This window comes from Talpa europaea (genome assembly GCF_964194135.1).
Source record: "Talpa europaea genome assembly, chromosome: 2".
Classification (NCBI taxonomy): Eukaryota; Metazoa; Chordata; class Mammalia; order Eulipotyphla; family Talpidae; genus Talpa; species Talpa europaea.
In genome coordinates this window covers 94,777,496-94,849,584 of record NC_140068.1, presented here as the reverse complement: position 1 = coordinate 94,849,584, position 72,089 = coordinate 94,777,496, and the positions used below count along the sequence as shown (strand labels likewise).

General features: G+C 40.1%; 2 protein-coding genes across 2 annotated transcripts; one reads left to right on the top strand and one right to left on the bottom strand.

Annotated features, from left to right (window-relative positions):
- Positions 1 to 816: 816 nt before the first annotated feature.
- LHFPL5 (LHFPL tetraspan subfamily member 5) lies at positions 817 to 7,885 on the top strand (the record flags this gene model as incomplete). The annotated part of the gene is made up of 2 exons (XM_084259249.1): positions 817 to 1,228; positions 7,629 to 7,885. The coding sequence occupies 2 exons, from the start codon at positions 817 to 819 to the stop codon at positions 7,883 to 7,885; spliced, it is 669 nt and encodes a 222-aa protein (XP_084115375.1).
- A 26,250-nt stretch (positions 7,886 to 34,135) lies between these two features.
- On the bottom strand, positions 34,136 to 53,744 carry SRPK1 (SRSF protein kinase 1; the record flags this gene model as incomplete). Its single annotated transcript, XM_084259238.1, has 10 exons — positions 34,136 to 34,320; positions 36,498 to 36,590; positions 38,803 to 38,872; positions 41,694 to 41,801; positions 49,045 to 49,145; positions 49,731 to 50,150; positions 50,549 to 50,762; positions 51,185 to 51,210; positions 52,786 to 52,951; positions 53,646 to 53,744. The coding sequence occupies 10 exons, from the start codon at positions 53,742 to 53,744 to the stop codon at positions 34,136 to 34,138; spliced, it is 1,482 nt and encodes a 493-aa protein (XP_084115364.1).
- Positions 53,745 to 72,089: the final 18,345 nt, after the last annotated feature.

Here is a 72,089-nt window from a genome sequence, read left to right as displayed (position 1 = left end):
AGCCTCCAACCTAGGGCTGAGCTAGTAGCCTCTTAGAAATCGTTGATGTTACTCCTGAGAAGGGAAACCAGCGGCGGGAAAGACTGCTGTTCTCCAAGGGAAGGCGGTTCCAGGAAGGTGTGCAGGGAGGCAGGCAGGGCAGGGGCGAAGGGCGACCGCGCTCAGCAAGGGGTTTTGCGACGGGAGTGAAGCCAGAGGAAGGAACGTGACCGGCGCAGCCCCCCACCCTCCCATCTCTTGTCCTTTTCACTCAGGAGGGTGAAAATGGGTCTTCTTTGTTCCCCTCGGTGGGGTGCGGGGTGGGCGGTTCGGGAGGCTCGCCGCGCCTCCCCCAGCCGGGGTCGGTGTCTCCTCGCGCTCCGCGGCTGCGGGGCCCCGCCCTCCTCCCGAGCCTCGGGGCGCTGGCCGCGGTGCTGAAGCAGCGGGCGCCTGGCTGGACAACGGAGGGACCCGGCCGCCGCGAAGGGTCCCCAGCTCTCTGGAGCGCTGCGCCCGAAAGGGGGAAGGGCAGGGCGGGCAGGGAAGGGGAAGGGGCCGGCAGGCCTGGGACCCTGGCGGGACTGAGAGGAGGCAGGAGACAGCCCGGTTAGAGCAAACACAGCCACCACCCGGACAAGCTTTCCCTGAAGAAGCCAAGGTCGCCCTCCTTGGCCTGTTAATCCTCTTTCCTTCACCTTGGAGGGACCTTCACCTTGTGTCTTGCCTTCAGCCTCCTTCCCAAATACCCCTGACGAGTGACCCTCTTCTGGACTTCAATCTGCAAAGCCACCGACTTCCAGCTGCCAGGCTCCCAGCCCTCAGCCTGGCACTCTCACCATGGTGAAGTTACTCCCTGCCCAGGAGGCAGCCAAGATCTACCATACCAACTATGTGCGGAACTCGAGGGCTGTGGGCGTGATGTGGGGCACGCTCACCATCTGCTTTTCCGTGTTGGTCATGGCCCTCTTCATTCAGCCCTATTGGATTGGTGACAGCGTCAACACGCCCCAGGCAGGCTACTTTGGCCTTTTCTCCTACTGCGTGGGCAATGTGCTGTCCTCCGAGCTCATCTGCAAGGGTGGTCCGCTGGACTTCTCCTCCATTCCTTCCAGAGCCTTCAAGACTGCCATGTTCTTTGTGGCCTTGGCCATGTTCCTCATCATTGGCTCTATCATCTGCTTCAGCCTGTTCTTTATCTGCAACACTGCCACCGTCTACAAGATCTGTGCATGGATGCAGCTGGCTGCTGGTGAGCTGGGTTATTGGGAGGGCAGGCAGGGACCACAGGTGCAGCTGCACCATCCCACCCTCTATGGAGGCTTTGGGTCCCCTACTCAGTTGTCTTCCTTTGGCCCAGCCTTACCCAGTGCTATGTGGAAGTCTCTGAGGAACAGAGAATCTTAGAATGTCTAGAACAAAAGGAGCTTAGAGGTCAAATTGTTCAACCTTTTCATTTTGCAGAAGAGGAGCTGAGATCTAGAAAGGGAAAGTGACTTGCCCAGGAGCACACAGCTAGTTGTTAGAAGAAAGCAGGTGTCCTGACTCCCACACCACCACACCAACAATTGTTGCTAATCAGAAGAAAGAAAAAAGGAAGTTTCCATTGTCAGCCATGTGGGAATAGGACCCAGTCCCGGGGTAAAATAATGATGCCAGTGGAGCACATCTAGATGTTCCCATCTCCCATTTCCAGGTATTTGTTCTTTCTCTCCTTTAAGGTTTGCCACATCCCTGCCCTCGTTCTTTCTCTTCCACACCAAACTGCTCTCAGGGAGATCTAAGGTCAGTCATTTGTTTGAAGTTTTATGCTGAGCATATCCTCTCCCATAGAAATTTGCACGTAAGCCCCATCTTCCATTGTGGAGTGAAAATTTTTGTTCTTAAATTATAGAATTCCACACTGGAGGCAACAAATGAGAATGATATTTTGAGATGGGGCAGATCGGGGTCTTTTAAAACTATGTGGGGTTGGTAGCTACTCGTGGTGCCCAGAAGTAAGGCCTTCCTTGCCCCCTTCCCCTGTTTCTGGGCTTTGACTCAGCTGGCCCTGCTCTCGAGAGCTCAAGAAGATGTGGGATAGCATCTTGTCCTGCAGCCCTTGGTCTCTTTCCACCCCAAAGACCACACCTAGATTGTCTGTATTGGGAGATGTACCGGAGCAGTGCTGGGGACTGCAGACTAGAGGAAACCATCTTGACATGGTGGGTTAGAATGAGAAACAGTGTTGTCCTTAACAGGGAAATGGAATAGAATCCCTGTAATCAAATACATAAGCTCAAGTGTCAGCTCTGTAGCCTCCTCCCCAACTACAGATGAAGAATCTGGGGCTGACTTGTCCATGGCTATAGCGGATCAACTGGTAAATGAAGGACAGAGGAGAATTAAAGCAAGTGGGCCCCCAAGAAACTAGATGTATTTCAGACATTTTCATGGAGTCACACATTTACATAACTACAATAATTTATAAAATACCTTTTTTATATCATCTGGAGGAGCCTCATCAGGATCCAGTGTAGATGGACCTTCCCATCTTACAAACAAGGCCCCTCGTGGGAAACTAATATTTGAGCACACAGATAGGGAATGTTTTGATCCCAAAGCTGTACTCAGAATGCTTACATGGCACCAGAGCTCTCACCCCAGTTTCCTCCCTAAGGTCCCTTATCTCCCCTTTTATTTGTAGTCTCTCTATTTGGTGAGGGAGAGGCTGAGGCAAATATTTGTGGGCAGTGGGGAGTAAGGAGGGGGAATGAAGATTTAGCAGTTTTGTGACAGTTGTAGAATGGGACCCAGAATGTTCGCCAGTTGGTCCTCCATATCAGGGTTATGGGGTACTGGAAATAGAGCTGTCCATTCTCATTCACTGTACCACTCTCCTCCCCCGATCTCCTACAACAGGTGCCATTTGCTAAACAGGCAGTGCTGGGAGTGGCAGGGGGGGTCGGGTGGGGGGAAGGCTCACCAAGCCATCTGCTGGGTCATTGAGCTGGAGAAACTGATAGCAGGGGTGCCAGGTTCCATCCCATGAAACATTTAAGTTAGGGGAGAGCAAAGGCGGTGTCATTTTCCATGGAAAATGAGTCAAATGGAGGAGGCCTTTAGGGAGTGTGCTCTGTAGCCAACAGCTGGGAGATATATCCATTTGAAGTGTGTGTGTGTGTGTGTGTGTGTCTGAGTGTGTGTGCTGTAATTTAACAGTTTTTTTTAGATTTATTTATTTATGCATATAAGAACTGGGGTGTAAGCCAGAGGTGCAGGGGGTGGGGTTGAGAGGATTCACAGAGAGAGTGGGGAGCAGAACAGGAGGATCTACTGAAACACACTGCTGAGGGGAGAAACGGGCAAGGCAGGAGAGGTCTGCTGTGCCATGTGGGTTGCTCCCTGACCGGGGATTGAATTCATACCGCAGTGGCTGGCAATAGCTTGATAGCGCTGTCTTTAACCCCTGTGCCACCAGGGAGGCCCTGTAATTTAACAATGTTAATTGGTCTTCTGGATGCTAGGTGCGGGCTGAGCTTCTAGAAACACAGGAGGTTGGACAAGTTGCTTGTCTCTCTCTGAGTCTTGGTAACCTCTTTTGTAGGTGTAGTAACAGTACCCCCGATTACAAGTTAGTTTATTGCAAAGATGGAATGATCTAATGCATGTAAAACAACCTGCACAGTGCGTGTGTGAAAAACACAACTTTCAGACAGTGTGGGTGAGGTGATGTCACAATAATAAACAACACTCAAATTTTAGTGGTTCAAAACAAAGGTTTCTTTCTTGAGGATCTGTTGGCATCAGCTCTCACTGTTTTCTGGAAGCCAGAGTATCAGTTGTCATAGGACTATTGTCATTGCAGAGGAAAAGGGAGTGAGAGCTTGCTACAAGGTTTCCCACTACAATTAAATGTTGTGGCTTAGAAGTGTATACATTTCTGCTTATGTTTTACTTGCCAAAGGAAGTCATATGGCCTTGCCTAACTTCAAGGGACAAGGGGCAGGAAGTAAAATCCTACTATGGACCTGGACTATTTATGAATAACTCTGATGACATCCACATCCACCATCATTATTTTCATCAGACTTCAATGTCAGTAATAATAACAGGCCTCTTCTAGACATGATCACACTTAGACCTCAGCCCTGCTATGAATCAAATATTATTGATAGGAAGTCAGAAAGTGTAAGTAAACTTGGGCCTCCCCTGGTGGCGCAGCGGTTGAGCACTGGGCTGCGAAGCTGCCCGCAGCCTCTGCAGTGCCAGTTCGATCCCCAGCCACCGGCGAGGGTCCCATGTGGTGCGCAGACCTCTCCTGCCGCGCCCGCTGCTCCCCTCAGCTGTGTACCTTGGTTCTTCTGCCTGTTCTGTTCCCCGCTCTGGCTCTGGTGAATTCTCTCACCCTCCCGCGCTTCTGACTGTACCCAGTGCTTGTATAAATAAATAAATAAATCTTAAAAAAAAAATCCTTTAGAAAGTGTAAGTAAACTTGCTGAGAATACCAGGCTCATCTCTATTTAAGCCCTGAGATATCACAAATGGGGTGAATCTCCACTGTTTCCAGGACCATAGGCAGGTGGGGCAGCTCACAGAGGACTGTAGTTACCATAGTAACAACCTGTTGCCAGCTCAGAGCCCCTATGTGGAGATACTAGGGAAGGGGTAGGTGGCCAAGGGGAGGAGTGATGGAGAGAACAGAAAGTCTAGAAGGGCAGCTCCTTTCCATATTCACCCATGCACACCTCCCCCTACCCCCCATTAAACTTAAGGCTATGCCAGGTGCCAAAGAGCTGGTCTCGCACCTAGTAGGGAAGGTCACAGGTTTTATCAAAAACACATGGGCGGGGGCCCCCCTTCTCCACCTCTAAGTCTCTTCCTGAAACATTTCTCAGTTATCAGTAAGTTTGAAATACTCTTCAGTTCTGGGTATAGAGAGAAGTGGCTTTGAAATCCAGAAAGTCAGTTGTGAATTCAGAGCTTGGCTCTGTCATGCCTGGGTCCCTTGGTTTCTTTGTGACTGTAAAATGCGGCTTTAATATGTGACTTACAGAACTTTTGTCAGAATCAAGGGAAAAGTGTATAGGAACTTATTTTGTGATCTATAAAGGACTATGTAAGTGAGCTCTGCTTATAAGATATCAAAGGAGAGTTGATACGATAAGGTGACCAGCTGGGACTCTGATCTTTACCCTTTACTGTGCCTTGTTTGATCTGCTGACTTCTTTGCAAAACAAGCTGAGTCCAGAGTAGGTAACTTTGGGTCTGGTGAGTCACTTCTCTGAGGGACTCCTGGGCAGGGTGCAGTTTGGGGACTAAGGAGCCCCCAGGCCTGTGTGAGGAAGTGGCACACAGGAGGGACGGCACCACATGCCTGCATGGTGGTTGTGTTTGGGGTCCCCTTGGTCACGTCCCAGGACTCTCACCTGTCTATGCAGCAGTGGTGGGTGGTGGCATGGTGGGAAGGCATGGGAGAGGTTGGGGGAGTGGGGACAATGGAATTTTTGTCTATAAATATTGTTGGTGGAGGCATAGGTGGAATAAGAGTAGTCAACTGTCGGGCCTCCCTGGTAGTGCAAGGGGTTAAGCACAGCACTATGAAGCAATCCGAAGCCTCTGCAGCATGAGTTCAATCCCGGCTGGCCAGGGAGCTACCCACATGTTGCAGCAGACCTCTCCTGATTTGTCCGCTGCTCCCCTCAGCAGTGTACTTCAGTCAATCTGCCTGTTCTGTTCCCCACTCTGGCTCTGGTGAATCCTCTCACCCCCCACATCTCTGGCCTGTGCCCCAGTTCTTGTATGCATAAATAAATAAATCTTTAAAAAAAAAAAGAGCAGTTAAAAAGAGTAATTTTCCAATATTATTTGAAATGCACCACAACCCCAAATAGGTGAGTGCTATTATTATCCCTGTTTTACAGGTGAGGAAACTAAGCCCCCCCCCCCCAAAAAAAATAACTTAAGTAGCTTGCTTGAGTTACACAGAAGTTAGGGAACAGCTGGACTTGAAATCCAGGCAGTCTGCTCTAATGTTTTCCTTTTTTCCTATTGAAAGAATCACCTGAAAGAGTGCTTTCAAAAACAGGGACTTCTGAACACAGCTCTGCCCTGGGAGTCAACTTTTTAAACAAATATTTCAGAGGATTTTAAATTCAGGGAGTGTGGGTAACTGCACTATGCTGTAGTGGGTAAGGGTGCAGAGACCTGTTTGCTTGAATGAAAGGCTCAGGAAGAAAGCAGCCAGCGATGAGGCTGGGGAAATTCTTGCATTCCTTGAATCTAAGACAGAATACCATTGTTTGCTTCAAAGAGGAAACATATTTCTTTTTTTTTTTTAAAAAAGATTTATTTATGCATACAAGAACTGGGGTACAGGCCAGAGGTGTGGGGGGTGAGAGGACTCACCAGACACAAAGTGGGGAACAGAACAGGAATACCGACTGAAATACACTGCTGAGGGGAGCAGTGGGCGAGACAAGAGAGGTCTGCTGCACCATGTGGGTAGCTCCCTGGCCGGGGATAGAACTCGCGCTGCAGTGGCTTCATAAACTGCTTCATAAGCTGTGTCTTAACTTCTTGTGCCACCAGAGAGGCCCAGGAAACATATTTCTAATAAGGCTATGGCCTGAAGCTTTCTTGTTGCAGTTTTTCAGAGTTGTTGAACTAGAAATAATTGCCTGACTTAGGACTAATGTGTTCTGTGGGCTGGGATAAGATTTTGGAGGGTTCTTGAAGCCAGGGTGGGCAGTACCTCCCTGAATCCAGTGAGATGCTGGCTGAGGGCCTGGTAGGGCAACATTGAGGACTAACTTTTCAGCATATAAGTTCCATAGGGCAAGGTCTTCTTGTCATAGGGCAAGGTCTGTCTCACACCCTGTGGACCTCCGGAGGTGGCAGAACCCACTCTGAGCTGAGGTATCTGCTCCTGCCCCTGACCCCTGGCTCCCAGTGGGTAGCTCTTGGCACCTCCATTTCCCACCTTATGTTCTACAAGAAAGATGCTAGGATCCATATGATCCAGCAATTCCACTTCTAGGTATTTACCCAAAGGACACAGAAACATCAATTCCAAAGAGCACCTGTACCCCTATGTTTATAGCAGCACTGTTTATGATAGCTAAGCTGTGGAAACAACCCAAATGCCCAAAAATAGATGACTGGATCAAGAAGATGTGGTACATATACACCATGGAATATTACTCAGCAATCAAAAAAGATAAACACATGCAATTTGCAGCAACATGGATGGCGCTGGAAGGGATCATGCTCAGCGAAATAAGCCAGGAAGAAAAAGAAAAATACTGGATGGTCTCACTCATAGCAGGAATCTAGAAAACTTAAACAAGGGACCAGGAAAAAGAATAACTATAAGAAAGTGAAAATCAAAATCAACAAAAAACTATGAACCAGAGACACTCTACGGGGGATGGGGGTGGGGAGGGGAGGGATTGGGATCAGAATAAGGGGAGTGCAATTGTATGGGGAATATAAAAATAAAAAAAATGTAAAAAAAAAAAAAAAAGAAAGACGCTAGGAGCTGGCCCTGTGCTTTTCAAGCCATGGACACAAGAAGGTAAGTGACCAGATGACTGTGAGTGCCAGGCAGGGCGTAAGGTGCAAGGGGAGCATTGAGTACGCCCAGCCTGACCCACTGTCCCCTTCCACCTCAGCCACAGGTCTGATGATTGGCTGCCTGGTCTATCCGGACGGTTGGGACTCCAGTGAGGTGCGGCGCATGTGCGGGGAGCAGACCGGCAAGTACACGCTGGGTCACTGCACCATCCGCTGGGCTTTCATGCTGGCCATCCTCAGCATCGGGGACGCCCTCATCCTCTCTTTCCTGGCCTTCGTGCTGGGCTACCGACAGGACAAGCTCCTCCCTGATGACTACAAGGCAGATGGCAATGGTAACTCGCAGGCCTCCTGAGCAAGGCTCCTGAGGCGTGGCTCTTGGAGAAGGGGTGGGAACAAGCCCAGTAAGACACAGTGCTTGCCCTAGAAGCCAGAGGCCAGGGAGGGTTGTAAGCTAGCTGGCACGAGATGGCACACAGCCCTGTGACAGAAGGCTGGCCCCTGGCTCTGGTGCACCCTCAGGCTCCAGCCCTGATCCAGCCTGGGGTGGGGGCTGGGCATCGCCTCCCCTAGAAGAAGGCAGCAAGGCTGGGTCTTGAAGCAATCCTGGCAGTTTGGGAGGTGGAGAGAGGGACAAGAGAGTGGAGGGGTTGAGTTGTTGGGGCAGAAAGAGAAACTAGGTTAGGGTGCAGGTATGGCGGCTTCAGGATTGTAGATGATAGCGGCGTGTGCGTCCTCTGGTTGGTCTGGGGCTTCCCTGTATGTCCACTCCTGTTTCAATTCCCTCTAGTCCAAATGCTGCCCCCAGTTATAAAAGTCAGTGGTAGCTGGTGCTTGAGAACCAGGGGTTTCTTCAGGAAGCTTCCTTTGATTACCTCTCATTGAACTCCCCCCCCCCCCCCGGGTTAGAATTAGGATTATCCCCTATCTGTCTTGAGGGGCTAAATTTTCAGCATGTAAAGATCTACTTCTAGTCATAGGGCAAGATCTGTCTCACACTCTTATGAATCCAAAAATGACAACTCATGTGGGCCGGGTACAGCCACTGGTCGCACGGGAACCACGATGCTGCAGATAGAGTCCGATATAAGGAAAGCAGCTTGAATCAGGTGCCAGCAACCTGGGGGTGGCAGGCCAGATGTCCCAAGCAGCCACCTTGCCTTCTCAGACTCAGGAGGTGATTGCGTGGGGAGGCGTGGGGCTCACGTAGGCTGCCATGCCGGCATCTGTGGTTGTTCTCTTAGCAGTGTGGCTTGTCAAGGCCTTTAGACAACACCAGGTTTTTGCAGAGTTTGCTGTTCCTACCAGTGCCGGAACCAGCTAGTTCCTCCCAGAGGCACTTTGTCATTAAGATACAAGAGCTGGAAAAAAAAAAAAGATACAAGAGCTGAAATACCCAGGTGCTGCAGAACACAAAGGGGAGGGCCAAGATAAAGGGGAAATGGAAAACAATCAGCAATAGAAAGGCACTCTGACCCTCATGCCAGGTGGCCTCTGTGAGGGGCCTGTCACACCCTGGAGACTCCTCCAGGCTCCTTTCCCCAGAGCAGTCTTCATTTCCCCCTTTTACCTGAACTAGAAGCAAACTCCCTTTTCCCCAATGACCAAGATCCTTCCCAGATGAGGAACTTGAAGCCTTAAAAGAAGTCTCACCTTTCTAGCCACCTGGAAAGATGGTGGCTAATAGGAACCTGGAATTTGGGTCTTTTCTGGCTCAGCCAAAGTTCACTTTTCCCTGGGGAAGTAATTGGAAACATCTCATCCTTCTTTGGAGATGGAAGAAGAGAGACTCACAGAAGTTTCGTGGCTAAAGATGGAAACCAAATTACAAAATGAGCTGGGTCAAGGAGATAATAGATTTCTTTCCACTGCAGTAGAGTCCTGTAACTCCTGAGTTTTGGGAATGCTTACAGCCTGGGTCCCTTGAGGGCCAGGTAAAGGGGAGGAACATGGGATTGTTACAGGGCAGGGAGAGGGGCACCCCAGAAGCCCCAAACTCCCCAAACCTTCCAGCTCTAAATAGGTTCTGCCGTCTGCTGCATCAAGACAAAACATATAGACATTAAATGGAAAGGAACTTTAATACAATTAGTGTGCAATACAGAAAAGGCAAAGAATATGGTTTCAGAATCAAGCACCTGAAGTTACCCATCCCCTCATGGCTGAAAATCCACCCAAATGGGATTGGCCCAGAGCAAGTCCCAAAAGTCTGCCATGAGTCTAAAGCACCTTCCCGCAGAAACCCATAGAAAAGGGTCAAAAACAGCCAGACAAATCTGGGAGGAAAAGAGCAAAATAAAAATAAGATAAAAGCTGCCACTGTTAACCTCCCAATAGGTTTCTCCCCTCATCTTTGTCAACCAGTCCAGGACCAAGAGGCAAGCGCAGCTTCTTCACGTGTCTCTCTGCAACATGCGCCTCCTCCAGGTCTCCTTCTGGCTTCATCCTGCTTCCTTCCTTCCTCAGTCTCCTCTGCAGCTTCTTCTCTCCCTGCTCAGCTCCACCCTTCCTTGGGTGGCGCTGGGAACCTGGAACCTCCCCTTTTCCTGGGCACCACCCTGTCACAGAATTCGTGTTTACCAAGACTCCTTCATGGATGGGAGTGGTGTAAAGTTTGTTCATAAGGACCATTTTTATCACATCCTCATTGCAACTCTGTGTGAAAAGGCTGCAGTTAGGAATTCCAGCAGCAATTTGCACAACTAGCACTTTCAGCAGTGATGGAAGCTTTTTCAGGAATGACTCAGCAGAGCTTTGGGAGGCATTTTTGCCTGGCTTTTAGCTTCAAGCAGGGCCATCCTTAATCTGCCTGGATATACTTGTGCAGCAATTTTATATTACTCATTTGCATTTTTCTTTTTCAGAAGGGATTTTTTTGTCCAGAAAGAAATTTATTCATATAAATTCTCTTTAAAGTGCTCTTATTTAAATTCTCTTTTAAAGTGTTTTCTAGACACTTTTTTATACTAATTAAAATGTCGATTTACTTTATTCTCCTTCCTTGTTCCTTTCCTTTCATATCCCTCATCCTTGTCTTTTTAGGCATTCATTTTCATATTTTAGTTCCCTCACTATCATACAGGATTGATTATTTTTGTTAATTGCCTTTTTGGACATATCACATAACCTTGCTGAATACATTTAGATGCTTAATGAAGGCCTCTATTGCTTTTTTTTTTAAGATTTACTTTTATTTATGCATGCATGCAAGAACTGGGGTGTAGGCCAGAGGTGGGGGTGGTGGTGAGAGGATTCAGCAGACAGAGTGGGGAGCAGAACAGGCAGATATACCGTGATACACTGCTGAGGGGAGCAGCAGGTGAGACAGGAGATGTCTGCTGCGCCATGTGGGTTAGCTCCCTGCCAGGGATCGAACTCGTGCCTCAGTGGCTGGTCATAGCTTGATAGCGCTGAGACAACCTTTATGCTACCAATAGTCAGAAGGCCCTGACTATTGCTTTTGTTGAAGCACACAGTTAGATCAGGGAAGCAGAGTTTGAGTCTCAGTTCTTCCAAGTCACTTTACCGCCATTTTCTTTTTTTTTTTTTTTTAAAGATGTATTTATTTATTTATACAAGCACTGGGTACAGTCAGAAGCGCAGGAGGGTAAGAGAATTCACCAGAGTCAGAGCGGAGAGCAGAGCAGGCAGACTGACGAAGTACACTACTGAGGGGAGCAGCGGGCAGCAGGAGAGGTCTGCGCACCATGTGGGACCCTCACCTGATGGCCGGGGATCGAACCAGTGCTGCAGAGGCTGCGGGCAGCTTCGCACCCCAGCGTTCAACCGCTGTGCCATCGGGGAGGCCCTTTACCTCCATTTTCTTTCCAGTAAAAATGTGGACCCTGCTCTGCCACTTCCATTATTTTTTAAAAAGATTTATTTATTTTGGGCCTCCCCGGTGGCGCAGTGGTTGAGCGCTGGGTTGCGAAGCTACCTGCGGCCTCTGTGGCGCCGGTTTGATCCCCGGCTGCTCCCGGCCACTGGAGGAGGGTCCCACATGGCGCGCAGACCTCTCCTGCCGCCCGCTGCTCCCCTCAGCAGTGTACTTCGGTCCTTCTGCCTGCTCTGCTCCCCGCTCTGGCTCTGGTGAATTCTCTCACCCTCCCGCGCTTCTGACTGTAGCCAGTGCATGTATAAGCAAACAAACAAATAAATAAATAAATAAAACATGCCTCTATTAAAAAAAAAAAGGTTTTAAAAAAAAAGATTTATTTATTTTTATACAAGAACTGGGGTACAGGACAGAGGCACGGGAGTGTGAAAGGATTCACCAGAGACAGAGTGGGGAGCAGAACAGACAGGCAGACTGAAAACACTGCTGGGGGGAGCAGTGGGCAGGACAGGAGAGGTCTGCTGAGCCATGTGGTTTTCTCCCTGCCGGCTGGGAATCGAACCTGTGCTGCAGAGGCTGAGGACAGCTTCACTGGGCTGTGCTCAACCCACTGTGCCACTGGGGAGGCCCACGGCCACTTCCATTATTGTGTGACATGGTTGAAACATTGAAAGCGAAACAAAGACTTGTATAAGTATATTGTTGCTGATCCCTGGCCGGCAGAGGATCGAACTCATGCATCAGAGGCTGTGGATAGCTTCACAGTGCTATGCTTAACCCCTTGCACATGGCCAGGGACAACCCACATGGTGCAACATGCTGCAGTGGCTCATGATAGCTTGATAGTGCTGTCTTTGTCCCTGCGCCATCAAGGAGGCCCAGGAATGAAGTATTGACAGATGCTACTATGTGGATGAACCTTGAAAACTTGTGTTGTGTGAAAGAAGCCAGACAAAAAAGACCACATATTGTGTGATCCTGTTACAGGGCAGGGAAGCGGGGCACTCCAGACCCGGCAAACCTGACTGCTTTAAATTGGTTCTGCCATCCGCCGCATCAACACAAAACATGAGACTTTAATGAAAAGTAAGTTTAATATAATTAGTAAACAATACAGGAAAGGCAAAGAATATAGTTTCTAAATCAAGCACCCAAAGTTTCCCGTCCCCTCATGGGTAAAAGTCCACCCAAGCAGGACTGGCCCAGAACAAGGCCCCAAAGCCTGCCACAGGTCTAAAGTACCTTCTGGAAAGGACCTGCAGAAAAGGATCAGAAACAACCAGACAAGTCTGGGAGGAAAAGAGCAACATCAAAACCAGGATAAAAGCTGCCATTGTCACCTCCCCATGGGTCTCTCACTCACATCTGTGTCAACCAGTCCACGACCAAAAGGCAAGTGCAGTTTCTTCATGTGTCTTTCTGCTCCATGCGCCTCCTCCAGGTCTCCTTCTGGCTCCATCCTGCTTCCTTCCTTTCCAGTCTCCTCCGCAGCTGCTTCTCTCCCTGCTCAGCTCCACCCTCCTTTTGGGTGGGGCAGGAAACCTGGAACCTCCCGCTTTCATGAGGACCACCCTGTTACAATCCCACTTACATAAAATATTCAGAATAGCAAATCCATAGAGACAGAAATCAGACTTTAGTAGATGTCTGGAGCTGTGAAGAGGGGGAAACAGAGTGATTGCTAAGGTCACAGGGTTTCTTTTTGGGGAGATGCAAATGTTCTAGAATTAAATAACAGTGGTGGTTGGACAACATAGTAAATATACCAAAAAACACCAAATTGTACACTTTCAATGAGTAAGTTTTGTTAGTAATTCCATCTTAACAAAAAAATATGATGCTGAGAATGAGTACAATCACATTATAGGTGATTAACAGGTAGTAGTTCTCTCCTCCTGTCTTTCCAGTAGTCCCACTTTTCACTTCATCCACCTGTCCAGCCAACAGCATTTCCCGTGCTCCAGCTACCCTCTGGCACCTCTGGGCAGTGGGGGTACAGGGATGAGTGAAGGAGTCTAAACTGGACCTTATAGTCTGGCAAGGGAGCCAGCCAGGCAATATGAAATTACAAGCCAACAAATGTTATGAAAAAAACATGCAGGCTTTTGAGTAAGAGGAATTTGATCTAGTTTGGAGAGTGAGCAGTGTGCAGGGAATCAAATGGAAAACAAGGCTTGATTGTAAACAAATACTGTTTTCTCTCTTTCCTTGCAGAGGAAGTCTGAGCAGCTGAAGGGTCGGTAAGTAATTCCACCGGAGGGTGGGCTGCGTGCCTCCGCAGGGCTGTGGCGGCGCGAGGGACCCGGCTGTGTGAGGCTGCCACGCGGCCTGCCCTGAGGGAGTGGAGCAACAGGGGTGGGGGTTGGATCAACGGGGGTGGGGGGTGGGGGGTGGGGGCCGGGAGACTTCTCTCGGGGACAAACAGAGCCTGTTGGTTTTACTTGTTTCTTGAGAAGTGGAAAAAGAACAGAGAAGACATAATTAAAAACAGGCAGGTGGTTTCATAATCTCATCTTTTTATGGAGTCTGGCAAACAAGTACAGATTGTGTTTAGGAGTCATTTCTGTTATCTGGACCCTTCTCTTATGTAAAATAATCATCGAAGAAACACTTTAAAAGAGTAACATAGAAAAGCAAAATGGGACCACGTGGCTGACTAATAGGTTATTAAGTTATAAATAAGAATTATACATAGGGCCTCCCTGGTGGCGCAGCGGTTGAGCGCTGGGTTGTGAAGCTGCCCGCTGCCTCTGCAGCGCCAGTTCGATCCCCGGCTGCTCCCCGGCCACCACAGGAGGGTCCCACATGGCGTGCAGACCTCTCCTGCCGCCTGCTGCTCCCCTCAGCAGTGTACTTCGGTCCTTCTGCTTGCTCTGCTCCCCGCTCTGGCTCTGGTGAATTCTCTCACCCTCCCGCGCTTCTGACTGTACCCAGTGCATGTATAAACAAAAACAAACAAACAAATAAAATAAATAAATAAAGCATGCCTCTATTAAAAAAAAAAAGAATTATACATAGACAGCAGCATAATAGCAATAATAATGATAAAGCATCCAGTATACTACAGATACTGCTTTGAAAATGTCAGGCACATTAACTCATTTATTTATTTATTTAATATTTTATTTTATATAATTCTTACATCATTTTTCATCTTTGCACAATGTATGCATTTTCATTTTGGTTATATTCCCCATACAATTGCATCCTTCCCTTATTTTGACTCTTGTCCTTCCTCTCCCCCCAGTGTGTCTCTGGTTTATAGTTGCTTGTTGATTTTGACTTTTACTTTGTATTGATTAGTCTTTTTCCTGGTCCCTTATTTAGGTTTTCTAAATTCCTGCCATGAGTGAGACCATCCGGTATTTTTCTTTTTCTTTCTGGCTTATTTCGCTGAGCTCCATCCATGTTGCTGCAAACTGCATGTGTTTATCTTTTTTGATTGCTGAGTAATATTCCATTGTGTATATGTACCACATTTTCTTGATCCAGTCATCTCTTTTTGGGCATTTGGGTTGTTTCCATAGCTTAGCTATTGTAAACAGTGCTGCTATATACATAGGCATGCAGGTGCCCTTTGGAATTAACTCATTTAGACCCTTACCTTCAGAAAAATCTTAAGTGATTTGTAAGAAACATACTGGAAAACCTTAATACAACAGAACGTGAAGGTCATAAAGAAGAAAACAATCCAGAAAGCTAGGCGAGTAGAGTTACTGTACTGAGCATTAAATTTAGCCCTTTGCTTCCAGATAGCCAAGGCAAAAAGAAAAACACACAAGTGAACCAGTTTTAGTGTCTGCTTCAAAAGGAAGCACAGAATAGTAATTTCTTTGTTGTCTTGTTAGGTTTCCAAAAGGTGATTTAACAAGAATGTTAAGGAACATTTTTTAGAGGAAAAACTGCACAACTGCACCACCTCCCTAACAGGGACTATTTATAGGGATCAGTCACTTTGTGTGGGCAGGAGGGATTTAAACTATTTAAACTATTTAACTCCATTTAAACTATTTTGTGTGGGGCCTCCCCAGTGGTGCAGTGGGTTGAGGCCAGCACGGTGAGGCTGTCCGCAGTCTCTGTAGTGTGGGTTTGATTCCTGGCCGGCCGGGGGATACCCACATGGCATGGCAGACCTTTTCTGTCTCTCCCGCTGCTCCCCTCAGCAGTGTTTTCGGTCTGTCTGCCTGTTCTGCACCCTCCTTTGTCTCTGATGCATTATCTCACCCTCCCGTGTCTCTGGCCTGTACCCCAGTTCTTATATAAATAAAAATAAATTAAAAAAAAAAGCATTTTGTGTGGAGTACCTTTCAATATTGGACCACATAGACACACTTTTGAATAATCATAATTTAGCATTACTCTCCCCCCACACACTTGCTAAATAATTCTCAAACTTTAATGCACATCCAGTCCCCTGGGGATCTTGCTAGAATGTGGATTCTGATTCAGTTGGTGGAGTACAGCCACATTGCTAACTGGTCTCCGCGAAAAGGGAGCACCATTTGAGTAGCTAACTGTTAGAGTGTAAACACTTTCTCATGTTTTTACAATGGTTATTATCGAAGTTTTTAAAAGCCACAAACTCCATGGCACTGATGTATCCTGTAATTATATAACAGACCTTGGTTATTTGCCATTTAGAATTGCCATCATAGAACAACTTTTTGCTTCTGTTGATAAATTCTGGAGTGGAACCACTGACTCAAAGGTAACTAATTACACCTCTGTCTTTTTTTTTTTTTTTTTGGCCTTACAATTTAAAAGACATTTATGAGTTTTTTTTTATTTTTATTTTTTTAAGATTTATTTTTTTTATTTATACAAGAACTGGGGTACAGGCCAGATGCGCGGGAGGGTGAGAGGATTCACCAGAGACTGATTGGGGAACAGAATAGACAGACTGATGAAATACACTGCTATACTGCTGAGGGGAGCAGCGGGTGAGACAGGCAAGGTCTGCACACCATGTGGGTGGCTCCAAGGCTGGTGGGGATCGAAATGGCACTGCAGAAGCTGCGGACAGCTTCACAGCGCTGCGCTCAACCTCCTGCGCCACCGGGGATGGTGGTGAGTGTTTTGTTCTGTGTTTAGGGAGGCCCAAAAGACATTTATGAGTTATTCTTTGAGGGACATGGAAGACTTTTATATACTGAGGGAGTGTGCATGTCTGAGTAGAACTGAATCAAAATGGAAGCTAAAACTACGGTGTTGTGTTTTTTTGGTTTGTTTAAAAAAATGCCAAATTTTATAATCTTGTAATTTTTTTTTTGATACCACAGGTTATCTATTTCCTGGCCATGGAAAATTAGGGCATTGGATTCTTCAGAGAGAAGAGCTCCTTCCTCCCAAGCTGGCTTGTGCAGACCTGATGCCCTGAAGACTTTCGTTTAGGATTAGACCCTGGCAGTTTCCTGAGACAAGGCTTTTTCCACTGTATACAGAAAACTCTTTCAGGGGAAGCAGAATGAAAGCGACCCACATCAAAGATATTCAGAGAGGCCTGGGGGCTGCTCTCCTGATCACTGAGAGCCACATTTTCTTCTGATTTCTTCAAACCAGAGAACCACCTTAGCCTCTGGAGGGCTGTCTTTAAGATGAGAGGGCTGGATGTATCCCTCCCTAGGGCTTCCCAGGTCTGAGTCTCTGATGGTCCAATTTATTGAGGACACATCAGGACTGCCACCCAGTTTCAACAGAAGACAGGAAGAGAGGTGGCTATTAAGGTGATGGATCAGTTCAGAGGGTGCCTTGGGTCTCACGTCTCACATTTTCTTTTTTTATTGTTGCTCAGAGTTGGGTAAGGAATGGAGAAGCCATCAGAAAACATGATTCCATCAGGAAGTCTTACAGGATGGAAACACTTGAGATTAACTTGACTTTTTCCCCTTAAACCACATTTCCTCAGTGTCCACAGTGACCCAATTAGAAATGGGTCCAACTGGATCTAATCTTTATATTCTAATAGTTTCTGAAGTTGCTGGTTTCAGAAATGTGTTGATTGTATCTAAGTCATTTGTTAGAGTAAAAGGTGACATTTCTGGTCACAATCTTTTTTTTAAAAAAATTGTTTAAAAGAAAAAACAGAACAAAACTCTCACCACCTCTCATTATACCCATTTCATCTTTTCTGCCACCTCCTACTCTCTTCACTCTGGTTACCTCGGTTTGGTCACCAATGTCCACTGTTTTTATTTTGACTTGTCAGTTCTGCTTTGTTTTTCTTATAATGCACATATAGGTGAAACCATTCAATATTTGTCTTTATCCTTCTGTCTTTATCCTTTCACTTTACATAATCCTCTTGAGTTCCTTCCATTTTGCTGCACATGGCAAATTTTTATCTTTCCTTATAGATTCCATTGTGTGTACAGGCCATGTCTTTATCCAGTCAGTGGGTACTTAGGGTTTTTCTATATCTTAGCTGTTGTAATAATGCTGCAATAAATATTGTGTTGCATATAACTCAAGTTGATGATTTTATATTTTTCAAATAGTTACCCAGAGTGGGATTATGGATCATATGGTAGTTTTCTTTTTAAGTTAATTAATTTTCTTACATCACAATTCATTTTTGTACAGAATTTGATTTCTGCTGTTAGGTGTAGTCCCCCTAGTTCTCCCATCACCATATCCCTTGTGCTTTTTCCTCCTTTATTTTGATCCCCCTCCCCAGCTGTATGCCTTAGATCTATGGTCAGCTTGCAGGTTTTGTGTTTTTTCCTGACCCTTTTTTTGGTTTCTTTATATTCTGCATATAAGTAAAACTATCTGATACTTGTTTTTCTCCTCCTGACTTATTTTGCTTAGCATAATCCCTTCTAGCTCCATCCCTGTTGCTGCAAATGGCATGAGTTTGTCTTTTTTGATGGCTGAGTAGTATTCCATTGTGTATCTATATCACATCTTCTTGATTCATTCATCTGTTTGGGGGCATTTAGGTTGTTTCCATGTCTCGGCTATTGTAAATAGTCCTGCAATAAACATAGTAGTGCAGGTTTCCTTTCAAATTAGTGTTCTCTGGGTAGTTTCCTAGCAGTGGAATCATTGGATCATATGGCAGATCCATTTCTTAATGTTTTAAGGACTCTCCACACATTTTTCCATAGTGGCTAGGCTAGTTTACATTCCCACCAGCAGAATAAGAGAGTTTTTTACCGTTATCTTCACCAGCATTTGTTGTCTCTTTTTTTGAAACATGGACCTTTCTCACTGTGTGTGAGGTGGTATCCCATTGTGACTTTGATTTGCATTTCCCTGATAACAAGTGATGTTGACCATTTTTTCATATGCTCATTGGTCATTTGCATTTCTTCTTTGGAGAAGTGTCTTTTTAGCTCTTCTGCCTTTTTTTTTTTTTTTTTGATTGGGTTGTTTTCTCTTCGTTGAGTTCTGTAAGCTCTTTGTTTATCTTTGATATCAGTCCCTTGTCAGGTATATGGGGCACAAATATTTTCTCCCATTCAGTAGGATGTCTCTATGTTTTGGTTGCTGTCTCTTTTGCTGTACAGAAGTTTTTTAGTTTGATGTAGTCCCAGCTGTTTATTGTCTCCTTTATTTTCCTTGCTTCTGGAGATAGGTCCTCAAAGATGTTTCTGAGGGTTATGTTATCGAGTGTTTTGCCTATGTTTTCTTCTATATATTTTATGGTTTGAGGTCTTACATCCAAGTGTTTTATCTATTTTGAGTTGATTTTTGTATATGGTGTGAGGTAGAAGTCTAGTTTCATTCTTTTGCATGTGGCAGTCCAGTTTTCCCAGCACCATTTATTGAAGAGGTTTTCCTTGTTCCAGTGTATGTATTTTGCTCCTTTGTCATAGATTAGCTGACCGTTTATGTGTGGTTTTATTTCTGGGCTTTCAATTCGATTCTATTGGTCAGTGTATCTGTTTTTGTTCCAATAACATGCTGTTTTTATTATTATGGATTTGTAGTATAGTTTGAAGTCTGGGATTATGCTAAGCAAACTATACTACTTGATACCTCTGTTCTTCCCATTTTTATTTAGGAAAGCTTTGGCTATTTGGGTTTTTTTTTGTGATTCCATATGAATTTTAGCAATATTTATTCCATTTCTTCGAAGAATGCCATTGAGGTATTTATTGGGATTGCATTGAATCTGTAAATAATTTTTCATAGTATGGCCATTTTGATAATGTTGATTCTTCAGATCCATGAGCAGGGAATGTCTTTTTATTTCTTTGTGTCTTCTATTTCTTTGGTTTTTTTTTTTTTAAAGTTATTTATTGCTACTCAGTTGTAATTTTTTTAAGATTTATTTATCTATTTATCTATCTATCTATCTATCTATCTATCTATCTATCTATCTATTTATTTATTTATTTATTCATACAAGCACTGGGTACAGTCAGAAGCGTGGGAGGGTGAGAGAATTCGCCAGAGCCAGAGCGGGGAGCAGAGCAGGCAGAAGGACCGAAGTACACTGCTGAGGGGAGCAGTGGGCGGCAGGAGAGGTGTGCGCGCCATGTGGGACCCTCCTCTGGTGGCTGGGAGCAGCCAGGATGGAACCAGCGCTGCAGAGGCTGCGGGCAGCTTTGCAACCCAGCGCTCAACCGCTGCGCCACCGGGGAGGCCCTGTGTCTTCTATTTCTTTTAACAATGTTTTCTAGTTTTCCTTGTGTAGGTCTTTCACCTCCTTTATTAGGCTTATTCCCAGGTATTTATTTTTTGGGGAATACACTTGTAAATGGGATTTTTCAGTAGTAGATTTTTCTTCTTTCCCAATTTGGATTCTTTTTATGTTTTTTTGTTCCCTAATTGCTTTAACTAGGACTTCCAGTACTATATTGAAAAGCAGTGGTGAGAGTGGACATCCTTGTCTTGTTCCTGATCTTAATGGAAAGGATTTCAACTTTTCACTATTAAGAATGATGTTGGCTATGGGTTTGTCATAGATAGCTTTTATTATGTTAAGATATTTTCTTTTATCCCAAGTTTTTCAAAGGTCTTCATCTTAAATGGATGTTGAACTTTATCAAATGCTTTCATGATGTCTATTGATATGACACATTGTTTTCATTTTCTTTTTGTTGATGTATTGGATTACATTAATTTATTTTCAGATGTTGGACCATTCTTGTGTTCCTGGAATAAATCTCACTTGGTCATGGTGGAAAATCCTTTTGATGCATTGTTGGATTTGGTTTGCTAAGATTTTACTGAAGATTTTAGCATCCATGTTCATTAGGGAGATTGGTCTGTAGTTTTCTTTTTTTATGTTGTCTTTGTTTGGTTTTAGTATTAGTGTGATGTTGGCTTCATAAAATGTATTTGGTAGTGTTCCTTATTTGTCAATTTTTTGAAAGCATTTTTTCAGGATAGGCATTAGTTCATCTCTGAGTTCTTTGGTAGAACTCACTTGTGTAAGCATCTGGTCCTGGGCTTTTGTTTTTTCGGAGGGTTTTGATTACTGTTTTAATTTCATTGCTTGTAATTGGATTATTCAAGTTTTCCATTTCTTTCTTATTCAGCTGTGGGTGATTGTATAATTATAAGAATTTGTCCATTTCATCTAGATTTTTGCATATAAATGTTCATAGTAATCTCTAATTATCCTCTGAATTTCTGCTGTATGTGTTGTAATTTCTCCTCTTTCCTTTATGATCCTATTTTTTCTTCATTTTTTTAGTTTGCTCTCTCTTTTTCTTTGTGAGCCTAACTAGAGGTTTGTCTATTTTGCTTATTTTTTCAAAGAATCAACTTCTGATTGTATTGGTCTTTTGGACTGTTTATTTCATTTCTATCTACCCTAATTATTATATTTTCCCTTCTTCTATTGGCTTTTTTTTTTTTTTTTGGTTCTTCCTTTTCTAGTTCCTTGGTTCTTCCTTTTCTAGTTCCTTGAGATTATGTAGTTTCTTTTTTTATTTTTTCTGTTACTTGATATAGGCCTGTATTACTATATACTTTGTTCTTAATGCTGCTGTGTCCCAAACATTTTGCTGTGTCCCAAACATTCCGAAAGGTTGTGTCCTCATAATCATTTGTCTCAAGGTGCCTTTCAATGTCTTCATTAACCCAGTGGGCTTTCAGTAGTGTGTTGTTCAGTCTCTACATAATCAGAGATCTTCTTGCTTTCTTTTGATAGTTGATTTCTAGTTTATGCCTTTATGGTATGATTTCCATCTTCATGTAGTTGTTGAGGTTTGCCCTGTGACCTAGTATGTGGCCAATTCTGGAGAATGATCCATGTGCATTTAAGAGAAATGTATATTGGGGCCTCCCTGGTGGCAAAAGGGGTTAAGCCGCAGCACTGTTAAGTTAACTGCAGCATCTGTAGCACGAGTTTGATACCTGGCCAGGGAGCTACCCACATGGCACAGCAGACCTCTCCTGACTCGCCTGCTGCTCCTCTCAGCAGTGTATTTCAGTCATTCTGCCTGTTCTCTTCCCCACTCTGTCTCTGGTGACTCCTCTTACCCCCCTTACCAGTGGCCTGTACCCCAATTCTTGTATGTATAAATAAATAAAACTTAAAAAAAAAAGAAAAATGTATATTCAGATTTTGGGTTGCAGTGTCCTGTTATTGTCTGTTAAGCCCACGTGGCTTAGATCTTTGTTTTGGGCGATTGTGTCCTTCTTTGTGTCTCATTGATCTGTCCATTGGTGAGAGTGGGGTGTTGAAGTCTCCTACCACATATATATTTTTTCTGATGACTGCTTTCAGAAATGGTAGTAGTTTTCTAATATATTTTGGTGTTCTCTCACTTGATGAGTTTATATTGATGAGTGTTAGATCTTCCTGGTGTATTGTCCCCTTGATCATTATATAGTATCTGTCTATGTCTTTTGTCACCTAGGACTCTCAATTCTGCTCCATTGATCTATGTGCTTACTTTTATTCCAATATCTCACTGTTGCTTTGTAGTGTAGTTAACAATTGGGAAATATTTTGTCTACATTTTTCTTCTTTTTTCTCAAAATTGCTTTAGCATGTTACAGTTTTCATTGTACACATCTTTCACTTCCTTTGTTAAATTTATTTTTAGGTATTTAATTTTTTTTATTTAATTGCAAAATGGGATTGTTTCTTAATTTTTCTTCTTGCTTATTTACATAAAGAAATACAGCAGATTTTTGTGCATTAATTTTGTAGCCTGCCACATTTCTGTACTCATTTATTGTTTTCAGTAATTTTTTTGGAGAGTCAGTAGGATTTTCTCTATATTTTATCATGTCATCTGCAAAAATAATTTCACTTCTTTTCTAATCTTTCTTTTATTCCTTACTGTCAGCTAATTGTTCTGGCTAAAACCTCTAAAACTAAATTGGATAGAACTGGTAAAAGTGGATGTCACTGCCTTGTTCCTAATATTAGATGAAAATCTCTGTTTTTCATTGTTGAGTATGATATTTGCTGTGGGTTTGTAGTATATGGCCTCTACTATGTTGAGGTATGTTCCTTTCATACCCATTTTGTTAAGAGCTTTTATCATAAATGGGTGCTGTATCTTGTCAGATGCTTTCTCTACATCTATTGATCTGATCATATGATTTTTGTCCTCTCCTTTTTTGATATGGTATATTACATTAATTGATTTGCATATGTTATATCATCCTTGCATTCCTGGAATAAATCCCACTTGGTCATGGCATATGACCCTTTTAATATGTTGAATTCAGTTTCCTGGTATTTTGTTGTTTTCTTTCTCTAGATGTCCTTATCTAATTTTGGTATTAGGCTTCATAGAACGTGTTAAGAAGTATTCTCTTTTCTTTAATTTTTGGAAAAATTTTGAGTAAAATGGGCATAAGTTCTTGGACAATTTAATAGAATTCACGTGTAAAACCATCTGGTCCTGTATTTTTGTATTTTGAAAGACTTTTGATTACTATTTGAATTTCCAAAATTGGGATTGGCCTATTCCTATTTTCTATTTCTTCCTGGTTCAGTCTTCGTAAATTGTTTTGTTCTAAAAATTTATCAATTTCTTCAAGCTTATCAAGTGCATTACTTGTTGCTGCATCCATAAGTTTTGATAACTGTATCTTAATTTCCTTTTGGTCTAGGTATTTTTTAATTTCTTCCATAATTTTTTCATTGACACAGTGATTATTGAGAACATCTTGTTTAGTCTATATGTGTTTGAAAATTTTCCAGTTTTCTTTTTGTGATTGATTTCTAGTTTTTGTAGTGTTATGATCAGAAAAAAATACTTCGTATGATTTCAGTCTTTATAAGATTATTAATTTGTGTTCCAGAATATGGTCTATCTTTGAGAATGCTCCATGTGCACTTGAGAAAAATATAAATTCTGTGCTTTGGGGTAGAATGTTCATTCTATAATTGTCTGTTAGGCTCATCTGATCTAGCTCTTCTTTTAAGGCTTTTTAAAAAATTATTATTTAGGTGGCGCCGCAGAGATGCCCACATAGCAAGGCAGACCTCTCCTGTCTCTCCCGCTGCTCCCCTCAGCCGTGTATTTCATCAGTCTGCCTGTTCTGTTCCCCGCTCTGTCTCTGGTGAATGCTCTCACCCTCCCGCACATCTGGCCTGTAACCGGTTCTTGTATAAATAAAATAAATTTTTAAAAAAATTATTTATTTTCTATCTTGTTGTTCTGGCCATAGTTGTAAGTGGGGTGTTATAATCTACTATTGTGTTGTTGTCAATGTCACTCTTTGTTTCTACTAGTAATTGCTTTATGCATTTTGATGTTCCATTATTTGGTGCATATATCTTCTTGTACTGAGTGCTTAGCTATTATATAGTATCCATATCTGCCACTTACTACCTATTTAACCTGGAAGTCTATTTTATCTGATATAGTTGCCTTTTTCATTATCATTTGCCTGTAGGGTTATCTCCATCCTTTTACTATAAGGCTATATTTGTCTTTAGTGCTAAAATGAGTTTCTTATCGACAATAAAAAGTTGCATTTTTGGGCCTCCCTGGTGGTACAAGGGGTTAAGCCTCAGTACTATGAATCTATTGGAGCCACTGCAGCACGAGTTCTATCTCTGGCCAGGAAGCTGATCCACATGGCACAGCAGACCTCTCCTGTCTCACCTGCTGCTCCCCTCAGCAGTGTAATTCAGTAGATCCACCTGTTTTACTCCCCACTCTGTCTTTGGTGAATCCTCTCACTACCATCCCCACACACCTCTGGCCTATACCCTAACCCTTGTATGCATAAATAAATAAATTAAAAAAAATTGGATTTTGTTACCTGATGTATCTCTTTCATCAGGTGAATATAGTGAATAGTGGTGAATATGAATTTACATTTATAGTAATTATTGAAATATGAGTATTTATTGCCTTTTTGGGTTGCTTTTATAGTTTGTTCTTTTTTCTCTCATTCTCCTCTCTTGTGCTTTGGCATCTTTTTGTGTTATGTTTGAATTCCCTTTCCAACTTCTTATGTGTTTACTCTATGGACTTTTGTTTTGATGTTATCCTGAGGTTTATGTATATGGTTCTGTACTTGTAGCCAATGGAATGGATTGATCTCAAACTCACCTGATATTCCACATTTTTGTTCTCCTCCACCTTCACATTGTATGGTTTCTTCATGCTTCTAGATAAAATTTCCCTACTATTTTATAAGAGTACTTTAGTGTTTCTTGCAAAGTCAGTTTAGCGCTAATAAATACTTTATTTTTTGTTTGTGTGTAAAGCTTTTAACCTTCCTGCATTTTTGAATGTTAGTCTAACTGAATAAAGTATTCTCAGTTGGAAATCCTTTTCTTTCAGGACTTTTAAAAATTTTTTCTTAAAAGATTTATTTATTTATGCATATAAAAGCTGGGGTACAGGCCAGAGGTGTGTGCAGGGGGAGGTAAGCTCTGTTACCAGACAGAGTGGGGAACAGAACAGGCAGATAGACTAAAGTGCACTGCTGAGGGGAGCAGTGGGTGAGTCAGGAGAGGTCTGCTGTGTCGTGTGGGTATCTTCCTGCCCGGCTGGGGATTGTAAGCGCGCAGCAGAAGCTGCGGACACTTTTATAGGTTGTGACTTAAACCCCTTCTACCACCAGGGAGGCCCTCTTTCAGGACTTTAACTACATTGGTGAGCCATTTCTTTCTGTCTGCAAGGTTTCCATGGAGATATCTGCAGATAATCGTAAAGGAGTTTCCTTACATCTGACTTGTCTCTGTATGCTTTTAGTATTATTTCCTTATCATTAGGTCTTAGGAATTGAGTTGTATTGATATGTCTCAGGGATGTCTGTTTGAATTTATTTTGTTTGCAATTCTTTGGGCCTCTTGAATCAGAATGTCTGTTTCCTTTTACAAGTTAGGGAGATGCTCAGCTATTATTTCTCTTTTTTTCTTTTAAATATTACAATTTTAAAGTTTTCCCTTTTTGGGGGAGGGAGATTTATTTCTGTAAATTAAGTTTCTATCCCTTTCTCTTATCTCCTTCTGGAACACCTATGAAGTTGATAGCTCCTCTTAATATTATTCCACAGGGCTCTTATGCTATTTTCATTCGTTTTTCTTGTTGCTGGTCTGTTTTTGTGTTTTCTACTACTGTAAGTTCAAGCTCACCGATTCTAATAGCTCTTTCTTGTCTTCTGTTGAGCCCCTCTATTATATTGTTAAATTCAGTTATATAATTCTTTGAAGTTCATTATATCCATTTGAAGCTTTCGTATATTCTCTCTATCCTTGTAATTCTCATTTTATCTGTCAATGTTTATTTTGTTTCAATAAACATAGTTAGAATGGTTGCTTTAAGCTCTTCTTATGGTAAGTTCTTTAGTTTTGTTCTTTCATTTTTTTATTCTGTCATTTGTGGCATTTTTCTTTGTCTCTTCATTTTTAGTTTTTATGGGTTGAGCTAAACAGTTTTCTTCCTAAATTTGATGTGTTGGTCTTGTATTAAGATTATGGGCTCAGGATATAATGCTAGATTGTTTGCCCAGGATTCTGCAGTGTCTATTGCTTTGATAATTGATGCCTCTGCACCTGTTTGAATGACTGGAACTCTGGTGCTGGTAGAGTGTTGCAGCAGGGCCAACTTAGCAAGAGATTGCTATGAGGGAGTACCAAGAGTCTAAGCCTCATAAGGGGTAATAGGTACCTGAACTGAGATGGGGATCTGCAATGATCCCCTCACCTAGGCCAGTTAATCTATGAGAGCTCCCCCACTAGCCTATCACTCCCACTGACCTCTCTGCTGTGGTCCAGTCTGGTTTGTGGGATTTGCAACCCAGGGATGTGGTGGATAGGAGCAAGTGATCTGGGAAATAACTGCAGGTTCAGAGTGTGGGGACAGACCACACTTTCAGTTACAATCACAGGTGGATGAGGGGGATGTGTTCCTCAGGTATGTAGGTATGATCTGTAAAAGATTGTCTCCTCCCTTGCAGATCTCTTGGCTGTAGTAGAGCTGCTGCCGGATCTAACAGGATTTCAGTTACTAAGGCTTAACCCGAGGCATAAGCTCCTACTGCCAGGGTCTAGGTGCTTTTACTCTGATAGGAGGTAGCAAGCACCTTAGGTGAATGTTGTCCCACTAATGCCCCAGGTAGGGCTGGGCAGGTGAATTGTCTAGCATAGAACCAGTTGTAGAGGGGGGCCGCTTATGTGCAGGGCCACAGGTGGACTCAATTCATCTACCCAGACCTCTCCTATAGGCTCAAGCTTCAGCTGTCTATTCTGGGGTGGGAGTGGAGGTAGGGGTTGGGCTTGCACAGGCTCTAGCTGACACTCACCATCTTAGATAAGTGCTTCACCAGCAGTCACAGGACTGTCCTATGATCTCAAGCACCCCTAGCAGGAGGGGTCACCCTCTGGCCCTGGTTGATTTCTAGTAGTACGTGCCTGTTAGTGTCTATCTGTTGGCCCTGCTTTTGGTTGCAGATCTCTAGTCCTCCAAATTCTATGGTTCTCTGGAGACAGGCTCCTCTATTTTCATGCCTCGTTGTCTGTGCTGCCCTCTCAAGTTCTAAAGTCCCCAATGTGGGTGAGGCCTTTACCAACAAAACAAAAAGATCTTTGTCACAGCTCCCTCCCCCTCTTGGGTCACACTGCCTTAGCATCCCAAGTAAAATTAAATTGCAGTTTTTCCTACCCTCTCTGCCATGTAGATTTCCCATGCAAAAATGATGGACCCTCATCATCCAGGGACTGTTCTTTTTTTTTTTTTTTGTGGGGACCTCGCCGGAGACCAGGGAACACAGCCCAGAGCTCAACCGCTGCGCCACCAGGGGAGGCTCCAGGGACTGCTTTTTTTTTTTTTAAAAAGATTTATTTATTTATACAAGCACTGGGTACAGTCAGAAGCGCGGGAGGGTGAGATAATTCACCGAGCCAGAGCCGAGAGCAGAGCGGGCAGAAGGACCGAAGTACACTGCTGAGGGGAGCAGCGGGCGGCAGGAGAGGTCTGCGCGCCATGTGGGACCCTCCTGTGGTGGCCGGGGAGCAGCCGGGGATCGAACCAGCGCTGCAGAGGCTGCAGGGAGCTTCGCAACCCAGCGCTCAACCGCTGCGCCACTGGGGAGGGACTTTATCTGCATATTATTTCACTGAATATGTGGGGAGGAGGCAAGCCTGGCCTCCTTACTCTTCTACCAGAACTCTCATAGAAAATATTGGACATGGGAGCCTGTGGCATAGAAGTTAAAGTCTCAGTGTTATGAAGCTATCACCAGTCCCTGCAGCATGAGTTTGATCCCTGGCCAGGGAGAGGACCCCCATGGCGCAGCTAACCTCTCCTACCTCACCTGCTGCTCTCCTGAGCAGTGTATTTCAGTAATTTGCCTATTCTGCTCCCCACTGTTTCTGGTGAATCCTCTCACCCTCCACACCTCTGGTCTAACCCGAGTTCTTTGTATGCATAAAAATAAATCTTAAAAAAAAATGGACTTGGCATACTAAATGGCAACTTTTCTGCTAGCCTCATTTTAGGTAGTAAATCATTGTAGCAAATGTCAACACAAAGACAGTTCTTTTGGCTGTTCCCTGTCTGGGGGATGGTGTATAGAAACAGAATTTTGTTGTCTGCAGTGAACGATCCCAAGGAATGATTTTTTCCTAATCTTTGTTCATTTACACAGTTAAGGAGGAAAAGCGGGTGGAGAGGGGTAGGCACTAAATAAACTAATGAATCTTACTGCTCAATCCAGCAGCAGTGACCCCCAGGGCCAGGGCTTATTCCTGGGCTGTAGGGATCCTCTTCCACCAGCATTTCCCCCACAGCCCGCCCAGCGTGGTGTTTCCTCTCTTTGATGAGCCAGGAATGTGACCAGCCAGCATTGTCCCAGATGTTGATGACAGGAACTATTGTATTAAAATGGGATTTAAGATTACATTTCTATTTCCTTATGCTGATAAAATCATTTCAGTCAGGCACCCACTTTACGCAAGTTTGAAGAACAGAATTTGACAAATTCTGTAGCTCAGTGACTTTTTTATTTGTATTTGTTTCTCATATTCTACTTCTTATGAAACAAAAGAAAAATTTCTAAAAGACTAATTCTCACTGAAATGGCAACTATGGTGGGCCACAGCAGCTTCTGGGAGGCTTCAGGGGTATCTGTCTACAGTCCTTACCTTGCTCCCTGGCCACAGGGAGCATCACCAAAGCAGGAATCTATTGGGGAAGAATCTGCTAATCTGTTTAAGTCATAAGACATAGCATTTAACTTTTTTGATTATTTTTAAAGAAACTCAGAATTCAAATTTTCAATCAACAGTAGTGATTTGGTTGGTATCTAGAAAATGCTTTTCAGCTCTTTTAAAAGAGACTTTACCTTGGGACTCCCTGGTGGTGCAAGGGGTTAAGACGCAACCTATGAAGCTATCCGACTGCAGCACGAGTTCAATCCCTGGCCAGGGAGCAACCCACATGGCACAGCAGACCTCTCCTGACTTGCCCGCTGCTCCCCTCAGCAGTGTATGTCAGTAGCTCTGCCTGTTCTGCTCCCTACTCTTTGTCTCTGGTGAATCCTTTCACCCCCCCACCCCCACACCTCTGGCCTGTACCCCAGTTCTTGTAGGCATAAATAAATCTTTTAAAAAAAAAGTGACTTTACCTTCAAATAAGTATTTAAAGGCACTCTGAATCTCAAATCTTTGAAAGCACATAGAAAATGAGGTCACTACTACTCATATTTCTTTCCCACTTTTGGCCTCTCCTCCCTTGGGCTGTGGCATAAGGAAGGTTGTGATACCCAAGCTTCACCAATAATGACTAGTCCTAAGAAGATATGGTAAACAGCACTAGTCAGTTATAACTGAAGTGTGAATTGGAAGGATATCCTAAATGCTGTATCTTATATTCATGTTACTGGTTGCTGCATAACAAATCACTCCACAGCCAACTGGCTTAAAATATTTGTCTCTTTGGTTAGGAATCCTGGCAAGGCTTACCTAAGTGTTTCTGCCTCAAGGTTCCACCAGGTTGCAAGTAAGGTGTGGCATCTGCTTCTAAATTCAGTGGTTGTCTCCACAAGTCAGTTTCTCTCAGGTTGTTGGACTGGAGGCCTGGCTGTGGGCTCCAAAGGGATACCCACATTCTGTTTGCTTCCCCAACCATCAGTTCCAAGAAAGAATGTATAGAGAAGCCACAGGTTCCTGTGACCCAATGTCAGAATGCCTTGATTTGATAGGATAGCCCCAAACCCAGGCAAGGGGATTACAAAAGTACATGAATACCAGGAAGCAGGAACTACTGCAGAAGTGCCCTAACCCTTAAAACTCATCCCATTTCTATCTAACCTCTAACCCTTAAAACTCATCCCATTTTTATCTAACCTCAAGAGGATTTATAGTATTGTCCACTAATTTTCAATATTGACCCAGTATTTTGCTCTGTATTTAGAAAATCCAATGCCAACATTGTAAGGGCACAATTCATAAGAACAAAGCTCAAACTGCAGGCAGATAAAACTTGGAAGGATATAAAATCAAGCTGATCATCTACACATTAAAAAACCCTTTATAAGGAATGGTGCATCACCAAAGCACTGGCTTTGGTACTAATGCAAGCCTGATTAGTTAAAACTTCTAAGCTCTCAAAATTTCTGGCTTAATTGGGATATTCTGACATCACAAGAATTGGTGGTTAATATTTATGCAAAGATAAACACAGACACCTATCACACGTTTAGTTTCAACTTTTTAAAACCACACTTCAGTGATATTATAGTGTTCTCAATAGGCCTCATGGTTTACTCTTTTATATAATACAAAGGTTTACTTGGATATTATTGAAGACTATGAAGGGGCTCTTGAGTTACCAATGCCTTGCTAATTCCAAAGGCACCAAATAGCGGGAAATACACAAAGAACTATTCAAGCTTTCAAGTATTTTTGGAGCTACATGAATATTAGCTTGGATTCTATGATCAATAAATCACCAATTTTCTGTGACATAGTAGTCTGGGGCCAAACCACAGGCCCATCTAGAAGACTGTAGGCTCCAAAAATAAAATGGGAAGTATGAAGTCCATTTATAACCTGGGCCTGCTCAATAGCTACATGAAGTTAGAGGTGGGATTACAAGTCCGCCTCAGTTTGCCAGCTGTTTTTGAGGCAGCTATAGTCTCTTAGAACAGCACTTACATTTTCCAAAACCTGGAGTTCTAGGTTCATATGTGTAACACAAGGCTTAAAAAGGCAGTCTGGTCAACATACTGAGTTGGTAAATCCTGATTTCATTTGTAATGCCACTTCTTAGATAGGTTACAGTCTGGTGAACACTATACTATAAACACACTACAGATGTCTTAAGTCTAGCATGATTAAAACAGTTTATGTAGTTCATGGGTGGGGAAGGCAAATTAAAAACTGGTAAAGTAGTTGAAGGAAAATGTCAAAAATTCACTATCTTTTATAATAAATCCTTATCAAATCATTGCAGCAGAGCATGCCAAAAGCTGAGTACACTGGCGCTTTGGGGGAGGGTGAGTCAGGTGCACACATCAGGGCATGAAGCTGTACTCCCCACAGTTAACTGGCAATGAAACTGGCTATTAGGAAGAAAATGAGCATTATAACAGGTCCATTCAAACACTGTCAGTCATAACAACAGTTCAACTGTTCTTCACAGTAAACAATATTTATTAAAAACTTTAAAAAATGTGCTATTCTGGCCCAGTAATCATTCCCAAGGAGTGACTCAGTTGTGTTTGAAAACTTGTGTTTAATAATAGTGTTCATCACACCAGTACCTTTACTCAGAATTTACAAGTCTTTGGCATTTGCACACAGTGATTGTAGTCAGAGTGCATGTGTGAGCACCCCGCCCTGGGGAAATATCATTAGATGGAGTTTTCTGAAAATGCACCTTGTTAACCCTACCACCTCCACATTAAAGATTAAAGGAAAGCTAAAAAAAAAAAAAAAAAAAAAAAAAAAAAAAAAAAAAGCCCAACAAAAACCCTCACAAGATGACATTTCAAGTTGTACAGCTTTACTGCATTGCATATTTCAGTTCTAAATGCATATTTCAGTTCAAAATGCACCCAGCCAACTCTGAAGTGTGGATGGGACCAACATGGGCACATAACTGCATAGAATTCTCCTGGAAACATGTAGGTTATTAAATAATTTGTTTTATTGTACTGCATTTACAAAGAAAACAGACAATGCACCCAGTAGAAAGAATAAAAATGTATTTGGGGCTTTATTTTAACTGACAGCAAATAGAATTCCTTTAATGCGATCATGGCAATTTGACAGTATTATGATTGAGTTCAATAAAGGTACATGGGGTACTTGGAAGATAAAATTCTGTAGCTGCCCCTTTCCACGGCTTCTAATTCATTTGGCTCCTTAAATGATAGGAGAAAAGCCCTTATTTGGTGGATATCTCCAAAATGAAGTTACAGGAGCACTCTTATTAAATTGGTTTTCATGTCAATTATTTGAATGGGTCCTTACATTTGTATGCCTGTGTATGTATTTTGGTTGTTTCACCTTAATATCATAATTCCTGTAATTCACAATTGTGTTTTTACAGTAAAGAATTCAGTTCTAGTCTGCTATTGCTTTAGATGTATATATATTCGTGAAAACCCAAAGTGGACTAGAATTGCTGAAGGATTTTCCCTGCCGTTGGCTGATACAATCGATTCTTTATTCTTGATAGGTGCATAGATAGCTTCACTTAAAATTCTTTCTCCAGGAACATGTCTGACTTTAGGACTACCCAATCGAGAATCTGATGACTGGCTGGCCATAGTTACTGAGGGTACTATGTTTATGAGTTACATGGGTTGTATAATGGCACCACTTTTTTCTTTGCCATCATTGGTGGTAGAGAAAGAGGACAGAATCTAGATTCTAATCTCCCATATACAAAGTCAGCTACCCAACAGTTGCACTGGCAGCTTTAATAGTAGAAGTAGAGCCTCAGGTTGCATCTCCTTGGCCTTCATAAAATCAGAGTCCTATAGCTGCTTCGGAGAATGCTGTAATCCGCAAGGCCCGCTTGGTCCGTGCTGAAAAAGCAGCTGTAACCCAAATCCTGTCCCTTTTGCTTTTCAGTATTAACTGAGAATATGTAATGTCTAGAGCAAGTCTAGGAGAGGCCCATCTTATAATAAGATTCACAAAGCCTTTTCTCGTTAAAAAAAAAAAAAAAAAGTCTCAAGTACATCGCAATCATCTCAAAATTGGAGTTAAAAACTTGTATCAGACAAGGAAATAGCAGCAGAGAATAGCTAATCTTAATAAAAACCAGCAACAAAATCCCCCCCAAATAAACAACAATGAAAAAAGTGCTGTCCCATCCCTCCCCTTGGTTCTTTTATCTGGGGTTTCATTTAAGACTTGAAGCCTCTGAGAAAATGAGAAAGGCAAAGCCACAGAGGGAAACTGCTTCAAGACCAAAATGTTGGACAAGGTTCAAAAAACAAGCTGTAAATAAAACTAGGGGAACTGCTTGGAAAAGAATCTATGGCATTTTCTATTCAGAAGAGAAATCTCTGAAACCCAGATCTGCTTTTTACAGTCTTCCTGAATTCTTCAGTTATGGGGCAATAAACTCAAGTGCAATGAGTAAAGTGCCAGCCCAGGGATTAAAAAACAACATCAAAAATAGTCAATCATAACAACTGCTGTTAGAGTAACACAAGAAAAGGACTATTTGCAGAACATTTGTGGTTCTCAAGAAATTAATATTAGCCAATGGTTCTATTTGTTAAAAAAAAAATCTTAAAGAGTTATTAAAGGATGAAAGGAATATGACAGTGCTTTGAACAGTGATAAAATGGTACCCAAATTCGGTGTTTATACAGCTTATTTTAAGAGATAGTAGCTTTAAAAGTCGCAGGGAAAAATGTGAACAGAGAGAACAACAGAAACAATCCAGGAAGATAATGCAGCCTGGATACAGCAAGTTTAATGTCTCTGCTGTACACAAAAGTAACACCCTTTCCCCCTTCTCATCCTTATGCTGGCACGAGGCTATGCACTAGAAAATTTGACTCTTAGAGTCAGTGAATAAAAGCAAGAGCTCATGTATCTTCATAGCTCTTTTTAAAAAGGATGCTTATAATTTAAAGGGTGTAACTAATGGAAAGACAAGGGTACAGGGTGAGAGAATTTCACATTTTTTAGACCATTAGTCTTTGGCAGAGCCCAATCAAGGCCAAATTCACCTAGGATGCCCAATGGCTGTGGGGGATCTCCACAGGGTCAAGTAAGCAAACCCAAATGAACATGTTGGATTAAAAAAAAAAAAAAAATCTAGAAATCCTTGAGAAGAGATTCACCCTGAAAAGGGAAGTGGGATATGCTTGGAGAGGAGGGGCAGAGGGTCAGTGTGTGATCTCTGCTGCGTTCTGGCGGGGGGCTTAGGAGTTGAGCCAAGGGTGCCGGAGACAATCCGCAGCAGTGGCTCTCTTCTCTGGGATCAGCTCCAACATGGGCAGTAAGAAATCCGTGAAGCCAGCTGCCTCTTCCTGAGACCACTCATACTTCTCCACTAGAACCTCAAAAAGGCCCCAGGGTTTCAGTTTTGTGATGTGTTTCAGGTCACCTATGGTAAAGACAGTATAAGAGAAACTGACCAACTTTGATAAGTGACAAGATCATTTTGTGGAAATTGGTGAACTAATCCAGTTAGTCTATAAAGAATCAATTTTTGCCATCAGAATCGAATCCTCCTTTCATAGAGCACCTTTCTTTTCTAATGTATTCCCTGGGAAGAACTGTCTCCACTTTTCACAAGGCCCTAAAATTTAATTTAGAGATCATCTCTTTTCTCCATCGTTTCAGGATTTTTCTTCCATCAAACTGGGTAGGTCTAATAGAGCAAGGTATTCACTAAAATGACTATTAAATGCCTATATACTCAATACAGTCTCGTGTGGTATTCAAAGGTGGTTTGTCAGCACATACCAAGAAATGTTTTTGTACTCTTTTAGCTCCATAGATGAGCAAGTGTTGCTTCAAAAAGAGGCCATAACTTAAAAATAGAGCTAAAACTATGTCAAACATGTATAAAACACAATTAAAAAATAAACCCCGTATAGCTTTCAGATACAGCTGTATCACACTCTACCAATTTGAATGTCAATGTCATTTTTTTCTTCTTTGAAGTGACAGTTTTCTTTTAAAGATTGTTAATTATCTGTGATGTGTTAAGGTAAATGCCACTTTAACTTTTTTTCTTATGTGATACTTTAACTGAAGACTTTTCTGGAGGCACAGAGTGCCTATTTAATTACCTACTTGGTACATGCAAGCCTTAATCTGACTTCACACACAAGGAGGAACACTTATAGAGCATTTCACCATTTTCCTACCCAAAAAAGGGATTTCAAGAAATGTTTCTGAGGATGCTTGCTGTTAAATGTTGAGAAAACTATTTTTGTTAGGAAAAAGAGAATCATGGCACACAAAGATAAAAAAGGCCTGACATTTTTCTAATCTCTTCTCTCTTTCAGCTTTGAAGTTTTAGTTGTAATGCATAAGAAATACATATTTAAATATGTATTATCAGGTCAAAAATTTAAGATGATCACTTTATCTTTATTTTCTTCACTAATAAATGGTAACATAAACTTAAGAAACTGCGAAGTACAAACTTAATTCCTATCATTGGGCAACAGGATGACTGAGACCCAGTCCTTCCCTTAAGCTTAAACTAAACTACTTATCCTCTGGTAGAGGTAGTTCTTAGACCAAATGTCAGCAAAAATTTGTCCATTTCTCACAAGAGCTGCAGAAAAAGTAATCAGACATGTGATAGGCACTATACATATAGTAAAATTCATTTAAGATGAAGCAAACACTATCATTATCCCCAGTTAGAAATCATCAAAATAATGTTGTGATGGGCCCCCTGGTGAGGCAGGGGTTAAAGTCTCAGCACTATGAAGCTGTTGCCAGCTATTTGGGCATGAGTTGATCTCCAGCCAGGGAGGTAGCCCACATGGCGCAGCAGACCTCTCCTGTCTCGCCCGCTGCTCCCCTCAGCAGTGTATTTTAGTCAATCTGCCTGTTCTGCTCCCCATTCTGTCTCTGATGAATCCTCTCACCCCCCCCAACCCCTCTGGCGTATACTCCAGTTCTTATATGCATAAATAAATAAAAGCAAATCTTTAAAAAAAAAAAACCACGGTTGTGTCAAAACTAGTGGAGCAGCTAGGATTAAGCCACAGCCTGTGCTACACCACACTATTTCACTTCTCTGCTAAGCACTCAAGGTAGGACTTACATCCTTCAGTAGGTATTGGGAACATACACCCAGCTATACTTACCTATTCATTTTAAAACACTTTTGCCCCCTTAGTGGGAACATTTGTTTTACCTTTTTTGGTGAAAAATTCCTTGGAATATTTTCCTGCCACAATGAGCTTGCGAGGCACCTTCCCCAGAAGTTCTATGATCAATGCAATGTGATCTGTATGTTTCAAACATTTCAAGAGGGGGGAAAAAGACATACATAACAGGAGTAACAAATGCAGTTCTAGACATTGGCAGAAAGAGCAGCATGCACACCTCTTTGTAAAGCATTTCAGGCTTGCTTTCTGTCCTAAATGGGAAAAAGAGGACTCTATCCATCTAATGGAGAATCCAGAAAACCATAAAAAATCAGAAGCCCATTACTAAAGGATTTGAGTGATAACTAAACACAATCTGGTGTGAATGCTCTGCTTCCTGAAGTTGCATCCCTGGAGCCTAAACGAAAACTCATGTTAACAATACTACCTCTGCGATTGAAGAAGTCCTGTGAATATTTCCCACTGAGGGCAAAGCGTCTTGGAATTCTGCCTATCAGCTCTATAATGTGCGCAATGTGGTCTAAAATAGAAGGGTAAGAAGAACAGGATCAAGGACGAGTTGTAAAAGAGGTTTTTCTATGAAGAGCTTTTTCAAGGATTAGCTGTTCAAAAGTAACTACAAACAGAACCAAGGCTACTCAAGGGGAGGCTGGGAAAGCCAAGAATTATTTCAGGTGGTTGGTTACCTGATAGTAGCTGGCAAGTCCCATTCTAGAGTTTGACAACTTATCTACATCTTTAGTTCTATTTTGTCTACATATCATTATATATATAGGGTCAGGTGGACATTTTAGGTAAGACAAAAAGCTGTACCAATATGCTTTAGACATTCCAGAAATATTATTTATTTATAATACTGCTCGGGTTGAGAGGTAGCATTATCACCTTATTTAAGCATACTCATGACAAAGCACTCACATACGATTGAGTTTTCACAATCCTGTAAAACAGGCCAAAGATTAACATCCCATTCTAAAAATGAGAAAACAAGAACTTCAGAGAGAATAGCCTATTACTTGAAGCACAGGGCAAATACAAGCTGGTCCACAATCATTTTCATAAATCTACCTATGTCTAGTCCAGAGATTTTTAAATTTTTTAAAAATAAATTACACACTTGAAGTACAAATCAACACAAACTTTGACTATCTGTAGGTCACTAAATGTCCATGTCATGCCTTCTAACTGTCACAGCATGCATGCTTAAAGTATCTCTACTGTTTCACCATGCTGGTGACAGAAACTATAAGAATATGAAGAGATTTTAAAAAGTGAGGGCTCCTAGTTACAAAAGAGCTTTCTAAATGACTACTCTTAAAGAGTCATCAAGGTCCAAAGGAATCACTCAGCACACACTAGTAGCCAGGGGATAAGGGCTTGCTTTTTCTTGCTCTTATGGGTCAAATTATGGTAATTTGAGGTTTCATTCATCTAAGAACTATTCGTATTGACTAATGCAGGAGGGAGGGAATATATTAGGATTTCAATATCAAGGATAAATGGTTTTCTTTTCTGGATATTTCATGTACATTTCAATCTTGAGATTTATGAGCACAAGATCCTATACAATATAATTCTAGCCACTGTATGTATTCTGCACCACACATTATTTATAGAGCGTCGAGGGAAGAGAGGAGAACAAAATCTTATCTATATATCTTCATCTCCCCAAAAGATATAATAGGACATTTCAAAAACACTGTAATTCTATAGCTCTATATTTGTAAGTAAGAGAAAGAAGCAAGCAGAACAGGAAAATCAAGTGTACTTATACAGTAAATATAGAATATTCTTCTTACAAGGGACCTTTGAATAAGAAAACATGTCCAAGCTGTATCCACTAAAATAGATATTTGGCTATGGGAATTAGCTATCATAGCTTTTTCCAAAGAGTACTTATTTAGGAATCTAAGTAGGCCCTACTAACATTGTCTATTAATATCCCAGGGAACCACAGTTTGAGAAATTCAGAGCATTCATGGTTCCATAGACCACAAAACCTGATTCACGAAGAATTAAAGATAGCACAAAAAGGACATATATTTTCCACATTGGGAGGGTATGATGCGCTTAAGTAATTTCCGTTAATCCTGAAAATAAAAGTTGCCCAATTTCTGTAATAAAGAGGGTATAACATTTCTTTGGTAGCTTTTCATTCACAGTATTTTTGTGGGCTTTTCCTATTGGCTGCCTTTACAAAATGTTAATCAATATTTTGTCTTAAATGTAATTCTAAATGTTAGTATAACTTTAAAAATATGGCTGTAATTTTCAAAAAGGGGAAAAAAGAATGCTTAAATGTTGTGGAATTTATATAGGCAAATAGGATCCAGTCTCCGCATTCAATACTTGTGTTTTAAAATTACTGACTTACAAATAAAGTTGGAGGCATAATTGTGCAACAAGTTGATGACCAGGTAGCTATAAACTAGTTAAAGAATAAACCACTAATTTACAGAAAGAAATAACTAGATGTTTTAGAAGAAATTAGCAGGCAATTACAAGTTTTAGTTTTAATCAACTATGGCCTTTTCTCTAATCCTCATGTAAAGTTCATTACTATCTATTATAGCATATCTAATATAAAACATCTTTTCTATTTCTATCTTCTCTGGGAATTACATACACTTAGCACACTAAAAATACTAAAGGTCCTTAGTACTAAAAAGTGATGTAAGCCACATGTAGAACCTAAATGCTACATACAGACACCCTTGGTTTATGTGACTCACCTTCATCGCGAGTATACTCTTCTCCCGAATGAGGTTCAAACAAATAGTCTCCTGTGGCTAGTTCAAAGGCCTAAGAAAAAAAGTATGACAGCACATGAAAGCATCCAAAAGGAAAAGGACTTTTGGAAAGTTGCTGTTTTTTTGGCTCAATATTAAATAATATTTTCCTTCTTGGAAAAACCTGCAGATGATCATGTTTTAGAAGCCTATGATTATTCCTAAAGTGTTCCTTCCATACCTGTATCTTAATAAATGGAGCAGGAAAATAACAAAATCTGTTAATATCAACATGTAGATTATTCCATGCCACTCACCCCTTATCCTACCCCTGGTGCAGCAATTCAGTGTTCTTGAGGCTCTCTTTTTGCTGAGAAGGCACATGTGGCTAGTAAGATGATTCCATTGATTAACTTACTAAATTAATCATGAGGTCTTATTTTCTTACATTATAATTTCATATGGTTAGAAACTGCGATTCTACACTCAAAAACAAACAAACCTACATAGATATTCTCCACCTGAAACTCTTTGGTGTTTGGAAAAAGGTATATTTTTAACTTTTAGCTGGGGAAAGCACTTCCTAAATTGTCGCAGATAGGGAGTTCCCAATTCCTAGGCTGACAGAAAATCAGAAAAAGATTATGTGTAAATGTGTCAGAAATCATTCATATTCTATGTACCTCACAGGTTAGCATTCACAACCAGGAAAAGGCATGTCTCTTTCAACAAGAAAACTTGTAAACAGCATTCAAGAAGATCTAAAAAAGTAATTTCCTCTGGAATAATTACCAAGCAGTATGGAATGATAGCATCGGGCATTGAAGCTATCTTAATTTTTCATTGATTAAAAATGGGGTTAAAAAACAGGAGGTTTGAAAAGGACTTTACTGACTCCAAGAACAGTTATAAGTTAATAGCTGGTCATAGGCCGGTATAATTGAGCCAATGGTACTAAGTAGTTCAGGTAATCTCAAGAAGTGTGGAGTGGATTTAGTGGGGGCATATTCTTAATTTAAACCCAGATTTAGGGCCTCCCTGGTGGCACAAGGGGTTAAGACGCAACCTATGAAGCTATCAGCAGCCACTGCAGCACAAGTTCGATCCCTGGCCAGGAAGCTACCCACATGGCGCAGCAGACCTCTCCTGTCTTACCTGCTGCTCCCCTTAGCAGTGTATTTCAGTCTGCCTGCCTGTTCTGTTCCCCCACTCTGTCTCGGGTGAATCCTCTCACCACCCCCAAACCTCTGGCCTGTACCCCAGTTCTTGTTTGCATAAACAAACAGATCTTTAAAAAAACAAACTAACAAAAAAACCCAAAAAACCCAGATTTAGATCTCAGTAGCTTGTCTGTGCCATTTCCTGCAGTTTCATGACAGGACAATGTTTCTCACAACTATACCACTGCACAAATCAAGGCCATAAAACCAGATGTTCCAGGATTGTTTCTAAAATATTAGGGAAGTCAGGCTTTTTGCTAGGAACAGTTTGTTTCACATTCCAGCAGTTCATTATGAAACTGAACCACACCAAGAGAGCAGAAACCTGTTCAACCCTGACTTATTCTGAGGTTTATTTTATAGTCCCAAGATGAAACAGAAATAAACACCAATTCTTATTCATGAAAATTATGTTAATCAAAGTCTTTTCAAAGTCTTAAATGGGAATTAAGATACAGAAAATTGAAATTTAAAAATATAATGTTTTAGAATTTTCTTAAATTTTCCACTTAGGTACTTACATGTAATTATCTTGTTTTTGGACCATGAGAGAGTTGGTTAAAATGTCACAAATAAGACAACAGCAAAAAACCCAAACCACTCTTCTGGCCATTTTGGAGATTGTAGAGGCCGACTTGGCAACAAATTCTATAATGACAAATATGCCCAGAAGGCAGTGGTCCAAAAGCCACTTTTGCTGGCTCTAGCAGGGTCTTAAAACTTAGGAAGCAAACAGCTCTTAAAATTAAAGGTGCTTTTGTTCAAGATGAAACTGGACTCTCTTTGGGCAAGAAATGTGCTCACACATACAAAGCAAAGAACAACACAATGTCTCTTGGTGGCAAACAATAAAACCTGAGTCATCTGAGAAAAGGAAACCTGTGTCTATGGACACACTGGTGTGGTTTGTGCCAAATTCTGCTAAGGCCATTGGACTCAGAATCCATGTGATATATGGCCAATGGTACTAAGGATTTAAACTTACCAAAATGTAAATATGTAAAATCTCAGACTGGTAAAAAGTCAAACCAAACCCAAATAAGAGATCACAACAAAAGAACTGAAAATTAGGGCCTCCCCTGGTGGCGCAGGTGGTTGAGCGCCGCGCTGTGAAGCTGTCCGCAGCTTCTGCAATGGTGGTTCAATCCCGGCCGGCTGGCGAGGGTCCCACGTGGCGCGGCAGACCTCTCCTATCTTGCCCGCTGCTCCCCTCAGCAGTGTATTTTGTCAGCCTGCCTGTTCTGTTCCCCGCTGTCTCTGGTGAATGCTCTTACCCTCCCGCACATCTGGCCTGTACCCCAGTTCTTGTATAAAATAAATAAATCTTAAAAAAAAAAAACTGAAAATTAGCAGGAGCTCTAGATTAGATAATATTTTGTTGAACACCTTTCATTTAGAGATGAGAAAACGGTGACCAAAACAGAAAGCAAAGCCCATCCTGAAATGTAGGCTTTTTCACCTGACCGGAATTTAACAGGAACCAAATGGAAATTCAGATGTTTGTAACTGGCTTTTGAATTCAGGCCTCTCTAGACATGGAATTTACAGCACCAGTGATTAAATCACCAAATTCCTTTTTCTGCTCGTTAATTTGCAGGTCTACTAAAATTAGCAAGCAGGGAAAGATATGTACCTATCACATAACAAGTAAAGGTGAAGGGGGGAAAAAATTACCATGCATGCGGTGCTCCAAATGTCAGCAGGAGTATTATAGCCAGATCCTATCAGAACTTCCAGGGAGCGATACTGCCTTGTTTGAATATCTTCAGTAAAATGTTTGTGCTGAGTAAAATGGAGAAGGGTAACAGTATTTTAAAAATCATTTATTCTAAAAATAATAAATCATGATTGCTTAATAATGGTTATAATAATAAATTCTCTGAAGTTTTTATTTAGTTAATTTTTAAATATCATTTTGATCTTATTATAGTTTCAAATGGCACTCTGCTGTACACAAACTGGTTTTTGCAAATCTGAGTGTAAACAGATCCACAGATGAGGGCATAACCGTTACTTTTTAAGAAACGGAAAACCACTAACCCCAACAAAAATTAAATAAAATAGTTCATTTATCTAAAATGAATAAACTGTACTTCAAACAGTACCAATTTAGGTTTCAAACTTCTTCCTTGCTGTGTGCTCATTATGAGGAAATAAATGATGTAAATTTTAAGTTTCAAGAACTTTACAAGCAATTAAAGAAACACAGGACCCAATTCCATATTCATGGATTTTATTTGGTTCCTGTTTCAAACAAAATTAAAAGAATGTTTATATGGCAACTGACAAAACTGACTGAATATTTAACATTAGTGAACTGTCAACTTTTTAAGATATAACAGTGGTATAATGATTACATATAAAGAGCCACCTTTCAGAAAGCCATACTTAAGATTCCTGTGAAGACATCAAAATAATCTGGAGCGAGTGTGAGGGTGGGGATACAGGTAAAAACAGACTGGCAATGACTTGGTAATTGCTGGGTGGCACTGGTATAACAATGGCCCAGGAGTTCATTATTCCATTCTCTCACTTTTATATATGTATATTTTTATATATGTTTGGAAATTTTTATCATAAAAAAATAGAAAAAAGGGAAAGCTTAGAGCCATACACAAGAAAAAAATCAGATATTAAAATGTACAAGAAAGTATGGGAGACAATTCCCTACTCTTACTGAAATCTGCAAAGAATGAACAGCATTATGAAGAGAGGAAACCAGGCAGAGAAAGCTTCAGGTAGAAAATCTGTATTGATCAGGACTCCAAAGAGTACCAAAATACGTTTTAACCAAAAGAGCAAAAAGTATGCTAGGTAGAAGAAACGCCACAAATAAAGGCATGGAAAGACATTTACTAAGGCTAAATATAGTCATTCTTAGGATAAAGGCTTTAGGTTTATCTTGCTGAGCACTACTTTATGTGAGTTCAGGAGAGCATTAAAGACTGACATGAAATCTAAGGACATCATTCCAGTAATCTCTGGTGGGTGGCCAGATTTATGCTTAGTAATGAAAATCTGAATAAATGTTGTGGAAATAGGAGGGGAAAGAGTTAAACCCAAGGACATTCACAGGAAGAATAAAGCAGAATAGCTAGATATGGTAAACAGGAGAAGTGCCAAAAAGAATTTTATGGTCAAAGCTTTAAGGGTTGGCTATCTATTGAAAAAGAACAACAGCGCCTTAGAGAGGGAAGCGGTTTTACAGGAAAACAATGGGTTCAGATACTAAGGTGGAAGTGGAAGTGGACTGCAGGTGATACATTTAGCAAAATGGACATACTATTTAAAGGAACTGTCTTTACTCATTGTGCCTCGCAACTGCCTTACAAAGAAACTGTAAATGGTTAATAATCAGCAAAAGTAAAGGTAAACTGGATTTATACACGTACATTCACTCACTCCTGAAACCCCACTGTAGTAGAGACTCCAATATTAATTTTAAAACCATAAACTGATAGAGACTAATGAAGTAAGAGTCATAAAATTTTTAAGTCAAATAACAGAGATCACTGGTAATTTAATGGATCTAAATATTTTTGATTCATACCACAGTACTCATTCCCCCAAGACACAGAATTCTGTAGTATCAGGTATCTCTGGAGTATGAGTGAAGATGAATTTCAACACAGGAATACCATAAAAAATCTTTTGATGTTTGAGAAACTCATTCATTTACAACAACACCGTGAGAAAGAGAATTCCATAACTTAGGGCATGATGCAGGCTAAGAGCCCCTTCCCTGGTCCGACAGAACAGTGGGAGGTTTATTCTCCGGAGTGGATAAAACAGGATCTTTGGAGGACACTCCTAACAGTCTAGGGGAGTACCATTCTGAAAACAGATAAATCAGAGTATAATGAACCCCAAATCGGAATATACTGAACCCCATTTCCTTGCTTAACTTAGCTCCCAGAATACTAGTAGCCACTATAGTAACTCTCTCCAGGTAGAAGATCTGAGGAAATTCTGTGGGAAATACGACTAATCCAAGAGGAAGGATTCAAAGATCCTGACATCTAAGGATGAAATGTAACAGCCCAGACAAAGACCCACCCAGGTGAAGAGCTTCTAAAGAGCTTTCAGTATTCTATTCATGTCAATCTTTTGTTTAGCGATCCTAAACAGAAAGAAGGCAATACATACCATACAGGAAGAAGAAAATGTCAAAAAATGGAAAAATAATCAATATCCTCAAGATAATCAGAGAACAAAAGAACTCTTAGAAAGTACAGGAGAGGGCCTCCCCGGTGGCGCAGCGGTTGATCGCTGGGTTGCGAGGCTGCCCGCGGCCTCTGCGGCGCCGGTTCGATCCCCGGCTGCTCCCCGGCCACCGGAGGAGGGTCCCACATGGCGCGCAGACCTCTCCTGCTGCCTGCTGCTCCCCTCAGCAGTGTCCTTCGGTCCTTCTGCCTGCTCTGCTCCCCGCTCTGGCTCTGGTGGATTCTCTCACCCTCCCGCGCTTCTGACTGTACCCAGTGCTTGTATAAATAAATAAATCTTAAAAAAAAAAAAAACAACTTATAAAAAAAAAAGAAAGTACAGGAGAAATAGAAACAATAAGGCTTAAAAAAAGTTGAGATCATCTCTCAGAAAATAAAGCCAGAAGAAAGTGACTAAAAAAATTTTAAAAAGACAAAAGGTAAAAGAACAAGAGTACCTGTGTAAAGAGGTCTAACATTTGAATAACTAGATTCAGAACAAGAGAACAGAAGAGAATGAAAAGAAAAATTACAGCCAAAGATTCAGTTTCAACATTGAAAATGTACACCGAGTCCTTAGCATAATGGATAAAATTAGACCTAGGGAAGTACATCTCTGCTGACAGGATAACACAAAAAGGCATTGGTGTTTGGCAGCATCAAGATTGGGAGCTAAAACCCCTCAGCAGTGTGTTTTGTCAGTCTGCCTGTTCTGTTCCCCATTCTGTCTCTGGTGAATCCTCTTACCCTCCCATGGATCTGGCATGTACCCCGGTTCTTGTATAAATAAATAAATCTTTAAAAAAAAGATTGGGAGCAAAAAGACAATGGAGCAATGACAAACATTCTGTGGGAAAATGATTTTCAACCTAGAATGTTACACACAGGTGAGTAGGAAAGCAGAATAAAGACATTATCAGACATGCAAGAGCCACTTCTGGACCTCGCACCCCCCACCACATTCTTTTTTAAGAAGCTATTGCAAGTTTTATGTAATCAATAATCTCTAACAATCCTACCCCCCCTTCCCACAAAATGAAGGTGTAAACCAAGAAATAAGATCACAGAGACGGAAAACAGCATATGAAGAGAGTAAACAAACACTGTGAAAGGAAATCTCAGATGGCATTAAGGCATAGGCCTTTAAGACACCCAATAAATGAACATAAATTAAAAAGACTCCAGGTTCCAGAAGAGAGCTCTTGAGAAAGACGAAACCGCAAGCCTACCCAAGGTATGTATATATACCACTAAGTCAAAGTATAGAGCTGAGTGAAGTGACAGGGAGAACAAAAAAAAAATGAGCAAATAAAACAGTTTTATCTGTTAGGTAGAAAGGGAAAAGGAATTATAACACAATTATGCTTTGGGTGAAGTTAGCATTAGAATTCTACAAGGTAAACACAGATTACCTAGTCAAAAGTCATTTTAAATTGGGAAGGTGGAGGATGGGTACAGTGATAGTAGGTAAGTTCTACTTTCCAGGAGTAAGAAATACCTAAAACTGGAAAAAAAAACAGAACAAAACTGGGAGCAATAAAATCAAAGTTATTTATTAGCAACATGAAGGTAAATACTGTTATATGAGTGAAAAATAGGGAAAGGAAAAATAATTGGCAAAGGCAGGGAATAATTTCTTTTTTTTTTTTTTTTTTTTTTTTTTTAATAGAGGCATGCTTTATTTATTTGTTTGCTGGTTTGTTTGTTTGTTTTGTTTATACATGCACTGGGTACAGTCAGAAGCGTGGGAGGGTGAGAGAATCCACCAGAGCCAGAGCGGGGAGCAGAGCAGGCAGAAGGACCGAAGTACACTGCTGAGGGGAGCAGCGGGCGGCAGGAGAGGTCTGCACGCCATGTGGGACCCTCCTCTGGTGGCCGGGGAGCAGCCGGGGATCGAACCGGCGCCGCAGAGGCCGCGCGCAGTTTCGCAACCCAGCGCTCAACCGCTGCGCCACCGGGGAGGCCCAGGGAATAATTTCTTAATAAAAATCTAAATAACTGTCTCTAAAATTATATATATACGACTAATAAACAAAGTTACACTTTAAAAAGTAAAGCTATTTATATTTAGAGCCTCCCCGGGGGTGCAGCGCTGGCCTGCAAAGCTGCCCGCAGCCTCTGCAGCACAGGTTCAATCCCTGGCCGCCAGGCGAGGGTCCCACATGGCGCGCAGACCTCTCCTGCCGCCTGCTGCTGCCCTCAGCAGTGTACTTCGTCAGTCTGCCTGTTCTGTTCCCCGCTCTGGCTCTGGTGAATCCTCTCACCCTCCCGTGCTTCTGACTGTACCTAGTGCTTGTATAAATAAATAAGTAAATCTTAAAAAAAAAAAGTAAAGCTATTTAAAAATCATGTAAAATTCCTTTCATATTGGATGCTGCTATGCTAGAGACCAGTAAGATGTGATTTAATCAGGATCCAGTAGGACAAAATACCCATGTCTAGTTCACTATGTCCTAGTGCCCAGGTCAGGGAATGCGTGAAAATGTTTGCTGAATGAGTGAATGGATGAAAAGAACTTAAAGGCATGCCAGCATTGAGATATGTCAAAAAACGAACACATGTGTGTAATTGTAATAAAAAGAGAAATTCGGGAGTAAAAGTGCCAGGAAAGACTGTTCTTTACCCAAACAGGAAAAGAAAGCATGAGGAAGGTGTTCCAAATACAAAGGTTTGGAGGCCTGAAACATGGTGTGGGCAGCAAAGTGTCAAGCATTTGATGTTTATACCATGTGTATATGTAAAAGCCAGTATGTTTCCATACAATTCATTTACTTTATTTCCTGAGCATTTTTATGTACCAGCACTATTGTAAACACCACAAATAGAAGTGAACAACAATTAATAGCTGCTGTGATGGAGCATATATTCTAGGGAGAGAGATGTCAAACAATTACAGTACCAGATTGTGGGTAAGTGCCATGCAGGAAAAAAAGAGGGGGGAAATGCAAGAATGGCTATGAAGGTGCATCGATCTGGAGAATGGTGGCTTGGGAATTAGGCACACAACATCTAACAGTTCAGTCAATAGACCACACTTGATGGTGATTCCAAAATCCCTATTGCCTAGTCACCTCCCAGCATTTTACACTGGCAGCAGCCATCTACACCTTGTGTTGACTGTATCTCTTAGTAGCATCATTCCCCCTAGATTTAATCTTGTGCTTTTTTGTTCACCAGAGCCCCTACGCATACAAAATCCCCTAACATTGCATATACCCAACATAATCTTCTAACAATTTACTTCTCAGAAGGTATCCCCTGTCAGTGATGCATAACTGTATGTCAGGCATTTAGGGGAAGATGACATCTGAAAAGAAACTTGAAGAACTTAAGGGAATGAGTTGTGTATATTATCTTGGAAAGAAAATCCAGGTCGAAAAACTAAGTATTCTTTGCTGGGTGGTGTGGGCTATGGTAAGGACTTTGGCAGTCACTCTGTGGGAAACAACTGCAAAGTTTTGAGAATACTTGATCTGACTTATTTTTAAAAAGGATCACTGACAGTTGTGTTGACAACAGTATGTATCAAGTAAGGGCAGAAGAAGGGAGAGTGAGGAGGCTATTGCAGTCATCCAGGTGAAACATGGTGGCCTGGACCAAATACGGTTTGGTGGAGTAATTTTAATTACTTGGAAAGCTTTTCCACATTCTTATTAGTTGGCGATATCAACTTCACTTTTGCTTTTAAAGGTTATCAATATTCTAGGATCAATAAAGGTATTGAGATCTTGCTAGGGCATGGAATAGGGAATTTGAAATGTAAAAATTAATCTATTAAAGTGCATTTTCAACAGCTCAGTTTTTGCCTCAACAATTTTCAACATTCCTCTTCACAAAGCATACAGCTCTTTGAAGTTGTCTCATTTATGTAACAGATTATTCTACTGAAGATTTAAAAAGATGGCCATTAAAAATAATATACAAAAAAATCTTAACTAGGGCCTCCCTGGTGGTGCAAGGGGTTAAGCACGGCACTATGAAGAAATCCGCAGCCTCTGCAGCACAAGTTCGATCCCGGCCGGCTAGGTAGCAACCCACGTGGCGCAGCGGACCTCTCCTGGTTCGCCCGCTGCTCCCCTCAGCAGTGTGTTTCAGTCAATCTGCCTGTTCTGCTCCCTACTCTGTCTCTGGTGGGTCCTCTCCCACCCTGCCTCTCTGGCCTGTCCCCCAGCTCTTGTATGCATAAATAAATAAATCCTTAAAAAAAAAATCTTAACTAGGTTAACAAGAGTATTATCAGGACACTATATATAAAAAGCACTTAACTTTTGATATAGCAATTTCACGTCTAGGATATGTTCCAAGGACAACAATACAAAGACTCATGAGCAAAGATGCCCATCACAAAGAGTTGTCAAAAATGTGTAAAGGTTACAGTATACCAGGGAATAGTAAATAACCAACTAAATTTTATATACATATTTAGCTGCCAAAGTGTCCAAATACCTTGAGATAAGAGGTTATGATCGGTAGTTTAACTAACAATATTGAAAATAGAGGGAAAGCATGAACACAGGCATTGAAAGAGTATTAAAGTGAATGAAGATATAGATAAAACAAGATTGGCCAGAAGTTGGTATTACTGGATCTGGGTGATGAGTACTTGGGGTACAGTGTTTGTTTCATTATATATTCTCTCTATTTTATAAATATACCGGAACTTTTCCATAATAAGAGGTTGAAAGAAAAGAGAAAAATCTTCAATCATGTTAATAGGCAACCTCGGTAAAGAATTGCAAGTGTTTTCTTCCTTTAGCACAACTAGGTTCAAATTCTTGTTCATTTCATCACTTAAAAATGGCACTAAGACAAGTTTAACTTACCACCCAACAGGCATTTCCAAGATCAGCAATCTTTACTTTGAGTTTTTCTGCATTTTTTGGCTCAAGGGGATTAACAAGGAAATTTCCAGCAGTGGATTTTCCTATAGAAAACAGGCTTCATCAATCAGACTGTTCAGGGTGTCTCTGGTAACCAAGGGGTTGAGTCTTAGCGCTATTTCTGCAAAGGCCCTCCTTGGTAGCCTATATTCAATCCCTGGCAGGGAGCTGACCCACAGGGCGCAGCAGACCTCTCCTGTCTCACCCGCTGCTCCTCTCAGCAGTGCATTTCAGTAGATCCACCTGCTCTGCTCCCCCTCTGCCTCTGGTGAATCTTCTCACTCCTCCCACCCCAGCCTATACCCCAGTTCTTCTACACAAAAATAAAAATAAAATCTTAAAATAAATAACTTTCTGTGGTAATACATTCCGGCCCTCAAATGGAAACTACAAACGAATCTTCTAAGATAAAAGACAACACCACCACCTTAAGTTTCCAAAATTAAAACCTCTGCCTTCAAAGCAAAAAGTCAAACTGTACATCCACTATATGCTCAATGAAATTCAAAATTAGCTAGCGATTTACTTAAGACATCTGCTGCAATGCTATATTGATAAAAACAATCAGTCTAGAAATTCATGAACATGTTCTGTAGAGAAAGTGTGGGCAACTATGTCTGCAGAGGTACCTTTGTTGTCCAGTGGTCCATTGTGTTCTTGCTCTTGCTCATCTTCACAGGGTATCTCTGCCCGAATGCTTTCTTGAAGTTGGCTGATGTCCTGTCCACAGAATGACTGGTCTACATTTAACGAAGACTGGTACATCATGGTATCTGACACCTCAGAAGTTACTGGTATACAAGAGTCTGTTTCTTGAGATGTACTGCTATCTCCATTTTGGGAGTTTAGCAAACAAGGTTCCTGCTTCAAATTTTGGACACCACAGTCATTAGCATTATGGAGATCCTCTTTAAGCCTCAATGTTTCTTTATTACTGTTCTCAGTATAATCAACGATTTCAATTACTCCATTGCAATTAATTTCTGCTGCACCACCCTCTACACCATGCTCCGTAAGTGTCTGATCCTGGCCAAGGGTACTTGACTCTTCTAAAGAACAAACAGACAAAAAGGATGTATGTGTATGTGCTGGCGTATGCATGAAAGAACAGAAAAATTTCTTACCAAGATTGAATTATTTTCTAGAAATTATACTGGATGATATAAAAACATGACCCATGACCGTAGTATATTAAACCTATTTATGGAAGGACCAAGATCTTCTTAGCCTTACCCATTTGCTAAATGAAGTCTATGCTGCATTTCCTGAGGAAAGTTAGAAATTACATTTGAATATTATCTGCCTAACATTTATGTCAAGCTCTGCATTCTTAATTGTAAGGACACCCCCACAGATGTTGTATGCATGAAACTACTATATTATATAACAATGATAAATTAATGTTAAAGTTTGCTATAAAGTAATTTTTGTGATGCTCTATTTATACCAAGTTTTTCTTGGGTCATTTTATTAGGTGGGTTCTCTTTCAAGGGTCTTTCAACAGGACTCTCTGATTCTTCTTGCTTGTTTGGTCTTTTTTGCCCAGGGCCCGACTCTTTCTCCATTTCCTCAATTTCCTGCATTCGCTTCTCTAGTAATTCTGCCTGGCGCTTCTGCTTCTTCTTCAATTTCTTCTTCTTATTCTTTGACATTTTGTCAGCCTGGGCGGAGATTACAAACAAATAAAGCCTTCAGGTGGCTAATCCATTACCCCCAGTTGGAGATAACTGTTAATTTTAATTACTTCCTAATTAAAATTAATTCTTTCCCTAACATAGCACTTAAGTTTTTATTAACTTAAAAAAACATAGTATTCTTACTAAAATAAAAACAAATTAACAAATCTTGATCTTCTGAGAAGTCTGTGGGCTGGTGTACTCTCAGACACACTCAAATTTATAGATGCCTCACCAGTACAAACTTGCCGAAGAAACATGGGAATTTACTGGAGAAAATTATAAAAGTGCAGGAAAATTTTTTTCTTTGATTTTCAAACTTGAAACAAACTGTGATCATCCAAACAGAAGTCTCCATACCCACGGCCCCTAGACCAAAATTAAATATATAAACACCTTATACTTACTGGTTTTGGCTGGGGTGCAGTACTGACTGAAAAGAAAAGAAAACCAAGTAAGAATTCTGGCATTCAACAGGCAATATAAACTAAGGCTCATATAAGACACTATCAGAATGAAATGTCTTTCTTACACAGTTTATACTATAAAGAAGACACTGTTTTTTAGTAACTTTGGTAGAAGAGACATTAAAAAAATGCACACAAAAGTCAACAAACTTAAAAAAAAAGTTTAAATAAATTGAATTCAAATAGCATCAATATATACAAAAAGCAAAGTTCCCCATTTCTGGATTCTACAATCAAGGCTGCTAAAATACCATTCCCATGAAATTACCCACTTAGAACTTCCACATTTAATTCTTACCCTGGTCCCTGTAAAAATGGGATCAAAAGTTAAAGTAATTTGTTATGTAACATGTAGTGAATATTAGGTAGGTTAGTTTAGGTAAGGTGAAGTCCCAGTTTTCCATTTTTAGAAAAAGTTTTTAATTGTGGTTAAAAGAAAAATGATATAAAAACTTACCCTTATCTTAACCATTATTAAGTGTGCATTTCAATAATAACAACATTCATACTGTTGCGTAACATTTCTAGAATGTTTTTGCAAAACTGAGAACTCTATGCCCATCGAGTAGCTCCCGATTTCCTACTTCCAGAATTTTTCTTTCTTTCTTTCTTTCTTTTTTTTTTTTTAAAGATTTATTTATTTATACAAGAACTGGGGTACAGGCCAGAGGCACGGGAGGGTGAGAGAATTTACCAGAGACAGAGCGGGGAACAGTACAGGCAGAAAACTGAAGAGACTGCTGAGGGGAGCAGCGGGCGAGACAGGAGCAGTCTGCCATGCCATGTGGGTATCTCCCTGGCTGGCCGGGAATCGAACCCGTGCTGCAGAGGCTGCAGACAGCTTCACAGTGCTGCACTCAACCTGCTGTGCCACCAGGAAGGGTCCCTATAATTTTTCTTTTTAAAGAAAGCCTGTGACTGACATTTCAGCTTGAGGATCAAGAAAGGTTCTCAAACACAATTAAACTACTAAAATTAAAATTCATACTGCAAATGGAAAAAAAAAATCACAGTCATAGCAGTCATCATTCTTTATCACATAATACTAAGTGACACAATACTAACTGCTTGAACATAAAATTAAACCCCATTAATTCCTATATGGGGGGAAAAAAATGAAATCAAGAGACTTGACCAAGATTACCCTGCGAGTGATGAAGCCGTAATTCAAATTAGGTCTGCCTACTCCACTGCTTAAGCCCAAGCTCTTAACGGAAATACTACCTTGCCCCTGATCCATAAGTGAGCATGCATGATCAATGTAAAAGGGAAACAAATAAAAAATGGCCAAGTCACAAGAAAAACACTTAAAACAACACAAATTAGTTTTTACAATATACAACATACACATGTACCTAAAAGACAATAATAATCTCTAGTCTTCTTCCCACATGACAGTAGTCCTGAGAATAAAAGTCTCTTGAAGGCTGACACTATTTCCTATACATATAGTACTTCTTGTATATTATTGTTAAGTCATAGAATAAAATGAGGAACTTCCCTTACTTCTAATGAGTGCAACGTCCCCAAAGCAAATATACCTGCAGATCCTGAAGGTGGAGGAGCTCCAGATCTCTGCCATTCTGTTGCTTCTGCTGCCAGCCTCCGGATGTACTGCTCATTCACTGACAACAAGATGTTTTCTGGTTTAATGTCAGTGTGGATAATACGGCACTTGGTGTGTAAATAATCCAGACCCTGTAATACCTGCATGGAAAGAGATAGTAGATTTCACAAACAGAAATCACAATACAATAATATGTAGTATTCTACAAAGACTAAAGCTTTTTTTCTTTTTTAAACACAAAGAAGCTTCCCCAGGAGATTAATGGTAAACTCTGAATAAAGGTTAAGAGTTTATTTATAATAAAAAATTTCTTCCAAGTTTTATAAAACTAATTCTATTTTGGAGATAATCTTTAAGTACTGAGAATAAATGGTAAACATGCCCTTTACTGAAGTCTCTCGATTCCCAGTTAGGAGCTTTTTCCATGAAAACACATTGTCCACACAAATTATTTGCCATTTGAAGTATTAGTATTTTCCTGGTAATAAAAACTTTTACTGTATATTACTTAGGCTATTTAGAAAATACCCATGAATTTTTATAAAGAGAATGGCAATAATTTGGCACAACAATTCTCTATTAACACAATCAATTATTTGGTGAGATAAGGAAGGGCTCCAATTTCCCAAAGTCAGGCACTGTATACATCTTTCCCTCTAAAAATTGGTTATGATAACACATTTAAAAAGAGAACAATAAATCCTAAGAATTGAATAAAACAATTTTTAGCAATTAAAAAAACCTAGCTATTAAAGTAAACTACTAGAAATAGGAAACTCCTGATACTTTCATAATATTAAAAAACCACCACTTACAAAAGACTAAGATACATACTTGCTGGATAATTTTTTTGACACAAGGCAGTGGAAGCCCTTGATAGTTGGACTTGATGATCCATTTGAGCAGATGATGTCCCAAAACTTCAAACACCATGCAGATATCTAGGAACTGGTTAAGGAGGAAAGGGAGGCACAAAAGCAGGGGCAAGAGAAGATGTGTTCCACCTCAACGAAATGCTCTTAAAAATTTGTAGCTGTCAAGATTCTGAAATTCCAAAGGCTAATTAGTTTTTCCGTCAAAGAAAACATCTAAGAAATGGGAAATATAGGGGACTGGTGATGAAAGAGATTTAGGTATCTTTTAGTTCAAATTTCCTTCTTAATGAAGAACTGAGAAATCTTACTTCCCAGTTAGGAACTTTTTCAATAAAACACATTATCCAATAGCAAAAGGAAAAGTGAAACATCTACATGCAATTAGTGATAGCAGTAGGATTAAGTTGTTGATTAGACCTTTTCTTGGTGTCTTAACTAATGTCCAAGGTAACAACACCTACTCTCATAATGGTCTCAAAGCAGGGAAAAACAAACTCACTTGCATTAAAGAAGATAATGTACCGTGTGTAAAAACCACAAATGCCAACATCTTTTGAAAGTAAGAAATGGACTTGCTTTATGCTCTATAGTTTATTGAACTCATCTTGATTCTAGTGCCACCATGTGTTCTCTTTATGTATGAACATACTAGCACACCACTCAGTGGGAATATTCTTGCACTGCTACTGTGGGTCACCGTAGGGATTTTAGTAGTAAGATGTTTGCATCTTCCACCTCAAAGCTTCTATATAAACTGGAAAGTCAAGGTACACATATATTTATTTAATAATGACCTAGTGCTCAGACTTTTAAGTAAAAAAAGACTATCCATGAAAGAAAACCTGAGATCCTTAAGAAATGGACAAATCCAGTGCAAACCTGGAATACCTTCCTACCCAATGAAGAAGAAATAGGAACCAGTTTGAGGAGGTTACCACTGGCCAAAGTAGTGAGTGGAATTATGAATTAAGTTAGAAATGAATCCAAATGGATAAGTGTGTGTATGCTGGGGAAAGGGAGAGAAATGTATCCTTTGGAAAAAGTCAAATAATATACAAAGTGTGACAAATAGAAAATCACCATTTATGATCACTACAGTAATAACTGATTCAGTTAAGAGTCAATGAATACTAAAACGGCTGTGTAGAAGGGAAAAAAGTATTACAATATCACAGTATGACCCAACAGACTGCTTATTAAATATAAAAAGGAAAAGATACTTTTACAAAGAAATCTGGAAGACACCACCTTAACCAAGTGATCACCACCAACAATAAGCATGTACTATCCTAAGAACAACAAAACAGCACCCATGCAATGTATCTGACAAAAATGAAAACCTTTAAGCAGATGAGGAAACAAACATTCAAACTAAAAGGGTAAATAAAACAACTGTCTTGGATTATTTTTTTTTTAAGAAGGAGTTACTTATTATTTTTATTTTTTAATTTATTTATGCATACAAGAACTGGGTGGGATGCAGGCCAGAGGTGCAGGGGGGTAGTGAGAGGATTCACCAGAGACAGAGTTGGGAGCAGAACAGGCAGATCTACTGAAATACACTGCTGAGGGGAGCAGTGGGCAAGATAGGAGAGGTCTGCTGTGCCATGTGGGTTAGCTCCCTGGCTGGGAATCAAACTCATGTTGCAGTGGCTCAGATAGCTTCACAATGCTACGACCTAACCCCATGCACCACCAGGGAGGCCCAGCCCTGGATTCTTAAAGACTAATATGACCAAATGCAAGTGAGATTGTGGAGCAATTAAAACTCTCATATTGACAGCAGGCAATGAAGGCACTGATCCCTGAGAAGGAAAACAAATAAGTTGAACCCTAAAATTGCCTTATTTTACTGTCTCGTGACTTTCCAAGCAGAGTCCTCAAGTTAAACAGATGAGTTGAGTGTCTTTTTAGGACTAAGACAGCTATCAAAGAATAGGTACCAGAGATGAGATAGCTACAGAAAGAGAACCCTGGAGATCCACAGAGGGTTCCCCTGTAGTATTCAACAGAGTACTAACCAGCACAGACATGTAAGAAAACCACTAGAGGCAGAGGGGAAAAAAAAATTCTAATGGTGTCAGAAGGAAATGTGTCCAGCATTCCCAGAGGGCTCCAACAATGTCTGTTCTCATCAAAATCCATGCATATATGGTCATTCATAAACAACACAGGAGCCAAGAATATATAATGGTATAAAGATAGTCTTTCAACAAACTGTGCTGGAAAATCTGAACTCTATGTGCAACAGAATGCAACTAGAGCATTATTATCTTAAAAATAAAATTTAAAATGGATTTCAAAGGCTTGAATGTAAGCCCTGAAACCATAAAACTCTGTGACACTGGTCTTGGTTGATGATTTTTTTTTGATCTGACATCAAAAGCAGAGGCAACAAAAATAAACAAATAGGGCTATGCTAAACTACTAAGTTCCTGCACAGCAAAGGAAATCTTTAACAAAATGAAAAAGCAACCTATAGAATGGGAGAAAATATTTGCAAAACATGTATCTGCTAAAAGGTTAATAAACAAAGTATGTAAGGAACCATACAACTTTTAATAGAAATAAATCTGATTTAAAAATAGATAGTCTGGAAAACAGTATGCAGTTTTCTCAAAATGTTAAAAATGAGGTCTCCCTGGTGGCGCAAGGGGTTAAGCGCCGCATGATGAAGCAATCTGAAGCCTCTGCAGCATGAGTTTGATCCTCTGCCAGACAGGGAGCAGCCCACATGGTACAGCAGACCTCTCCTGCCTCGCCCGCTGTTCTCCTCAGCAGTGTATTTCACTCAGTCTGTCTGTTCTGTTCCCCACTCTGTCTCCAGTGAATCCTCTCATCCCCTCCTTCTCTGGCCTGGACCCCAGCTCTTGTATGCATAAATAAATAAATCTTTTTAAAAAAATGTTAAAAATGATATACCATATAATCCAGTAATTTCACTCCTTGGCATTTATCCAAAGAATGCAAAAACACTAATTGAAAGGAATATAAACACTTCTATGCTCAGCATTATTTATAGTAGCTAAGGAAACAACCTAAGATGTGTATGATAGAATATTAATCAGCTATAAAAAAAGATGAACTCCTGACATTTGTGACACCCTGGATGAAATTAGAAGGGATTATGCCAAGTGAAATAAGCATGAGGGAAAAAGATGAATACCAGATAATTTCACTCATTATGCAGAATATAGAGAAACAAAACAAAGGAACTGACAGAAAAAACCCAAAATAAAGACTAGAAATGACTGCAGAATTTAGGTCTTTAGAGGGAGAGAGGGTGGGTAGAAACAAAGTGGGAGGAGGCCTAATGGTATATGATATAGGAATATGGATGCTCTGGGATGGGTATGATGTGGTGATACACACATTGAGGTATGAACCTATTCCTATGACTCAAACAGTACTGTAAATCAATGTTGCCTCAAATAAATAAATTTAAAAAAAAAAGGCAGAAGAAATGAATAAACATTTTCCCAAAGTAGACATACTAATGGTCAACAGGTATATGGAAAGATGCTCAACATCACTCATCATCAGGGAAATGTAAATCAAAATCACAGTAAGAAACTTATCATACCTGTTAGAAAGATTATCATTAAAAAGAGGAGATGAAAAAGCTGGTGAGGATGGAATATTGGTGGGACTGTAAATGATGCAGCCACTATGGAAAGCAATATAGTTCCTAAAAAGATTCAACAGAACTACAATAGATTCAGCAACTCCACTTTTGAGTATTTAGTTGAGGAAAAAACAGCACTTTTTTAAAAAGGTATCTGCACTCTCATGTTCACTGCATCATTAATATAATAATCAAAACAACCAACCAACCAAAGCGTCCACTGATGAAGAAAATGTGGATGTGCATATATGCATACATGTGCATGCGTGTGTGCGCATAAACACACGGACATTAATGAGTCATAAAAAAGGAAATTCTACCATTTGTGACAACATGGATGGACCTTGAGGGTATTATGCTAAGTGAAACAACTCAGAAAGAGACAAATAACATATGAACAATTACATGTGGAATCTAAAATAAAACAAAAAAATCCCCACTAACCAAGCCCACAAATACAGAGAATAAATTGGTCACAGAGGTGGAGGGCATGGGCTGAGAGCGGGGATACAATGTGTGAAGGCGGTCAAAAGGTATAGATTTTCCAGTTACCGGATGAGTAAATCCTGGAATGTAATGTCCAGCATGTTAACTGTAGTTAGTAATAAAGTATTATATAATTAAAAGTTGCTGAAAATAGATGTTTTTTCTTAGGTATCACTGGTTAACATCCTTGTTTTGTGCTTTAGAAGTACAGGACCTTCCCATTCAGAGGCTGTTATCACACCATAGTCCAGTGTGCTATCTCCCCACTTTGTTCTTGCCCCTTCCCTTCTCCCTCCAGCTGCCTCAGTTCTATAGCCAGTTTTCAGGGTTAGTTTTTTAGTTTGGCTTTATCTAACCCTTTGTTTTCTCAAATGTAAGTCACACTATCTGATATTTGTCTTTCTCCTTCTGACTTCTTTCAATTAACATAATCCCTCCCAACTCCATCCAGTTGTCACAAATGGCAAGAGATTTTCTTTCCTCATAGCCAAGTACTATCCCTTGTGTATATATACCACATCTTCCTGATCTGCTCATCTGCATTTGGGCACTTAGGTTGTTTCCATAGCTTGGTTATTACAAACTGTGCTGCAGTGAACATGGAAGTGCATTTTAAGAGAACAGATATGACAGAGAAAGTTCTTATCACAAGGAAAAAAATTCCTATTATGTGTGGTAATGGATGTTAACCAAAATTAATGTGGTGATCATTTTGCAATATGTACATATATACAATGATATACAATGTATATCAAATCATTATGTTGTATACTGAAAACTATACGATATACAATACCTCAATAAAAAAAAGAATAGAAAAATTCAGTAATGGGGCATGCGGCAGACTATTCTGGAAGGCCTTGTTTTCAGTAGAAGGGAATGAGCAGCCCTAGATTTAACACTGCTCTGGCTCCACCTAACAAATCATAAAAGTAAAATTTGAAAAGGATCAAAGCTTTTTCCAACTAGCAAAACTTTATCAAGATTTACAGGAATATGACATATCTAGCAACCTGCAAGTTACAAACCACAATGCCTTTAAGATTACCAGACAGCGAAGATGCAGGAAAATGAAAACATTATCTGAAAATCAGTATAATCAGGCACCTGGAAGTGACCCAGAACTGACACACATATTGAAATTAGTACATAAGGATATTAAACAATTATAGTTGTATTCCACATGCTGCAAAGTAGAGACACAGATGATGTTAAAAAAGAGAGACCCAAACTGAATTTGAGATTAAAAGTACAAAATGAAAGATGAAAAATACACTGGATGGGATAAATGGCTTCAAGCATTAGAGAGGGAAAAGGTTAGTGCAATAGAAACTATCAAAAATGAAACTAACAGAGAAAAAATAATCTGAACAAGTGCACCTACCCAACTTCAAGTGACCTTAAAGAAAAGGAATGAAGGTACCTGCTCTTTGCAGTGAGTCAACAAATCAGCAGCAAAATGAACTCCTATGTGCTTATATTCTGGACAATACCCCCGAAAAGGAATTAGGGCTTCTTAGAGAAATGGTTGATTCAGTTTTAGTACAAGATAAGCCTGGAACATCTTGATATGACAAATAGTAAAGTAACTGTCAAAGCCCTTTTGTGGATCTTGACTCAAGAATAAAAACTAAAAGAAAAAATACTGTGAGATATCTGGAGAGTGTGAAATACTGACTAGATACTGGAAGACTAATATAATCTGAAAACAATGTTTAAATTTCTTAGTAGTGATATAAAAATGACCATACATTTATTAGCTTATTAAAAAAAAGGACAAGGCTAGACTATCAAATGTCACATAAAATAAAACTTCTTGCGAAGATGATATAAAGGGGAAAAAGGGCAAAAAAGTGCTAACAACTAACTGCGTGACAGACCCATTTAGAGCACTTTATGAATAAGAGGAGCCAGCAAGAGACAAAATACTAAGGAAAAAACCAGTATTCTATGGATATAGCAGGCCATTTAGAAGGCTAGTAATGACACTTGCTGGCTAACATCCACATTATAAAGACCAGCTGTCCCTGAACATTGTTCCCTCTTCCTTCCCTATGTAGTAGAATGAACCAATCTCTACCAAAGTCTATTGTAACTTTCCAGGTGAGGGGCCTTTATACTGCACTATAGAAAGGACAGTGTTCCAGAGAAAAAGAAGTTTGTGCAGAAACAAGGAAAAATACAGATGTATAACTCCATGCAGGTATGCCTCTATTGTGAAAAGAGATGATGGACAGGAGAGTAACACATTAACCCTTAACCTAGCACTCTCAGTTTTATCCTTCCCAATCTTTAGTAGCAGAAAATAAAGCAGTGACCAACAGAGTTGGGACAGAAGCAGGAGGAAGGGCAGAGAGAAATAAACAGAGAAACAAAGGGAGAAAAGAATAAAGTAGGGACACGATGGATAGAAATGACAGAAAAACCACCTGGTGATGTTTGCCAAATACCTTGCAACTTGAAATTTAAATCTACTAAGATACTTCAATAGTTTAAAAAAAAAAAACCCTTCTTGCTTATGGTTGGGGAATATTTCTAGAGTTTTATTTGTAACCAAATTAGTAGAGAACTGTGGCACAATGACAAGTACTACATGATTGTGTAACAGGGAAAAGAATCTAATGACATCTTGCATATGTTTTTCTTTCATGGTTATTAGCCTTCTTATTAGTTCAAACACACATGAATACATGCAAGTGCACATACACACAAGTGAATCACCTATCAAGTGACCACTAAGATGCTGTTTTAAAACAGGATGACTCTAATAGCATTTTTCCTTCAGGATCAGGGATATATGAATTGTACTTCTCCAAGGAAACAACTTAAAATTAAGTTCAGAATGGGAGATGATGTCTTTTCACTTTACCACCTATTCTCTCTCCTTTGCTATCATCTCTTCCTGCTTTTGTTCAAATCTCTTAACGTATTTGACATAATACTACAAAGCCATATGTAAGTCACCTCTTTAAAAAAATAATCGGCAATTAAGAATGTGCGTTGAGGCCTCCCTGGTGGCGCAAGGGGTTAAGCACCGCACTATGAAGCTATCAGCAGCCTCTGCAGCAGGAGTTCGATCCCCAGCCTGCCAAGGAGCAACCCACATGGCCCAGCAGACCTCTCCTGACTTGCCCTCGGCAGTGTATTTCAGTCAGTCTGCCTGTTCTGTTTCCCACTCTGTCTCTGGTGAATCCTCTCAGCCCCTGCATCTCTGGCCTGTACCCCAGCTCTTGTATGCATAAATAAATCAATCTTAAAAAAAAAAAAAAAAAGATTGTGTGTTGAGAAGCTAAACATGCAAGTAAAGTAGAATGAGACATGAAATGTTTTTCCTTATACATTTAAAATAGTTTATGAACAAGTTGTTTAAGATTTTCCAATCTGAGTGAGGTTCTGCTTTATATTTTACTCTGAGAAATCAGATAAATCTTCAAAAGCATAGCTGTCACAACAACCTTCCAATTAGCTCACTCAATGTGAGTCATTCTGAAATTAACTTGTGGAAAAATGAGCTAAGGTCCCTCCCACCTCCAGAAATCAGGTAAAGAAATAAAATAAGTCATTTTTTTTTTCCATTTATGATGTGACTATATACAACCTCTTCAATGTTGAGGCCTGATAGATGATTAAATGGCTTAAATTCTTGTTTATCCAGTATTTATCATGAAAAATTAAGTCTACTAAAACTTCTATGTTAATTGAAAACAACAGAAACTTTATTATACAAGGCTAGTTTCTAAAAAATTTGATTTTAATTTACCTAAAAAGATAAAAATGCCTAAAGTAATACACTAAAGAATCATAACACACAAAGACAGATTTGATTTACATCTCCTCAGAAGTTTATAATAAAAAAAATTTTATCATAGTTTAGTTTGGGAAAAGAGACCATGCTAGCTATATAAAATCTGGTTCCTTTCTTTGGGTTAAAATCATTTCATGATTTATTTTAAAATAGGTTCTTCAAAGGATACGTGTTCCATTAACTCCTGATATTTTAAAGTCATCAAGTAGCTGAACAACCATTTCTCTATTTGGATCATTAGGGTCTGAATTGCGAACCTACAGTGGGGAAGAGAACATTTAGCCAAAGGAAAGCATGGAAATAAGGTAAATGGTAGGAGAGGGAATACCTGTATAAATACAACAAAGGATTATTTACTTCAAGAGCGAGCTCATACAAATCTAAAAGAAAAACATACTAAATTTTTAGGAGCTCAAATAGCAAAGAATTTAAAATAGGCAACTAACAAAAGGAAATACAGCCAACAAAGACTATTATTCTACTTGAACCATTTTGCTACTCAAAGTGTCATTCCCAAATTATTAGCAGGTTACCAGGCCATGAGGAATTAGGAAGCTTTTGCAGTATACAAAATTCAACTACACATTAACCACAGTTAACATTTCAAAGAAAAATTTTCTCAAAGAAGAAAGCAGTATATTGATTTACTTTGGGGCAAGAGTTCCTTATCTTGTCACAAACTGGTCCTCTGAAAAGTACTTCCTTAGATCCCTTCTGGTCCAACATCCTCATTTCACAAATGAAAAATCTAAGGCTAAGAAATACAATGATGAGCTGGAGGACTTACTGGAACAGAGCTGGTTCAAAACTCAGGTTTTCTGAGTTTAAGCTCTTTCTAATATCTTTCTAATTTACAGCAAAACTGAAAATAATTTTTTGATAGAATTTACCTAAATTCCAGGTATAGAGAGATTATGGTAATTTCATATTATACAATATTTTAAAATACAAAGCAGGTATTACATATTTTTTCACATAATTTTCTTTTTAACTATGATAGGAAAGAAAAATATTCTTTGTGTTACCTGGGACATAAAACACTAAATGAACATTTTTGTTTATTTGAAAGTTTTTCTGGTATGTACATAGGGAGAATTCCCAGCACAACATATTCCACCAGTTTCCTACCACATGCACAGAATGTGTCAATATTGTCATCTTCCTCTTTTAAGGATGTTAGAACTTTACAGTAAAAGTTAACCATGCTGAAGATAAGTTTATACTGGATAGGTCTTACTTCAGTAAAACTTTTAACACTTTGCAGTTCATACACATGATCTAATACTCACTGATTTCAGCAACCGAATTTCATCTAAAGCTGTTTCAGTGTAATGTTCAGCACTTTTAACTACTTTCATTGCCACAAACTTCTTCCCCCTAAGAAACAAATACAGGCAATTAAGACTAAATGCACCACCCTTACTTTAGGAAGCTAAGAGTTAGCTCTATGTGGGAACCAGTGATAAAAACTACAAATACTGATTCAGTACTCAGACTACTTCCATGGGATCATTTGTACCTGTTAATGGCACTGACAAGCCAGATTTAATTTATAAGAAGAAGAAAACCTGTTTTTCAGGTAGTATCAGTCACCAAACATCTCAAGTTAAATCTACCTTCTGAATGTCTCCCTGAATATAAGTAAAACCATAAAATGGGGATAAATAAGGGGGAAAATGTTATCAAATATGAAGTACTCTGTATATCTGTGTGGTAAAAGCTAAAAAGTCAAAATTCAACTCTATTCCAATGGGAAAAATAAGAAATTTATATCCCATTGAAAATCGGTAAAATTTTAAATTTGGGAGTTCTAAGTGCATAACTGATACTAATTTAATCACTCTATCTCTTAGTACTTCTTCACCAGATGAAGTCATTTGCTCAAAAACAAAGATTAACAACAAACTTCTGGCTAAGAAATATCTAGAGTTAGACTGAAGTCAGTAGCATCTTGAAAAACAGGACAAAAACACTTAGGTATCACCTAATTCTTTTGCAGGACAACTAAAACTTACTGAATATCCCATGATAACCACACTGTTGAAAAGTGTCCCCATCCCAACTTTCGGATCACATGATATCTCCCATTGAAAAGATCTCCAATTTTCACAAGATGATAACCCCCTGGAAGAAACAATGGGAGGGAAATAGTTAAGTAGTGAGAAAAGATATATCACATGCATTTTTAAATTACCAATTAAAAATGGTATTTTCTCTATAACCAAGTCAATAGAAGAAAATGTTAAGTCAAGTAAGCTACAGTACGACTGAGTTCATGTTGCCAAAAAAAAAAAAAAAAAATAGAGACTAAGATTAATGATGTAGAGTGAGCTAGTGATGCTTTGTAGGACAAGCAATGGTAAATTTAAAAAAAAAAATCACCCTCAAACAAAAATAAAGTGGTATATCACAAAATTTTCTTGATCCTCAATACTCTAATACATTTATTCTAAACATAAATTTATTTATACCTGCAGTTTCAGCCTGTTTTTTTTTTGGGGAGGGGGGGGAGGTTAATAAATTCCATTTATTTAACTTAAAAAATGCTTCTCTGAAAGACACAATTAAACCCAGAAAGGCCTGAAAAGGCTGCCTTCAGTGGCAGGAATTAAGGTATTTTAACATCAATCTTTGCCTGCTGAAGATAAGGACTAGGTTTTTCTCTCAGATGGTAATGTATGCTCCCTTATAAATTCTTACCCAAGGATCCTAGAAAATCTCATGAAGAAACTGAAATGATTATCAGGAAACCTTACAACAGTTTAAATATCTGTAATTCTAATTTGACTTATCTTTGTAGTCATCACTCTGAGGTAAAAAAAGTGCTTTTCAAAAGTCTATATTTCAAAATGCTATTATTTCTGGGTGATAGTATTAACAGATGACTTTTACTTACCTTTTGTTTACTATATTTCTGAAATTTTCTAAAGTAAATATGTACTAGCATTTTCAAGAACAAAAAAGGGTGAAAAACAGACTTAATATAAAACTAAACCTTAATAAATTAAGTTGAACTAAGAGCATACATTATATCTGTATACTTAGAGAAAACAATGCAATAAGCAATGAATCAAGATTGTTTCTGCCAATAAATCAAACATTCAAATGAGAAACTGCATATAGATGGATATGTCTTACTTAGCCTTACCTTTACAATAATCATTGGGATCTTCCTGTTCATCATCATCAGATCCCAGAATCTCCTCTTCCTGCTCTGGTAGATCACTCTCAGAATGGGGAGCAGAGCCTCGGTGATGTGTTTCAGGTCTAAGAAATAATATAAACATGTTCATTCCACATGGACAGGAAAAAACACAACTTTTAGAAAATGCCATTGTCAAAATTTTCCCTGCTTAACAGATAATATTAGAAGAATATTATATAATCGAAGACTAGGAAAAATATTAGTTTCTGCTACTTCTCACATTAAGAAAATGCACTTAAAAAAAAGAAAATGCTACTTCTTAAAGTTAGTACATGATGGTTAAATAAAATCTGGAAAACATAATAAAAGTACAAAGGGAAAAAAATTACTTGAATCTCAATATCCAAATATAATCACTGATAAAACTATTGGATTTTCCTCCAATATTTTAATAAAAAAATGTACTTGTAGTTATAATGATGTATACCCAAAATCTAAAAAAATCTTATATACCAAAGTCCTTCAATTACAAGACCAAAAATCCCACCCCCAAAAAAAATACATACATGTATCCTGCTTTTCCTACTGTATTGTAAATCTTTTTTCTTGTTCCTATGCAATCTCTTCTTTCACTTAGAATTAGCAGCTCTTAATTAGGCACACACTACTCAACTGGACATTTAACTTATTTCTAAATTTTCACCTTTAAAAATAAAACTGTTTAGGGGCCTCCCCGGTGGCGCAGCGGTAGAGCGCTGGGTTGCGAAGCTGCCCGCGGCCTCTGCGGTGCCGGTTCAATCCCCAGCTGCTCCCCGGCCACCGGAGGAGGGTCCCACATGGCGCGCAGACCTCTCCTGCCGCCCGCTGCTCCCCTCAGCAGTGTACTTCGGTCCTTCTGCCTGTTCTGCTCCCCACTCTGGCTCTGGTGAATTCTCTCACCCTCCCGCGCTTCTGACTGTACCCAGTGCATGTATAAACAAAACAAACAAGCAAACAAATAAAGAAAGAAAAACATGCCTCTATTAAAAAAAAAAAAATAAAACTGTTTAGTATTTTGGGATAATGTATATTCTACATTTTGAATTATTTTCCTACACTTAAACTACCAGAGAAACATTCTATTTATAGTAACATGCAAATTCAGAAAATTTGGAAAATTGTTTTAAAATACCTGCACTCTGAAACAATTATTAACATTTTAGACTATTTACTGCCAATGGTGGCCATGAATGGTTTTTAGGATTTTAGGATTTTTTTTTAAAGATTTATTTATTTATGCATACAAAAGATGGGGTACAGGCCAGAGGGGTGGGGGGGGTGAGAGGACCCACCAGAGACAGAGCAGGGAACAGAACAGGCAGACTGACCGAAGCACACTGCTGAGGGGAGCAGTGGGCAAGTCAGGAGAGGTCTGCTGAGCCATGTGGGTTGTTCCCTAGCTGGCTGGGAATCAAACTCGTGCTGCAGTGGTTGCTGATTGCTTCCTAGTTTGCGTCCCAACCCTTGCACCCCCAGGGAGGCCTGGATTTTAGGGTTATTAAGTAGAATGACTTTTCTTAACCAGATTATACTGTTATGTCTCTAGGCACATATGGGATTTCAGCATTTAAGTATACCAAGTTCAGAAAACTAGCTTCATAGGTAAAAAACATTTTATTTTATAATGTAGTAAAAATTTTATTAAATTCTTTTCTCCACATGTCATCAATTAGCCATATATATTTAAAATTTTTTAAACAATAATTGCTTCCCCTCACCCCCTCAGGTTGAGTCCCCATAGAATTTCCTTCCCCAAGGCACCCGTGCACCATCACCACAGTCCCCTACGCTCCTCCCTCCCTCCCTCTCCCTCCTCCTCCCCCGCAGTATGTCTCTCATTTATAATTGTTTTTGCTTTGTTATGTTCTGTACTGTAATTATTTTTTTTACACTGATGTATTATTTGGTTCCCCTATATTCCTGTTATAAGTGAAACTATATGGTATTTTTCTTTTTCCTTCTTGCTTATTTCACTGAGCATAATTCCTTCTAGCTCTATCCATGTTGCTGTGAATGGCATGAGTTTATCTTTTTCGATTGCTGAATAATACTCCATTATATATATCACATCTTGTTGATCCAGTCATCTATTTTTGGGCATTTGGGTTGTTTCCAGTTTTCACCTGTTGTAAATAGTGTTGCAATAAACATAGGGGTACAGGTGTTCTTTTGAATCAATGTTTTTGTGTCCTTTGGGTAGATCTCTAGGAGTGGAATTGCCGGGTCCTATGGTAGCTCCATTATTTAGTAGACTGAGGAACCTCCAGACAGCTTTCCATACTGGTTGGACCAGTTTGCACTCCCACTAGCAATACAGGAGAGTTCCTTTTTCACCACATCCTCACCAACATTTGTTGCTGCTTGGTTTTTTGATATGTGCCATTCTTACTGATGTAAGGTGGTATCTCAGTGTGGTTTTGATTTGCATTTCCCTGATCATAAGAGATGCTGAACATTTTTTCATATGCCTGTTGGCCATTTGCATTTCTTCTTTGGAGGAATGTCTTTCAAGTTATTCTGCCCATTTCCTAACTGGATTGTTTATTTTGTTTTTGTTGAGCCATGTGAGTTCTTTGTATATCTTTGTGATCAGTCCCTTATCAGTTGAGTGGAATGCAAAGATTTTTTTCCCAGTCAGTGGGGTGTCCCTCTGTTTTGGTTAATGTTTCTTTTACTGTACAGAAGTTTTTCAGTTTGCTGTAATCCCAGGTGTTTATCTTTGCCTTCACTATCACTGCTTTGGATGATGAGTCTTTAAAGATGTTTCTGAGATGTATGTCTTGCAGTGTTTTACCTATATTTTCTTCTATGTATTTTATGGTTTTAGGTCCTATGTCCAGTTCTTTTATCCATTATGAGTTGATTTTTGTGCACAGTGAGAGGTAGTGATCTAGTTTCATTTTTTTGCATGTGGAGGTTCAGTTCTCCCAGCACCATTTATTGAACAAACTGTCCGTGTTCCATCGCATATTCTTTGCTCCTTTGTAAAAGACTAGTTGTTCATGTAAGTGTGGCTTTATTTCTGGGCTCTCTATTCAGTTCCATTGGTCTGTGTGTCTGTTTTTGTTCCAATACCAAACTGTTTTAATTATCATGGCTTTGTAGTATAGCCTGAAGTTTGGAAGTGTGATACCTCCTTTCTCCTTTGTTTTCATCAGTAGGGCTTTGGCTATTTGTGTTTTTTTTTGTGGTTCCATATGAATTTCATCAGTACTTGTTCTATTTCTTTGAAGAATGTCATTGAGATTTTTATTGGAATAGCATTGAATCTGTGTCCCGACCCGCGGGATTCGGAGGCACGAAAAGAGAAGGGCTGAGGATTGAAATGAGGGGCTTGACAAATTGACGCTAGCGTTTGCTTCTTTATTTTTCCTTTTTCCTTTTCCTACTTTTACATGTTTTTCCTTTCCCTGTCCTACTACCTTCCCTGGCTTTCTCTATGCTCCTCTCTCAGTACGTTTCTCAGTATCCTCTCTCAAAGTCTCTACACAGCATCCTTTCCACAGTCTCCCTCTCAAGGTCTCCTCGCCTCATCCTCCACACAGTCTCTCTCCTTCTCCTCCACGCAGTCTCTCTCCCCGCCGTCTCTCCAGTCTCTCCTGTGGTTTCCTTCTTATCCCCCCTCGCTCCTCTCTCGTACCTCTCTGTCCCACGTGCTTCTTCGGATGCGCGGTGGTTTCTCCGAAGGCGAAAACGAAACCGAAACCTCACTTCGGCGCATGCGCAACACGGCGCATGCTCCGTGCGGCTCCGGACATTTGCGAGCATGCGCAACAAAGCGCATGCTCCATGCGGCTCCGGACAAATCTGTATATTGCTTTTGGTAGGATGGCCATTTTAATAATGTTAATTCTTCCAATCCGTGAGCAGTGGATATCTTTCCATTTCTTTGTGTCTTCTTCAATTTCTTTTAACAATGTTTTATAATTTTCTTTGTATAGGTCTTTCACTTCTTTTGTTAGGTTTATTCCCAAGTATTTGATTTTTTTTGGTTTCAATTATAAAAGGAATGGTATTCTTGATTTCTTCTTCTTCAGATTGTGCATAGGAAGGCTACTGATTTTTGTGTGTTGATTTTGTATCCTGCTACTTTACTGAACTGATTGAGTATTTTTTCTGAAGTTTTTAGGGTTCTCTATGTATATTATCATATGATCTACAAATAATGATAGTTTTACTTCTTCTTTTCCTATTTGTATTCCTTGTATGTCTTTCTCTTGTCTTATTGCCCTGGCTAGGACCTCCAGTATTATATTGAAGAGCAGTGGTGAGTGAGGACATCTTTGTCTTGTTCCTGATCTTAAAGGAAAGGCCTTCAGTTTTTCGCCATTGAGAATAATATTGGCAGTGGGTTTGTCATATATGGGTTTTATCATGTTAAAATTATGTTCCTTCTATCCCAAGAATTTCAAGGGATTTCATCATACATGGATGTTGGACTTTATCAAATGCTTTCTCAGCATCTATTGATATGATCATATGGTTTTTATTTTTCTTTTTGTTGATGTGCTGGATTACACGGATTGATTTTCATATGTTGAACCATCCTTGTGCCCCTGGGATGAATCCCATTTGATCATGGTGTACTATCCCTTTGATGCATTGTTGGATTCTATTGGCAAGGATTTTGTTGAGGATTTTTGCATCAGTGCTCATTAGGGAGACTGGCCTATAATTTTCTGTTTTTGCGCTGTCTTTGTTTGGTTTTGGTATTAGTGTAATGTTGGCTTCGCAGAACATATCTGGTAGTATTCCTTCTTTTTCAATTTTTTGAAAGAGTTTGTGTAGGATAGGCATTAATTCACTGCTGAACATTTGGTAGAATTCATTTGAGAAGCTGTCTGGGCCTGGGCTTTTGTTTTTGGGGAGTGCTTTGATTACTGCCTCAATTTTGCTGCTTGCAAGGTCTGTTTAGATGTTCTATTTCTTCTTTGTCCAGCTTTGGATGATTATATCATTCTAGGAATTTGTCCATCTCTTCTAGGTTGTTGAATTTGTTTGCATAAGTGTTCATAGTAATTTCTGATTATTCTTTTGATTTCTACTGAGTCTGTTGTGATTTTTCCTCTTTCATTTATAATCCTATTTATATGTGTTTTTTTCCTATTTTTTTTTTTTTCCCTCTGTGAGCCTGGCTAGAGGTTTGTCTATTTTGTTTATTTTTTCAAAGAACCAACTTTTGGTTTCATTGATCTTTTGGATTTTTTTTTAATTTCTATTTTGTTTATCTCTGCTTGATTTTTATTATTTCCTTTCTTCTACTGGCTTTAGGGTTTTTTTGTTGTTCTTTTTCTAGCTCTGTGAAATGTGAGATTAGGTTGTTTCTTCAAGTTCTTTCTCGTTTCTTGATGTGAGCCTATATTGCTATATATTTTCCTCTTATTGCTGCTTTTGCTACATCCCATACATTCTGGAAAGTGGTATCCTCCTTGTCGTTCAACTCGAAGTGTTTTTTAATTTCTTCTTTGATCTCCTCATTAGTCCAGTGGTCTTCCAGGAGTGCGGGGTTCAATCTCCATGAGGTAGGAGAGCTCCTTGCCTTTTTTTTTTTTTTTTAAGATTTATTTATTTATTTATACAAGCACTGGGTACAGTCAGAAGCGCGGGAGGGTACGAGAATTCACCAGAGCCAGAGCAGGAAACAGAACAGGCAGACTGATGATACACTGCTGAGGGGAGCAGTGGGCTTCAGGAGAGGTCTGTGCGCCATGTGGGACCCTCGCCCGGCGGCCAGGGATTGAACTGGTGCTGCAGAGGCTGCGGGCAGCTTCGCAACCCAGCGCTCAACCGATGCGCCACCAGGGAGGCCCTCCTTGCCTTCTTTTTATGGTTTATTTCTAGTTTGATGCCTTCATCGTCAGAGAAGATGTTTAGTATGATTTCAATCTTGGTGTATCTGTTGATGTTTGTCTTGTGTTCCAGCACCTGCATCGATCCTGGAGAATGATCCGTGTATGCTTGAGAAAAATGTTTACTCGTATTTTTTGGGGTTTAGTGTTCTATAGATGTCTGTTAAGCCCATGAGCCCTAGATCCTTATTTAGAGCTTTAATGTCTTTACTTATTTTTTGTCTCATTGATCTATCCATTGTTGATAGTGGTGTGTTGAAGTCTCCTACTACATATGTGTTTTCTCTGATGTCTGTTTTCAGAGATGATAATAGTTGTCTGATATATTTTGGTGCTTCTTCATTTGGTAAGTATATGTTAATGATGAAGCTGTTTGAAAATAGGCACTCTTGTATACTGCTGGTGAGAAAGCAGATAGTACAACCCTGCTGAAGTACTTAAAAATATTTAGTAAAAAATCATAATCATAATAAAATTCTAAGAATCCACCCTGAAAGGTAACAGTTTCACAATTGTGCAAACATCCTTTTGCAAGTATATTTTGTCATGTAATGTTTGTAATTGCAAAATATTGAAAATAACCTTGGTGCCTACCTGTGGAGATGTGGTTAAATACACCACGTGGCATATCTATACAACTGAGGACAATACAGCTGTGATATAAAGCCTGGGGAAATTCTTTATGAACCAAGATGGAGTGATAGATGCAGGACATACTGCTAAATGGAAACAGCCAAGTGTAAAGGACGATTTGCAATGTCACCTTTCATACAAGAAAGAAAAGGATATGAAAAAAACAACACATACCTGCTTCTTTAAGCAAAAAGAAACACAGGAAGAGTAATCTAGAAACCTGGTAACAACGTATGAGTGGGAAAAGAGCAGGGAAGAGGGCGTGCACTACTGATCTATCTTTTTGTACAGATGACTATTTAGAAAACCACAGTATCCTACAGCTCCCAAAACAAACAAGTGAAACCAACCAGGATGTGAGGTGAACTCAAAATGGAATACAAACACCAACAAATGAATCTAACTCTATATCCAATGAACATCACATATCAGCACAGGTTGAAAAAGACACCCCCTCATCTAAGTTGGTTTTTTTTTAATTATTTATTTTATTTGTTTGTTTTTTTGTTTATACATGCACTGGGTATAGTCAGAAGCGCGGGAGGGTGAGAGAATTCACCAGAGCCAGAGCAGGAAGCAGAGCAGGCAGAAGGACTGAAGTACACTGCTGAGGGGAGCAGCGGGCGGCAGGACAGGTCTGCGTGCCATGTGGGACCCTCCTCCGGTGGCTGGGGAGCAGCCGGGGATCGAACTGGTGCCGCCGAGGCCGTGGACAGCTTCGCAACCCAGCGCTCAACCGCTGCGCCACCAGGGAGGCCCTAAGTTTGGTTTTGACGTAAGGTAATTCTTCCTTTTTGCCGCACATTTTCCCCTCTTATGTG